This window comes from Folsomia candida, unplaced genomic scaffold (assembly GCF_002217175.1).
Source record: "Folsomia candida strain VU population unplaced genomic scaffold, ASM221717v1 Fcan01_Sc011, whole genome shotgun sequence".
Taxonomy (NCBI): Eukaryota; Metazoa; Arthropoda; class Collembola; order Entomobryomorpha; family Isotomidae; genus Folsomia; species Folsomia candida.
In genome coordinates, this window is record NW_019091203.1 from 3,259,271 (window position 1) to 3,330,258 (window position 70,988).

At 37.1% G+C, this 70,988-nt stretch overlaps 6 protein-coding genes across 17 annotated transcripts; 4 read left to right on the top strand and 2 right to left on the bottom strand.

The window, feature by feature from the left end:
- Positions 1-15,154: 15,154 nt before the first annotated feature.
- On the bottom strand, positions 15,155-21,430 carry LOC110855055 (TWiK family of potassium channels protein 7). Its single transcript, XM_022103487.2, has 7 exons — positions 20,492-21,430; positions 17,822-17,935; positions 17,577-17,736; positions 17,111-17,305; positions 16,171-16,329; positions 15,731-15,905; positions 15,155-15,652 (listed from the first exon to the last, which is right to left on the bottom strand). The coding sequence occupies exons 1-7, from the start codon at positions 20,642-20,644 to the stop codon at positions 15,481-15,483; spliced, it is 1,128 nt and encodes a 375-aa protein (XP_021959179.2). The 5' UTR covers positions 20,645-21,430; the 3' UTR covers positions 15,155-15,480.
- A 591-nt stretch (positions 21,431-22,021) lies between these two features.
- Positions 22,022-26,177, top strand: LOC118437093. Its single transcript, XM_035855882.1, has 7 exons — positions 22,022-22,363; positions 22,885-23,001; positions 23,062-23,096; positions 24,201-24,437; positions 24,509-24,547; positions 25,473-25,553; positions 25,927-26,177. Exons 1-7 carry the CDS (start codon positions 22,282-22,284, stop codon positions 25,984-25,986), a joined length of 651 nt encoding a protein of 216 aa, XP_035711775.1. The 5' UTR covers positions 22,022-22,281; the 3' UTR covers positions 25,987-26,177.
- An 845-nt stretch (positions 26,178-27,022) lies between these two features.
- On the top strand, positions 27,023-37,381 carry LOC110854950. Of its 5 annotated transcripts, none has more exons than XM_022103376.2 (10): positions 27,023-27,500; positions 27,878-28,024; positions 28,082-28,193; positions 29,665-29,712; positions 29,784-30,084; positions 30,532-30,675; positions 30,787-30,982; positions 35,213-35,419; positions 36,131-36,307; positions 37,105-37,381. In XM_022103376.2, the coding sequence occupies exons 1-10, from the start codon at positions 27,155-27,157 to the stop codon at positions 37,218-37,220; spliced, it is 1,794 nt and encodes a 597-aa protein (XP_021959068.1). In that variant the 5' UTR covers positions 27,023-27,154; the 3' UTR covers positions 37,221-37,381. The 5 variants fall into 5 exon arrangements, with proteins under 5 accessions (XP_021959068.1, XP_035711482.1, XP_021959069.1 ...); XM_035855589.1 differs by having other exon boundaries at positions 36,131-36,301; XM_022103377.2 differs by having other exon boundaries at positions 27,878-28,012.
- Positions 37,382-37,893: 512 nt separating this feature from the next.
- Positions 37,894-43,233, bottom strand: LOC110854855. Its single transcript, XM_022103282.1, has one exon. The coding sequence runs from the start codon at positions 43,231-43,233 to the stop codon at positions 37,894-37,896; it is 5,340 nt and encodes a 1,779-aa protein (XP_021958974.1).
- Positions 43,234-44,752: 1,519 nt separating this feature from the next.
- LOC110854989 lies at positions 44,753-50,765 on the top strand. 8 transcript variants are annotated; one of them, XM_035855588.1, is made up of 10 exons: positions 44,753-44,770; positions 45,348-45,575; positions 45,666-45,881; positions 45,964-46,075; positions 46,147-46,588; positions 46,658-46,789; positions 46,857-47,061; positions 47,144-47,338; positions 47,646-47,822; positions 48,462-50,765. In XM_035855588.1, exons 2-10 carry the CDS (start codon positions 45,359-45,361, stop codon positions 48,671-48,673), a joined length of 1,908 nt encoding a protein of 635 aa, XP_035711481.1. In that variant the 5' UTR covers positions 44,753-44,770; positions 45,348-45,358; the 3' UTR covers positions 48,674-50,765. The 8 variants fall into 8 exon arrangements, 6 of the variants coding, with proteins under 6 accessions (XP_035711481.1, XP_021959112.1, XP_021959113.1 ...); XR_004835777.1 differs by lacking the exon at positions 44,753-44,770 and having other exon boundaries at positions 44,783-45,575; positions 48,462-48,737; positions 50,142-50,742; XR_004835778.1 differs by lacking the exon at positions 44,753-44,770 and having other exon boundaries at positions 44,783-45,575; positions 48,462-48,737; positions 50,152-50,742.
- Positions 50,766-51,042: 277 nt separating this feature from the next.
- LOC110854856 lies at positions 51,043-55,256 on the top strand. Its single transcript, XM_022103284.2, has 9 exons — positions 51,043-51,573; positions 51,666-51,887; positions 51,971-52,082; positions 52,186-52,516; positions 52,595-52,732; positions 52,807-53,023; positions 53,536-53,766; positions 54,228-54,404; positions 55,054-55,256. The coding sequence occupies exons 1-9, from the start codon at positions 51,198-51,200 to the stop codon at positions 55,245-55,247; spliced, it is 1,998 nt and encodes a 665-aa protein (XP_021958976.1). The 5' UTR covers positions 51,043-51,197; the 3' UTR covers positions 55,248-55,256.
- The last annotated feature ends 15,732 nt before the right edge of the window (positions 55,257-70,988 follow it).

Consider the following 70,988-nt stretch of genomic DNA (forward strand, 5'->3'; position numbering starts at 1 on the left):
GGCAAAAATTATGGCTCATACAGCTGCGGGAATATGTGAGTACGCCATAATGATGGCAGCAAATGTACAACAAAGTTTCAGTAGACAAATTGCAAGTTGCTCGGGAGTTTTTGGACAACGTGCCGAAACTACCATCCTATTACTGCAGACAAGTACTTCCAAATTGTACCTGGAACCAATATTAACATCGAAAAGCCAACTCTATTCAGAATATTCAGAGGTGACAAGCTAACCATTTATTTACGATTTTTTGGTGGGAGTAATTTGTGAGGATTTTTATTATTGCAGTTATATTATTGGGAATTATACAACGAGTTTCTAAGAAAAGCGACGGGTGTCCGAGCACCTGTAAAGAAGGTAAGTCAGCAGCAATTAAGTTGTGATCTTACACTTGGGAGCAATATTATTCGGGTAACGGGAACCTCAAAATTCAAATTACAATAAGTCAAGAACTGGTGAAGATATCGATTTCAATTCTTCTGCAGTTTATGCTCCATTTAGTAGTCTTTCAGTTGTATTAAGCTTATTTTTGAAAAAAAATTCACATTTTCGTATGAACCAAATAATAGTGAAAAAAGTCAGAAAAAAAGAGAGCAAAATTATTCGGGTAAAATTGGATTTTATTGTATAACTGCAGATATACTTTTTGTTAAGCATCAAAAATTGTACAAAATTATATTCTGGGCCTATTTGAATCCAAATAAGTGCATTACAATAACTCTGGATAGATGCGACCAGTTTTTAGACGACTTTTTCACCAAGGTTTTGCGATGCTTCGTGCATTTTGTGTCTCAGGTCCCCAATGTCCGAAATTTTGAATTTTCGACTTTATTTTTCCACACGACCCCCGTGGGGTTCAATGGGATTAAGATATTTGTGTTGCGGGAGCTAATCTAGCATCGTAATGTTGTTTAATCAAAGTACTGTCAAATTGACCTGGTTTTTTTGTTTGGGGTAGAAACCGTGTTGGAGTATCAACAAATAATCCAGAGTCTGACGGGTGGCAGAACTTGTTTTATTTCTGTTAATTGGACCCTGATTGACAAATTGGTTAATGGTTCCATTCACAAATTCGTGAATTCCATCAGCAGAAGACCTGGAGCAGTCCCAGATCATAATGCTGCGACCCCTATGCATTACGGTAGCTTACAAATTCTTCCTTGCTAGTACTCCTGCTTACTTTCTTAAAACTTGAGCACCTGAATGAGATTAAGAAATGTTAAGACTTTTTTCGGACCATTCGATGGACTTCTAAAAAGTTTGTTTCTACGAAACATGGACCCATTTGAAATTTCGTCCTTTTCCATCATTAAATTTGCTCATAAATTTCGTCTTCCTACCTCCAAAAGTGCAAGGGCCTGCAGTTATCAGAACTCCAGCGTCCGTAAATTTACTTGCCTACTATCCAGCTTCGGTTTGGACCTCGGTCGCGATTTTGGTCCCTAAAAGTCTGTGCGTAACTATGATTTTCCTAACGATTGCTTTGTATTTGTTGAAGGAAAATTTCGATATTCATCCTGTTCTTAGGATGTTTGCGGTTGTCCCTGGCTCTCTTAATTTTTCAATGATTGAGAGGACAGGGGGGACGAGATATAATGCATTTTGCAATTTTGACATGGTCATGGTCTTTCCAGTGCAGCATTACGAGGCCGAATACCCCAACGAGAATCTCTCCAACCTTTCTTCCCATGGACTTACAGGTTTCAAATTTGCAAAATTAAGAAGACTATAACATGGTTCATCAATTATAAGGAACAGTTTTTACTTGTCACTTCAATTTTCGTAAAGATTAGCGTGAATATAGAGAAAAACGGATAACTTTGCTCTCTTTTTTTCTGACTTTTTTCACTATTATTTGGTTCATACGAAAATGTGAATTTTTTCAAAAATAAGCTTAATACAACTGAAAGACTACTAAACGGTGCATAAACTGCAGAATAATTGAAATCGATATCTTCACCAGTTCTTGATTTATTGTAATTTGAATTTTGAGGTTCCCTTTACCCGAATAATATTGCTCCCTAGTGTAAATATACGGAAATTTTACGCAGTTTTTTACAAGCCTTCTTGGCCAATAATTTTACGAAAAATAAAATTTCTTTTAAAGTTGATGAGGATGAAAATGTATTTGGTTAAGTGCGTAAAATAATTTTAAACACGAGCGAAATTAATTCATTACTGTCTTGCAGATAAGTGCCATCGGCGCCTTTATTTTTGCACTAACCGTCGAAGGAACCCTGTACTCGTGTAGACGTATTGATGTAGTTGTCGAAGTATCGAAGCCTGTTTGGACGGTGGTCTTGGAGAATCTAAAAATCGACGACATCGCAACCTCTGGATCGGATGACGTGGTCGTTGTCGAGTTGAGGAATAACATCCGTTTAGTGTTGAGCTACCGTGATGGAATTTTTCATCCTCGAGTGCTCTTAAGCTCGCCAAACGTTACCTCCCTGGACGAGTGCTTTGCTGAAATTAGCCAAGCAACCTACCGAACTATTTCGGCGGAAAGTGGTCTCAAAAAACTACGCACATTGGCTAACGACATTGGGAGCTTGTGGGAAAGCAAGGTTGACATCAATTTACCCAAATGTGCTGGAGATCGTTTTGTTGATGTGGTTTTAAAAAACTTTCTTTCTATTTACAGGAACATTCGGACGTGGAATTTTCCCTGCAAGGGAAAATCATCTCGGCACGCAAAGCCACTCTTGACTGTCGAAGTGAATATTTCGCAAAAATGTTGGACAACGAGTGGAAAGAGGCTGTTTGGAGAATGTTTTTGGTAAGGAGAATTCGAAATCACGTGAAATATTTATGCATCGTCAATACTTTAAGCGCACAATTGTCCTTACTGCGTATGACTAGTAAAAGTTATATAACAAAAACTATTCATTTATTTGAATGTATTAGATCTCATGATGTTGGCGGAGAAATATTGCGATGTCACGATCCGTCGGGACTGCGAGAAAATTTTGATTCGAAATATTAGCGAGGAAAATGCTTTCTTCCTTCTTCGCAACCCTCCCTTGGCTAACGCTTCGGTATGCAATTAATTAATTAAGTGTGATCATTTCATGCCTTTATAATTTATTACGATTTTGTAGCATTTCGGGATTTGGAGAAGATTGTCGTCCGATTTATTTTGGACAACCGACTCCTCGACTCAAATTCGTCGCCACAAGAGCTAATTGAATTATTGGGAATGGACACATTCCAAAAAATCTCGGCCGCTGCACTTCGCCGCAACTGTGAAGAGTTAGGAAAGTAAATTGATAGCCAAAGATTTGGGTATTAAATATAATTTTAGATAAACGTACTAATAGATAGAACCGTTTCATCACGGATTACTGGAATCTGCAAGATAAAATTGAATACCCATTTTTGTACTACAAAATAATGTTGTTTTATACATATGTAATGTATACTAAATTAATTTATTGGATAGTTTTGTAATTTCTGATGAACAGACATTATTTTCTTTAGTTCTTCTGATTGATTATAAATGTAAATTTGTTTTCACTATGTACATACTCGGACCAGGTATTCCCGTACAAGCATTTCTGGTGATAAATCCCAAAGTGTTAGAGCTATCTGGTCGAAATTTTTATGGATGAACAAGGTATTAATATTGTTTAGAAATCATAACTTCGTTTTCAAGATTTCGTCAACCGACTTGTACGCAAGACATAAGTCGTTGTAGAGATCGATCGATCGTGGCACGCGGCCATATTCTTGGAAAAAGTAGTTCAGACTTTCCACCGTTGGAGCAAAATTTAATAGAAAAAAGGGACAGATCTCTGCTCTATGGAAGTCTGACATCCCCTTAAGTATGCTGAAGTCAATAAGAAGTCACCAACATGGTGAGAATGGGAGCGAGTTGGCTGGAAAAAGCAAATCTCTGTTTTTTCCGCAAAGAGTAACAGTTCGAGCCAAGAAATATTTTTGGAGTGTCCTGGAGCCAATCATTAAACCCCTGAACACTGACACCTCGGGAAATCAGCGTTCGACCCTCCAACAAGATCTTGCTCCTGCTCACGGTGCAAAAATTATCCAAAAATCGTTTTGGACGAATTTTCATGACTTTATTTCATCGCAAGAACGGTCCTCAGCACCTGCAGACCTGAATTCCCAAAATTATGACTGGTGGTCAAAATAATAGATGTAAGTATGTTCTAAATCTCAGGAAAGCATGGAAGGCCTGAGGTCGTACTTACTGAAGATCTGGTCGCTATTCCCATGAAAACCGCGCGTGCCGCGAGCGATCAGTCTCCACCACGGCTTATGTCTTACGTACAAGTCGGTGGACGAAATCTTGGAAAAGAAGTTATGATTTCTGAACAATATTAATACCTTGTTCATCCATAAAAATTTCGACCAGATAGCTCTAATACTTTGGGATTTATCACCAGAAATGCTTGTACGGGAATACCTGGTCCGAGTATGTAAATAAATGCATATAAATAGTTATTAAAATACGAAAAACTACACATATTTACTTAAAATTAGTTCAATTCAATTTAAAATTAATATTTAAGCAAATCCACACTGATAAATTGACCCGAAGAAAATTTCCATGCAATCCATTTATGTCCAAATTATATCAATATTATTTCATTATTATCATCGGACCAAACCAAGTGATCTATTTACTACGATTATAAAATAAACTTTGGAAGGCCTTTATTCTTAAATCAAATCACCAAAAAAATAATGACATACTTCACGCGTGACCAATGGCAACCTCAGCTCCCGGGAAACGGAAATGGTCCGAATTAATTCTGTCAACAAATGATCGCGACGGGAAAACAAATACAGAAAAGTGCAAATATTTTACACATTACTTTTCACCTATTAAAATTAATATTAATTTGATAAACAGCGTCAATATTGATCAATTTCTGAGGAACGGTTAGTCCTTACTGAGTATTTGCTACTCCAAGAACTAAAAATGACTTGAAAACCGAGAAATAATGTATGATTTATTTGTAAATTCTGAAATAGAAATTCTTGTCGAAATTTTGAGAATCTCTGCGGATAACAATTCAACTCGGGTGAAATGGAATCTCCTCCATCGACGATAAACGTGCAGGACATGGCATTACAAAATCCTCTCGTAAATCAACTAATCTTAACCCTATTTCAAAATTCTTTTAAAAATCAATTGCGAATGTTTCCCTAATTTTCAGATTTTGACAAAAATATTCCAACATTACTCTCTGCCTCATTGAAAAGTTGTCGACTTGTTTCTCAATCTTGGAACGAAGTGGTCCTCTCCCTTCCAAATACTAGACTTGCTCTAAAGCTGAACCAGAACGAACAAGATTTTGATAAGGTTGTCGAACTTTTCGAGCTATGTTTCGCATTAGATGACCGACTTGCGCAACGGATTAGTACCAAAAGTGAAGAATTTTCCATTTACTGGAGCCTGAAGCACTTTTGCGACAAATTTAGCGACTGCGTGCAAATTTTAGAGCTTTCCTTATGGCAGGGACATTGCCTAAGATCAACCTGTCAAGTTTTGAAAAATTGCTGTCCCAATTTGAAACAATTGCGAATTACAGGCTACTTCGACGAGCCAATGATGGTGGTTCTTTTTCCACGCGGAAAAGAACAAATTCTGCCAGTGAAGCCAAGTTTGACCTTGTTCACCCTCATTTGCAACATTTACAAACGGAAAATCCAGTTCCTCGTGGGTCTCGCCAATTTTATTCGATTGGTTGTCAATGCGTCGCCAAATTTAAGCGAGCTCACCATTCCATGGGGATTCTATCTAGATTTATCAAATTCCAAGTGTCTCCAATCCTTGAACATCTCAGTGAATGAAGTCGACCCAATTGAATTCGCAGACAGACGGAAGGTTTCAAAACTGTCAGGAATGTTGCATCAAGTAGATGAACAATTGGTCAACCTGTGTATTGGCGCTGGTCAAAACGGCATGCTGCTAATGCCGGAGCACGACTACGACTACGAAAATTCATCTCAAATCGGATTCCACTTGTCGAAAAGGCTGCCAAAACTACGAAAGTTTTCTAACCGTATCATCGAAATGTTTCGAGCTGCCGACTTTTTGCAAAATATTGAAATGATGCCCTCTCTGGAAACTTTGATGATTGCAAAAGACCTAAGAGAGTTGAGAGGTGTGGATGACATTTTGCGAGAAATGTGTAAAGCGAAAATGATTTTGCCAAGTGTAAGAAAATTGGAGCTTATCAAGGTGTACGATCCCAGACTTTTGGACGGAGTAGCCACTACGTTTCCGAACGTGGATAGGTTGGAGATGGTTCGGTTGTTGGCGAATAAGTTAAAAGAGGAAGTGAGATTGGACGTGGGCGTCGTGTTGAAGGGGTGTCAGGGTTGGAGTGCGTTAAAACATTTGAGTTGACACAGGCGGAGTATCCTGCGGAAATGGTGGATTTTATCCATGGACTTTTACAAGGAGAGGAATTGTTTCAACGTGAGTACCAATTATTGAAACGTCGTTAAAAAGTTGGTTTATAAAAAATGCATTAACAGTGTTTGAAGGGAAGCCACTTGCAAGAGGTATTACCTACGAACAATTGCTTCAGTATGTTTGCATTCTTAATTTTCTGGTTTCCTGGTAAGGGCATGCTACGAATGAAAGTGGAACTTGGTTTATTGTCTGTAAAAAATGAATCGTAACAGGAAATTTTGTGAAATTTATATAAATTATAAATTGGAACTGTAGCTACTTATTGTTGTCCACCAATGGTCCATACACTCCATTCCTTCCGATTGAGCGAAGCTTTTTGCGAATGGTCGCCATGAACGTTTTTCCACTGGTTTCCCCAACCGGTTTCCCTCAAAAATGTGTAAATGTTGCTGAAATCCAACAATAAAAATGATGATGATCATTAGAATTTTTCAATTTAATATTCTAAATTTCTTGACTATTTGAATTTTTGGCATTGATTTTAAAATTTAATTTGGATTTTTTTAATAAAAAATTACGTATGTTACCTCACCCACAATTATTTTGCATACAGAATATGCAAGCATTTATGTTCATTATCACCATTGAGCGCAACCATTTGCGCTCATCCTCCTAAATAGGAGTTGCATTACTCTCCATGCACAACCATTAAAAGGTTGCGCTCCACCTTTTTTCATTCCAACTTGACCATCGGTTTACTTGCTGCCTTTCCTTCTCCATTAAGATTTTTGGGCATTTAGTAAAAGAGAAGCAAGAAAGTGTAGTTTGGTTGGTGGGAAGAAATATTACTCGCCCCAAACTCTGTCTGCTGAAGCAACAGCCAATCCCTCTCACTCACTCGTATTCTGCCCATAACCTCGTTTCAGACTCGACCCTTTCAGGTCCAGGCTACGTACTCTTGTAACTCGTCAGTCAGGCCTGAGCTTCGTAGACCCTCTTTTACGTATATGGTCCCTCCTTACATGCTAACCCCGTAATTATAACCCTTCATCTCTTTTTATCATATGGAAAGCAATACATACATTAGGAACCGTCTCTTTCCCGTAAGCAATGTATGCGGTGGCGAGAAGCCGTATCCGTCCTTTTCCCCTAATTTCCCTACTTTTCCCTTTATAAAGAAATACATGTGGCCAGGCCCCCTAGCCTACTCTACTACTATGCCTTAACTTATGGAAAAGTTTGAAAAGTTCGGGCCCCGAACTTGATTTTAAACAACTGCCAATGTTTAAAAAACTTATTGTGGGACTTAAATCTTATATTTCAATTTTGAATCGGGTTTTCGGATGATCCGAAGGTAAATCCAAATCCGAACCCGATAAGAATCGGATACAGAAAGCCCTATCCGAATCCGAACCCGAACCCGATAAAAACCCGAAACCCGATAACAACCCGAACCCGTTGAGAAACTCTAGTTCGAGGTTCGGTGAGAATTTTGGCGAGAATTGGAAATTTTGGGGTAACGTAAGAATTTTACGTCTTGTGATCTTTTAGGGATTCGCTTGAAAATTTTGGGGTGCTGTGAGATTTTTGGGATCAGGGGAGATTTTTGAGGTAATGTGAGATTTGTGGGCTAAGGTAAGATTTTTGGGGTAATGCGATATTTTAGGTGAAAGATGAGAAATTTGGGGTCAGGTGAGATTTTTGGGCTAAGGTGAGATTTTTAGGGTACGATGAAATTTTTGGGGTACTGTGAGATTTTTGGGGTTATGTGAAATTTTTTGGGAAAGATGAGAATTTTAGGGTCCGGTGAGATTTTTGGGGTAAGGTGAGATTTTGGGGGTAAGGTGAGATTTTTAGGGTAAGGTGAAATTTTTGGGGTACTGTGAGACTTTTGGGGTACTTAGAAAATTTTGGACGGCTGGACGGCTAGGGGGTGTGGTGGACGGCTGGACGTCTAGGGGGTGTGGTGGACGGCTGGACGGCTAGGTGATGCGATGGACGGCTGGACGGCTAGGTGACACCTCGTATACAACTACTTACATATTTATGTATGCATAGGATGAAATTTTGTATTGTACAAATTCTTGTAAATACATGCTTACACGAACACATGTATGCATTTGTCGTAGGATTGTGGTAATGAAAATCTTATGTATGTACCATTCAGAAACAAACTATGTACCTACCTGTTACCAAGGCCGTAGGAAATTGTTACCAATACCAGTACGGAGTGTACATATTTAGATGACTTCGCCACATTTTCGCAATGTATGTATCATCATTCCGCAAGGGGAGGTAAAGGAACACTGGGATGGTATGTTTTATACTTTAAACCAGAGTGTGAAATGGCAGAAAGGCATGACGTGCCTTGAGCACCATTTTTCTTTGTTGGGCACATGAATTTCTGCGGAAATTGGGACATCCTGATAATAAGATGGTATGCTTACTTTTCTTAGGATTAGTTGAATCTATCAAAGGTCATTGGATTTGTTAACAATTAAGCTGTCTATGAGTTCAAGCTGAATGATTGCCGACAACCCTGAACAGGTTATGTATATGTACATACATATTTACATATCTTGAGGTGTACAACTATTCATTAATACTCACAATTATCTTTACTGCGTAAGTAAATAACCTTGCGGAGCAGTTTTGCAAAAGTTTAAGATTTGTAACGTTTTGGAAAGACCAAAATGAGAAAATTACATTGTGATTACAATATCCTACCCATATTAAAATTCGTAAAATGGTCCAGGCATGTACAATGGAAACATATGTAGAAAACCATCAAACGGCAAAAAGACGCAAAACGTAAATGGGCATCAAACGGGCAAAGAGGCAAACTGGGCACTGAAACCAACCAAACAGGGTACATGCAAGAATTTAATTTTTAAACGGGTTTTACACACTTTGCCTTTCAGAACACTTTGATTTAAGCAAGACTTCCCTCCTTAAATCTATTATTTCATCAAGCTATGTGTGCATGCTTTATCTCGCAGTGATTGAAAATTTTTTTTCGAGAAATACAAGGGAACTTAATCGATTTTGAATCGAAAACGTATACAGTGCTGGCCACGAAATTACGACACCTAAAGTTTTTATGATCATTTTGCGAACCTGCAGACCAAAAAATTTAAAATTTTCAGAAAATGGAGATTTTGTGTTTGGGGTATGTCAAACAATTCACTTATTTCTGACAATTATGTATCTCCAGAGTTAGGAGCGAAATTCCAATTTTCAGGTTGGACACGAAATTACGACACCTAAAACCCGTTACGCTTCAAAACTTGATTTGAAAATTTCTAGAAAACTTAGCCATGTGCAGATTTTTTTATACAAAACTACAACTCATATTACGTATTACAAAGCATCATGTATTTGTAGGTTTTCGGTTTTACGTATTTATGGAACGATTTAATAGAAAACTACTTTAATGATTTATGGGAGTGTCAAAATCGATGTCTTATGGGAAAATGGCAAAAACTTAAATCAGATTTCTTTCGCCATTGGAAGGCCTCGTTGTGTAGTCAAAGTTACCAGGAAATAGGTGCAATGAGTCCATCGCGGGTATATAAAGTAACAGTAACGTAGCTAAAAATTTAGACAGAGTTTAACCAGCAACCAGATCACTTTTTGTACACAATATTTTCAATATTTCCCAATTTTAAGTATGGGCTCCTATAAACCATACCGATTCATATTTATGCTAATGCTTAGCTTTGTGGTTTCCACAATTGCTCGACAAACGGGGTTGTTAGATTGCAACCCGGACAAGGAGGACCTGGTAAGTTTAACCAGTGGAAAGAAATACTTGATAATTTTATTAAATTTAAACAATCATTCAAGCAATTACCGCGAGCCTTGGTAACATTGAAAATTTTGTAGAATAACAAAATTTGACCAATATTTCTGAGAAATTATCTTACAAGTTTTTGCAAACTTATTCAGATCAAGAGTGAGCTTAAGCCTTATTTTGTAAAAATATTTTACTAAATATACGGTTTTACAAATTACTACGTGAATTACCCCATGCACACTAATCTTATCAGGATTTTTTAGCTATGACTCACTTCGCTTACTTTATAGATCACGGTTTCGTAAAATTATTTATAAGACGGGCGGATTTTACAAACTACAAATGACTGCGTGAATTGACTTATTTATCTAAACAATTAATAGGAAGTCGTGTGTCCACCATGGGAGGAGGGTGTGCCCACCTATCTACCGTATCCCTACGACTGCCGAAAATTCATTGAGTGCTCTAATGGCGTTCCGTACGTGCAATGCTGTGCACCATCAACCGTATGGGATCAAGGGTTAAGCGTCTGCAATCATGAAGCTTTTACCCCCTGTGTCATTGTCACTACGACGACGGAATCTGACACGTAAGCATGGGTCATTAGAGAGATTTGGAATTATAGGTTTTTGCACTCAATTTTTCCGTAAGTATAAATTTAAATTTTTCATTAACACTACTGAAAGATTTGGCATTGGCATGAAAATTTTACGTGAAACCTTTCATTCATATATTCCTCACTAGGGGTATTTCGACCTAAAGAGTTGTGAACTAAATTCTCACGCCAACACGACGCTTCTAATCTGTTCTAATGACAAATTTAGTATTTGCGAGACAAGAGTAATAACCCCTTAATTCGCAATTTCTGTATTATTGGTATCCTGCTGGCTGCACAGAAAACAAAAATGGGTTCATTTATAGGTTTATATATATTTACTTGATTTAGAGGAATGTGGAATTCGTGGAATCAAAGATTCCTATGTTACTTACAAATTATCATTTAAAGTCCATATACTCGGATTAAACTAAGGAACAACTTGATTGAACAGCGAATCATCTACTGTGGGGAACAACATTACGACACCAACAACAACCACACCCCCTACGACGGCAACTATGGAAACAACTATGGAAACAACCACACCACCTATGACTACAATATCACCATTGACCGGATACTTAATTGTTGCTGCAAATGAACCGTTGGTATGAATCGCATTTAACCTATTGGAAATATTTTTCTAAAGAGTATCACAATCTGCAGGCGATAGGACTCTATCTTAACACCAGCTTAGCCGATGGCAGCAAAATCCACGCCAATGCATCCGATTTTTCCTGCTCCAATCTCGCCCAAGTCTGGACACTGGAGCGTTCACGTACTAAAAAGCCAAATCTGAATGCGTTGATTTAATTCGTTCCAATTGTTTTTTGGAACCGGACACAAGCTTACGAAAAGTAGCACAAAGACAAAAGACTAGGGTTAAGGGCATAATTAATATAAATTACCAAAAGATTAATTAGCAATGTGTCTTTAAAAAAGATTACTTCGAAATTTTCATCGTTTTCGAGGTGCAATTTTTCATATATTGACACGAGAAATCGGGACGAATTAAATCAACACCTTTGTATTTAAAGGATAAAATGATGTTAATCAGCTTAAATTACGCACAAATATTTGTTTCAGAATACTGCAATAATACCTACTTGTTCCGGTCCGCATGGGGTTCAGCGGAATACGGTCTTATCTAGGGTAGCCGCGGGTAACGGGTTGGGTACCCGTTACCCGCATACCCGCACTATTCTTGCGGGTACCCGTTATCTGCGGGTAGCGAGAACTACCCGCACGGGTAACGGGTAGTTTAGTTTTTATTTAATTTTCCACATAAATCAGTTCATAAAGAAAGTTAGCAGCAAGTTAGTCCATTTACCAACAAAGGCCTCAATTTATTATTCTTCCATTTCAACATTTGTCATTTGCCAGCAACAAGAGTTCATAACGAACGTCTCTTTTCGGAAGCCACAGAAGCCTAGGCCAGCCTCAAATACTTTTAACGTCCAGAATGGGGAGCAATTATCGTTTCTCAAGCATAGTTAGCCTTCTATAAAATACCAGGAATAATTTGACTTGTTTTTGTGTGTATTTATTGATGCAAAACTGACGACATTTTAATTTGTGCTATGAAAATGAAAAACCTGAATCCGATTGAAAGCGAAAAATTTATTTGCTTATAGGCAATTTTTTTGAATGAAAGCTTTATTTAAATCAAAAATTTGAAAAAATCAAACCAAAAATTTAACCTCTTTCAAGCAATACCAAGATTGCCCGGCGAGTATATCGGAAAGTCAGGTCAAAGATTAGGAATCGCGTGATACTTATCTTTCCATTGAATGGCTCCTTCGAAGAAAAATATTGGCGGCAAAGTTTAATTTTTAAGTAAATGTTCTATATCTTTTTCCTCCACTGGACGAAATCCATGGGAGACTTTGAACTCTGCCCATGTATTTGTAATAGTTTCCTTTAAACTGGTAATTCAACGGAAAAATAAGTGCCATGTAATTCCTATTTTTGGCTTAATTTTTTGATACACATCAATTCATCAATCGCTAAGAAATACGGGCATAGCTTGAAAAACGATCCAATTGTAAGCCAAAAAGTTTGGTGTCAGAAATAACGAGTGACATCAACGAGCAAATCAGGGCATGCGTTACCTGCCTAGCATTATCTCAAACTACATATCAACCGAAATGAACAAATAATTGATCAAATCAAGTTTATTCTGAAGTTTGGTTAGTTTTTAACCTAATTCTCATAACGGGTAGCGGGTAACGGGTACCCGCACGGGTACCCGTACGGGTACAGGTAGTTATGCTGCGGGTAGCAGGTCGGGTAACGGGTAGCATTTTCGCTACCCGCGGCAACCCTAGTCTTATCCATGAAGGAACAGGGAAACTTTGGGTTTGTGAAACATTTGCTAAAATCAAACGAAGCAGTAATCAATGTGGGCATAAGAGCGGGCGATATTTAAATATTATGTGATCAACATTAGTATCTCTTACTACATATGCCAAAACGTCGACCGTTTCTGCAAATTTCTTAATTAGTTAAGGAACCCTTTAATTAAAAAACCTACAATTAATTTCGCAATTTTTTCATTAAAAGGGGATCAAATACTTATGCGTATCTTACCCAGAGCTTATTATTCCTATGAGTCCGACAGACCAAACAAGCCGAAGAAATTGTATGAATTCGGGAGGAAGACTATGTAAAGCCCTCCTTCCAAATTGTAGTCATGTACGGTACTGGGGGGGAGACAGTTGTCGTTTCGGGAATATTTTTTTCACCAGTTTCAGTCCGTGGCTTAAAATCTGTTGACAATTATAAGGGATTCTTCCTATACCAACCAAATGTTAAATTTGAACATTCATCGTCCGAAAATTTATTCATTTAGCGAAATTTGTCAAAATTTTGCAGAAACGCCAAATTATGAAATTACGCGCATTGCTAAACTTCTGATTGTTCTTGATTGATTTCTTGAATTTCACTATAAAGTGTAAATACTAAATCGGAGTGTCTTCAAATGAGTTACAAAATGTTTCATTTAGATACTTTTCCCGAGTTTGATACAGCTTTAAAATGAAAAATCCATCCTGAGAAGTATGCATATAGGCATAGGTTGTTTATTCTTTCAGCGGGTTCCTCCCAACCCTCCCTACTATTTCTATACAGAGGTGAGACCAATTTCTGAAAGTGATCGATATTTTACTCTGCAAGGATACGGATACGCAAATATGTTTGCTCTTGTACTTTCAAAGTAATTTATATTATTTAAATTTATCCAGTCAATAATTTCTAAACCTTTAAATATTGGTAGTGATACGAATCCGCTGAATGGAAGGAACGTGTATGGTGCTTGGAAGTCTACAGGTGATAGGCCTACAACAACATGGTGGGAGTTGGTCAAGTGCCCGTAACATGTTCACGGGGTAAATGTTAGATTCTTAAACCTATTTCACTCTTGAATATCTGTTTAAAAAATATATCTTTTGAATTAAAAATTATGAAAAATAATTCATTCATTATTCATTTAGATATTGAAAATTTTAAACTAACTTTATTAGTTCTGCATTGTTTTCATGTTTTCTTTATCTCAAATTTGCCGTATTGGATGGATATCTCAATTGTATAGAGAGAAGAATGAATGGTGATTAGAATTACTCGTAATACGAAATGAATAAATATGTATTCATTGGAAAATTTTATACCAGTTATTCACCCAGCATTCAATAATTTGTTGGCAACTCATTGAATAAGCCATTATCAATCCGTAATGCTCGTTATTACCGGGCGGGAAGAATCATGTGTGTACATAAATGTGTATACAATTTTTACAGGTAATCACGTTTTTGAGAAGAATAACCACAAGTTGAGAAGTTGGACCGGATAATAATAATCAGGAATCATTCATGGCTAGAAGCCGTATGTATATAAAGCATGCGATCGATTTTCCGATGATTTTGACCCTAACCCCTCGGTCTGACCTATGAATATGCCCCATGTTATTATTAACATAGGAAAGATCAGATTCATTGACCCCAAACTCACTCAAATCGATCATGTGCTTATAGCGCCGTCTCTAACGTTAAAATAGAATACCCCATCAGCATTGAGATATTTGCTGCTCCTCCTCATTTTAGTAGGCAGGGAGTGATTTTTGGGTGTGAACGATGGCAGTCAAGGAGAAGGGTAAAAATATGATATTTCGCATAAAGTTAAAATGAAGAGCGCGGTCCAAGCAACGACCCGTCGAAAGTTTACGGTAACACATTATGCTCTTCCACAAGTGACACGTATAAGAAACAACTCTGTAACTAACTAGACGTAAAGTTATAGGTATGTAAATACATACATTCATATCATGAATTTCTAAATTATTTAAGCATATCTATTATCTGCACATAAGAATTGTTTACATTTCGTATATGACATTAATATTCTTAACATCAAGGTTTATTGGCAACACACTCTGCAACCGCGAGGTACAAAATTTTTCAGATTTTCTAACAATTTGAGACGAAAAAGTATCTACATCCATTAATGGACGTTTATACAAATTATTTCTCAATGATAAACTACAATCGACTGTTACACAAAACTCCTATTATTTATCTTAGGTAACAAATTAATGTACGATTTGTTTGAGCGTGAGAATTACAGAACAAAAGGCAGACAAATGGGTTGATATCATCCTTATTTATTTGCTTTCTCGGTAGGATTGAGAGGAATGTGTATGTAATGTTAGAGGGTAGATTCATAATTATCCGCTTGACCTAGGTCCTCATCTGCATGTTGTGATTTGGTGGGGCTGGCTTTCTTAAAACGTGATGCTGTACTTTTTCTGGAAAGCGGGAGATTTTTCGTCACGTTTATCGAATCGCCAAGCTTTTTGATCTCCATGTTATCCCCGTACCTAAATTCCGTAATACGTCTTTAATAAAATCTGACAAAATTTTGAAAGTTTCGCATACTTTTCGATTAAAGAGCTCACTTTTTTAACGTATCCGACAATGGAACGGACAACTCGTGCAGATGAGTAGACACTTCTCGCTCAATGGTTTCCCACGATTTTGCATACTGATTTCGCACCAACTCGATTCCCATGGAGCACATGGCCAAGCCAAGGACAAAATATGCCGCGTAAAGGACGATGAAGGACGTTTTGGCTGTGACATAAAAGACAGAATAATTTGCATTTTGATACATTTAAATTTATGAAATTGTGCACTCTTAAAAATAATGCTACAGTTTTAAAAAGTAGATGAACTCTGAATTCCACATTATGCTAAATCCAGAGTAAACTTTACTTTTTATCAAGTCAAAGTTATTCTGGATTTACCATAGTTTACTTAATTTAGAATTTTAGAGTGAATTTAAATACTTTTCCAAAGTGTAGCTTTACTTTTAAGAGTGTCATTTACATATTAGTACCCGGGATGATATCTCCAAATCCGATCGTCGTCATGGTAATGAAGCAGAAGTAGAAGGAGTCGAAAAAGGCCCAGTTTTCGATAAAGGTGAAAAGGTAGGCCCCAATGGTGGAATAGAGGAATAAAGAGACTACAACGGTGAAAAGGCCGGCTGATGGTCCTACGGTCCAAAATAAAAATATTATCAGGGTGGTGACAAATTTACTATAAGTCACGAATAAATTATGCATAACGCGGTGCAAATCTCGTCAACATGACCTGGCAATGCTTATCCTTAGTAGCCAGATTATTAAAATACACTCTTAAAAATAATGTTACCCTTTTGAGAAGTAAATGCTCTCTGATTTTGAATTCTGATTTAAATAAACTATACGAAATTAACAGTTAACTTTACTCTTCATCACGTTAATTTTAATTTGTCTTTAACCCTTTAACGTGTATGATTTAAGAAAATGCATTAAATCGGGGACACTATAAGTATGTTGTGGTCATGGCGCGGGAGAAGAAATTCAGGAGTTTTTAATAAAACTCGAAAAACTTAAAAATCAAAAATTTAACATTGCGCTGTATAGGGAAACATCCAAATTTTTGGGCAGAAATCTTCAAATTTAGCATTGTTTTTGCATAGGAGAAATCCCTCAAAATTGCAACAAATTTTAGGTCGCGGAGAGAAAATGGTGAAAATCAATGACCTCCTAGAAACGACAATTGTCGTCCTTCCGCGCCATGACCACGATTTTTTAGGACGACTTTTGTCGTACTCCCGAATTAAACCATTTCTGATAAAACGACTATTGTCGTCATTACAGTTTAAAGGGTTAATTTACTTAATTTTGTTAATTTAGAATTCAGAATGAATTTACTTTACGAAAGGGTAGTAAAATTTTTAAGAGTGTATGTATGTATGACAAAGTAAAAAATCTTTCTGATTTGAAAATTACCCGAAAATAATCTCCATTTTGACGGTGAGGCAGGGTTATGAGGACGAAACACATTTTTATACGACGCGGAAACCACAGACGCTAATAATTTTCCGATATTTGTGATCGCTGAAACTGTGAGGGGAATGCCAATTGTGGCAAAAATAATGCAAAAGCCTCGTCCCCCTTGAGTCCTTGGGGTCAAGTGGCCGTACCCTAGGTCGAGAAATATATGTATTATTGTATTTGTTACCCACTCTTAAAAATAATGTTATCCTTTTTAAACTTAAATGCCTTCTAAATTAAGTGAACTAAATAAAACTAAACCCAGAGTAGATTTTACTTGTTAATATTAATATTACTCTGGGTTTGGTTTATCTATTTCAACTAATATAAAATTTAGAGTCCTTTTACTTGAAAGGGTAACATTATTTATTAGAGTGTGATGAAAAACGGGCTTGCAGAAATTTAACGGTTATTTACTTGCCTACCGTGGTGAGGACGGTGGAAGCGAAGAAAAACGCGTTGACATAGCTACTCCAGGGGGATGTCGGTTGTAAATGTCGGACCCCTTCTAGCCCCACTTTTACAAAGATTTTGTCGTATTTGTCCAAAGCCTCCATGATCGTGACATTGAGGGAGTCACCCTGTCAAAAATGATCAACTTGATGTGAACCATCTTTTGTAGAAATTGTAGTGAGTTTATTCATTTTCGAAAAAAAATTTGCATACTTGTGAGAGTTTGTTCTCCACGGTTGAAATTAAATTGAACTTCCCATCAAGTAAGAGTTGCTTTAAGACTATTCCCCTCTCCAGATCGTGGGGTTCCTCCAACTTCTGAAATATCTGGCAAAATAGTTAAAATTCTTAAAAGTTTGTGAAACAGAGTTTTGAATTTGAGGGATTAATTTGTTCCAATTTTTTAATTAAATCAAGTTTGAGTGAATAACTACGCATGTTTTGAACAGATATATATTTAATAAATATTACATAAATATTTTTCATGTATGTAGATATGTTTACGGTATATGGATTCATGCTGTTTTTGTAAAATTTAATTTTAGACGGTACATATTTACATATCTTCACAAGTTGTGTTGTCTTTTAAACAATTTCTTCATCGTAAATATTTGGACAAGACACTTCTAGCCAATTTCGGCAAGTACTTCCTCCTATCGATCTATTTGTGCATAGGTAATAACGTTCATTTTTCCTTGATGGAATAGCGTTTAGATATTTCTCATGTTTTATTTATTTGGAAATCTACATAATAATCGAGCCAGGCTAAAATGCTTGGTTATGTTATGCATGTATACAATCAGAGCGTGTCCATTCCAATCCTATAGACTAACACGCAATATATGCATCCATTTGTTCTGGATAATTTGAACTTTCACATTTTTCATGGGGATGATTTTTCAGGCGAGAAAGTGATACACGTTTCCCCCCGGGGTTTACACAGACCGGAGAATAGTTTAGATATAAGGGATCTACACACTTAGAAGACTGGTATTAAATCATTACCGAGAGGAGTATGTTTGTATATTTGTACGACTCTTACTTGATGGGAATAATGCTCATACGGTTTAGTGATGTTGTAGTATTGAAAAATTGATCACTCGTTGTCAGAAACAACCTATCTGTACGTCCAACCCAATAATTGGAAGTTATTACAAGATCGGGAGTGCATGTACGTCTGATTTTACAAAATTTTTAATACTGTTTTGTTGAATAGGGCTGAAACGTATGTGTATGTACATATTTACCTAATTCTAATGAATGGATCGGGAAGGAAATGTGAAATGTTTTCGCATGGTTAATTTGCACCTGTCGTGCAAAATTGATATTTTTTTTAATTTCGCCCACTTCATGTATGTATGTATGCACGGTGGGATATTGGTTTTTTAAGTGAAATGAGAAATCACGACATAGGGCAAGAACCTTAATCTGACTTTGCAAGGATTCGGGGTGGGTTAGCAATTGTTTTAAGCTACGTAAGCAAAACCTAGGGAATACAAGCCACTTTTAGTGAAAATTGTGAAGAATTAAAACATTAAAGAATTTATTACCTAATACGTATTTTTTCTAGAGTGTTGTAAAAAATAGAAAAAATAAAAGAAAAGATATGAAATGTTTTCTATTTTTCCAACCAATTTTATTACCTCCATATGTACATATATGTACAAGTTATGTATACGTATGTAATTAATAGGCATGTATTTATGGTGGTGGTGGTTTAAATGTTACACTACAATAGAAAATTTGCCAGGAAAAATGCATAAATTTCCATTATTTACCGAAATTTTGTCTCTGAAATTCAACATTTTAAGAATTGCATCATCAGTGCTCGATCAGTTTTGATAATAATTAATACAAATTCCAATCCCAAATCTTGTAACTAATGCAGATTTAGGGGCTTTTTCCTATTGCAAAATTTTCCATTCTAGCGTAATTTTTGAACAAATTGATTTTTTTCCTTAAAATTTCTTCAAATAAACCCTTGTGCAAAACAAAAAAAAAAGACATTCGGTAAAACATTGATTGCACTTTTTTGTATGAAAACCCGTGACATTACCTAGGAGCAATTGGACATGTGTATAGTGATCTCTTTACGTATTTCTGTATCTAACAAGTTTGTGTAAATGAGGGCTGTATTAGCTTATAAGCATTTGAGTTTGTTTGTCCCCTCATGTGACAAACATGCATTCGCATGGTTACGGTACATTACATTGATCTAATTTTACATCAGGTTTCGTTGAATCCCATCACTTGGCCACTTTTCAACTCAATATGCATACATAAGCTCACACTTTACCACCGGCCAGTAAAAGGGTGTAGGAAAATGTAACACACTCATAGTGAATGTATGTGCATTCATACATATGTATGTATGTATTCACGTCAACCTTTGCATGTCTCACAAATTGAGAATAACAAAATAACGTGTGAAGTTTTGCAGAATTTCGCAGGGAAAACTTTTTCTGGGAAACAATCGGATTTTTTCCGAAATTTGCCCAATAATTGGGATCTTATTTAGCAAACTTTGCAAGCTTACCCACTGGAAGAAAAGGAGGGGAAACAACATACAAAGTTTTTGTAATTACAAAGATTTGCGAAACTTCTGAAGTCATAATTATATTTATTTTGCGAATCTTCCAACGACATAAACTTGTCGTAAATTTGCTAGATGTGCAATTATGCTAAGTAGCACCTTGTCTTGAGTTGAGTAGGTCCAGTATTTGGTAACGTAATTAATTAATTAAGTGCATACCTTTTTCTGCTTATCTGGTAATATTTACATATTTGCATATTTATGACGGGCAATTTAGTATTAGTCTTTTTGGTAAATGTTAAAAAATGTACGTATGTATGTATTGCGACGAAATATGCATAATTCCTTACCCATGCACCAACACACGTGTAGATGAAGAGTCCCACGAAAAGGCACAAATGTCCGAAAAATCCTTCCACTCGGGGAAGGAAGAAATGTTTCTGAAATGAGTCCACATTTTCATCCGGCCGTGGATCGTTCTCGTGGTCAGTTCTGGTCGTCATGTTTAATACGTGACGACATTATAAGTAATTAAAATTACTTGTTAAACATATAAACATTATTAAATCACAAATAATTTTGGCAGGTTATGTATGTAAATATTTAGGTGAATATATTTCAGAAACTATTAAAATATTCGGCATATTATTAATTGACATATTTAATTATGCATCAAAAACTGTGCTGATTAAGATGATGATAAAGATTTGAAATATGTTTTTTAAAATTGTGCAGTATTTATTATTTCTTTGAAAACGTTGATCTTCAGAATTTTAAGTGCAGATTTTGTACGTATATTATTTAGCTTAAATCGAATATATTTCTCTATTGCCTTTAAGAATCACAGGTGCAAACGTTTTCATGTTGCGGTTGAGGTCGATTTATTGACTTTGTAAAATAGGCACGAACTTGAGGTGAAGTTGAAACTTGTGAAGAATGAAAAGTTTCTCATTTCGCGAACTTTCTCCACTTTCACTTCAATACAACGCAATGAATAATAAGTTGCATAAGGAGGGAAGAAGAGAGCTGCCAGGCCAGCGATACCCGTTCCAAGTAAAGTCAGAGAAAGGAATGAGAGACCCGGGTGTTTGGTGCAGTCTTTTTTATCCCGTTTTTTTGTTTGACTCTCCGCATCGTGTCGGTACAACGGAGTAATGCATGTGCTGATACATGTTTAGCTTTTCGGTGTCAGTGGTCGGGCAAATTCATGGGATGAGAATAGGATTAGGATCTCTGATTCAGTGTGATATCGTGAGATGATATCGTAAATATGTTTTATCGACATGATTGCAGCAGTCTTTTCTAGGGGAAGATTTCAATGTGGAAAGCTACATATTACACTCTTAGGAAACTGGTATTACAGATAGGTAAATAGGTAGATCATTACTGACCATAGTATGTACATATATGATTCTACAGGCAATAACAGTAATAACGTAGTAATACTGATAATTAAAAATTTACCATTCAGATACAAATTATTACCAAATCAATACCATTACGAAGTGTATTTGTTGACTTCACCACATTTTAGTGGTGTATGTATTTATGAAAAAAGAAATGAAAACTCATATTTTCACGTAATGTCGTGATATTAAGATTATTATAATTATTTGGATAAATATTATTATGGAATGTACCAATGGTCAACCTTGACTTCAACTACCTATATCAAGAATGTTTCCTAACTTCCCTTCCGGTCGAAATGAATGACTTAAAAGATCTATTGAATCAACAAGCATCCATGATAAAAAATATTTTTCTTGAATGAATTTCAAGAGCTAAATATTTTTCTAAAATTGCCGTCTAACATCCCGACCGGAAATGTGCACCTCAATTATTTATTCATTTTAGTATCACGAAGTTTTAGGGGTGGCAGTTAAATAATGCAGTCTAAAAAATCGTGCCAATTCGTGACGTAATATGACAGCCCTATGTATAACAAGAATAACTTCGCTCTTTGCCTTTTGCTGCAAAAAAATGAACAACAAAGTGCAAATTCATGACACGATAAATACTTTTTACAAATACGAAGTAAGCACACATATTTACAAAAATTTATAAATAGTGGTGCGATTAAGAAACTTGAGATCATATTTGTTTCACTTTCCCGATATGTTTACATAATTTAAGCCGAGTAATGAGAGTGGATAGTAATTCCCTAGCCTTAATGGCTACCGCGGGGGTGATCCTTCTAATTTCGGGACACGCAGCACCTAAAGGTACATAACATATTTAAACGGTATTGCAATAATTCATGGAAATATTTTGTAAATACTGCAAAAAAGTTCAATCTTTATTTATGCATTTATCATCATTCCAAAACACATTATCATATTACACACATTATACATCAGAAAGGCTAATTACATAATTTGTAATTTACAAAGGAATCGAACATTCAGTTCCCTAACCATAAACAAAGTCAAAATAAATTACAAATAATTTTAAAAATGCCGTCAGGTTTGTCCCTCTATGGTTATAGCGGTATCACAAATGTGGTATATTCTACAATAACGTAATTGGTTTACCCAGTGAACAATGACCGGTGAAGAGTGTGGACAGGAGGCAATGTCCTCACGGTTATTCATTGTCCCAGTCATCTGCATATTTTAAATAAACTTCTCCCTCCCATATCTTACAATGTTAATGTCCCTCGTTGTCAATACGGCTTCCACAGCCACTGCCTGTGGCATCAGTCCCCCGGCCATGTCCATTCATACATTTTACTTTATTTACATAGAAGTCCCATACGCTGGGCGATGTGAACCAACCGACACGTGCGCTGGGAAGGATATGACGTGCCGTAATGGAAACTGTGTCTGTGCGAAGGGATACACTGGGGCGTACCGTTGTCACGGTGAGTCCTTAGAATATGTTAAGTTATACACATACCAAGTAAATTTGTCTTATTTTTCAGAGTATACCCAAATTCATCGAATTATAACGATCGAGGTAATTTTGTTTTATGGATCGCTTTGCACTCGTAGTATATTGAGAATTCTGCATCGGGCCTTGTGGTTTCTATGAAATCTGGCCACAGTCTGAGAAATTTTATAACCTACTTATCCTCGAACGGTGACTAAATATATGTGTTAAATGTAAAATGATGTAGTTATGAAATTGTTTTATGTATTTTTGTAAATTGTTGAGTACGCGTCTATAATTGCCCCGGGACGTGGTGGTGGTTGCCATGGTGACGTCAGGGTGTAATTTTTGGGTGCGCGTCTCTCTTTGTTAAGTCGTAGTAAGTAAGTAGGTAGAAGAATTCTACACAGTCGAGTTTTAGTCGTTGTCAGAGTCAGACATTTTGGATTTTAGTCGTCGTGGTAGGAAATCAAGAGTAAGAATTGTTAATTCTTTGTTATTGATGTCCACGATTAATTTGTCGTTATAGTAGTCACCAATCAACTCGTGTTGGTGCAGAGCTCTGAATTGTGTTGACAATTAGTAATTTGTTGGAAATAAAATCTAGTTTAAGTAGATAAAATAATCGTATGTTCACTCAGTCACTTTCTTTAATTCCAACGAGCAAGGCACAATTAAATATTCGTAAAGACACTATACTCCGGGTAGGTGATAGCTTGGTTTTTACAATATGTATGCTATTACCAGATGGTGATCAAATGCCACCGATTAGTCACACATTGACTACCGCATAGAAATTTGCCACCACTAGCTCGGTGATACTCATCCTTAATGATCACACAGAAGCAGTCAGTGCCAACACGGCAAAAGTCACGATTACCAGAGCTGCTGCGTCCCGCCTACGAGGGGAGGTCCATAAATTGTTTCCATACAAATTTTAATTTTATGGACACTCCCGCCCACCTCGTCACCCATTGCATGCCCTATTGACATTTGGTATACATAAATCAACCTGTCACGCAAAACATTTACCCCCCCACTACCCCAAAACTGCTGTTCATATATAATTGATGTAGATCCTCTGACCAGAATATGTACAAAAGACGGTCAACACCAAGATTAACAATCGGCCTAACCCCTGTAATAAATATATCGTGGAGAATTATACTTAATTTACATAAATACGTGCAGTATCATCCCTGGGTGATTGTAAACGAGTCCTGCCTCTCATCGCGAGTCAAGACCGCGTCGTCATGTCGACACACGACCTGTTACACTGGCCTCCTCATCGATCTTCTGCACAAGGTGGATAACGAAATCAAGATCCTGAACAAATGTACCATTGAAGGGGTCGAAATGTTCGACGATGTTTCGAACACATATCGCTCATTCGGCAAGAATGACACGGTAGATGTTATCGTGCGCGGGGTATCGTAATTTACATACATATTTATTAATGCATTTAGTTGAAAAGTTAGAGAAATAATGTATTATTGCAGGAAGCAGACATGGCCTTAGCGGCGATTGACGATAGAGATGTATCAATTGAGTTAATAGAGAGTTGGAGATTCCTTGTACTCTGACTGTAGACTGTACTGTGGACTCTAGATGATGACGTCATCAGCTTTTTGTACTAATTCTACAGTCTACGGTAGACAAATTGAAACACGGGCTCAATTTGTACTACTGTGGAAAAATCAAGGGTTGGCAACTAGGATATCTCTAGAACGCCTCAATGTAATCAGACGCCGTTTTCGCCATTTTGCTTCTAATTTTTGACCCTAGGTCGAGTTCGAAGATGGGCTCCCTGTGGTCAAGGTCAAGGTCACCCTGGCGTGAAGTAAACGCAAAATTGTACCTTAATTTTCATATGCGGTATCATTTTAAAGGAAATTTCACCAAGAATTTATAGTCGTCAATACTTTTGACCTACGACCAACCAATGACCGAAAGGACGAGGTCAAAGGTCGCAATTTAAGTGTCGACTGTTTTAGACGTGTATTAAGGCGAGAATTTAAGAAATCTGCATAGCTTTAACGTATGAAGACCCCGTGACCATGTTCACGAGGTCAAAGGTCAAAAATGTTAATATTTTATTTCAACCGTTGCAGACGTAGTTCACTTTGAAGCGAGGAGTTCAGAAATTACTATCATTTCGGCTTATATCAGCCTGGTGACCGTTTTAATCGAGGTCAAGGGTAACAAATTTCGACTTTTTGGTTTGATCGTTTTAAACGCACATGTTGGAGGGATTCTCATTTTGTATATCATGAGTTGATTTGTCTCAATTTTTGACTCATCTATTTCGCGGAGTTTTACAATACAATTTTTTCAGAGTACAAAATAATGAAATTCTCCAGGTCTTTTGATTTTTGTACTAATTTTTGTATTGTACTGTAGTCACAGTACAGTACAAGTAAAAGTACAAAAAATCTCCAACTCTCTAATAAGCTTCTTTGAAAGGATGAATGGCTCGCAGTTTCCATACACGTTAAATTTTGGGTTTCCCAAATCTACCCAAACCTCGTGGGAATTTATTATGGGGTAATGGGTTCTACAGAAAATTGATACATATGCACTCTTAAAAATATTCTGATGCAAGTATGTGAACTCCGAATTCCGTACCTTAAACACCTTAAACTTTATCCGGAGTAATAATAATTTTTCGATTCGTCGCATAATAACGCGATAATGAAAATATTTTTTAAGGTCAGTTCCAAATGTAGAAATTGAAACGCCTAAAACTAAAAATGTCAAAAAGCACTGATGTGTTTAATATGTAGTCGCCACTTGGAAACTTTCGTGAAATTTATATTTCATGCAAACTTCGTACCTTCAATCCATAAAAAATATACTAATTTAACATCTATTTCAATGTGAAAGTTAAATTAAAACAAGCGTTTTTATTGCGTTTCAGAATGATGAAAGTTGGCGGAGATTCATATCCTCCTCTAAAGTTAATGTCAAGCTTGTTTGAAAAATGGTTTGTTAAGAATGCAAAATTGTGGACGAAGGACAAGCAAGTCACCAATTTTACACCGGAATATGAGTGCCTCTATAAGTAAGATGTGCATAGAAGTTGTAAAAATTAATGTTATTCAAAAAGCCAAATGTATCTATCTATTTTAGCTTTTGGTAATAAATTTGTTTAGTTGATTTTCATCCCAAGCTACATATTCATAAATGCTAATGACAAATATGATTGTCGAATTTAGGTGATCATACACATCGAAAGGGACGAAATATCTGTTTGGATTTCGACGAATGCTTTGTAACGCACAGATTACTAAGGCAATATTTCGTATTTTCTGTAATAATTGAACGGTGTAAACTCATCGAAGGTGGTATTATAATTTAAGTATGTTAACGGATCAATAATTATTTGCCTGTGGTATTTTATGAGATTGTAGTTATAGTATTCATAATTTGTAGTTGTGTTTATATTATAAATTATTCGAAAACATGCCTGTTGGAGTGTATAAATTATACACTCCAACAGGCATGTATAATTAAATATAGGCATGCATGTACAATTATACAGTATAATTATCATTTTCCATTTACGCTTACAACCAGTTATAGGGTGTGTAATGTTATAGAATGGGAAATTGGAACGTTTCATGACGGACATTCCGTTCCAACATTCGAGTGTTCCACTATCCACAGAATGGAAAAGGAGCAAGAAAAATCATTGTGAATTTTTAGCCTTTTGTTGCCACTGTTTTCCATAGAAGATTCAGTAATTAATAGTACATCAGAAACTCCCAAATTGTAATAATCAAACCATTTTAAGCATATTGTAATTTTGCATGAATATTGTGGGGACCATGCATAACTAATCGTAAAATATATTTTAAAAGCTTGAACCCTCTTTCCCAGTATCAAGGGCGCATGAAAATTAACAGATTTAAATGGATGACCATCGTCAAAACTGGCCACATCCTTTTTGCACCACCCCTTCTTACGTGAAAAGAGAAATTCATACCCGAGTCAAGTCTAGCATTGCCCAGAAGCGGGTCTTCTCTCTCTCTCATATGCTGCTTGAGTGAGTAAAATATAAACATTAAAAAAAACTAATTAAATAATTTGTAATTTTACTATTTTTCCCAAAAATCATTAAAACCCCGCTAATTAATTTATTCGTTATGATGGTGGATAATAATCTCTCTCCAGTCATCGTGCTCCTTAAACAAGTCGTAACTATTGATGACTTATTTCAAATCAAACATAGCTCAAAAATTAAAAAGTGTTCAATTTGTGGCTCGTCGCGAGGTCATCGCCACATGAAAAAACAACACTGCTTCTTTCTCCAGCTGATCGTGGGGGCGAATCATTTGTGTCGGAAAAGTCTGCAGATTTGTGCCGCTTGTCGCCAAAATTTGGACCAATTAAGCAACCTGAAGGAGGAAATGGACCAATTGAGCGTGACGATAGACGCGATGGTGAAATTGATCAAGTTGAAGATGACATATCAAGCGGAAATTGCTAAGAGTAAGATAAACGATTCTGGTTTTATATAAGTTAATTATAATTTGGTAATTTGATTTTTAGAGGTTTTTTGGCAAATTTTAAAGTAAGAAAAATATTTTAAAACCTAAAGAAAAAAGCTGTTAACAAATTATGTGCCGGTTAAAAAATTCGTTCGTTATTAAATATTTATTTCATGCAACTTGCAATTTTTTGAACCAATTATGGCATAATGTATGACCGGCTCTTCCCGATTTTTAAGTTTGCTCGCAAAATTTGCAAAAAGAGTTTCTAATGGAAATGACAAATGACCAAACTGTACATCGACTTGTCAATTTAAAAGTGCATAATGCAAACTTTGAAAAATAATGTTCGTCTAACTTAACTAACTGCACTTTCAGATGAAGAGGAAGCATCGAGAACCACGGAACAGGATGAAAATCTTGACGACCTTAGTGAAACCGATGCGAAACCAGTAATTGTGAATTATGAAGATGACGAACTTGATGTTTTTGAGGAGATAATACGGAAACCAGGTGAACGACCAGGTATACATAAATACATATTAGAATATTTAACCTTAATTAATTGGGCACTAAAATTAGAAATCAAACGTAAACGACCTGGGCCCTGGAGCAAGAGAAAGAGATCTGGGCCCGTAAATGTAAAAAAGACCGAAAACACTGAAAATGAGATAAAGCATGCAGCTACGTTAAGGTAGTTGAAATTAAGAATTATAATTAATTTTAAGGTTGATTATAGACAAAGGCTGCATCCATAGTCCGTGATTTCAATGCAATTATCTTATCTCGTAATGTACTCTTATGACATTGCGAGATAGGATACATACGTAGGTGTTTTATTATTAATTTTCAAAAGGTATGTTCCGCACTGTTTCTCACCAAAATTTTGATGAAAGAACAAACTTCAAATACATTTAGGAGGCTGTGATTTTTTCAGCTCTGTGGGTTAGCATAAACACTAGCAATAAATCGGCAAACTTTACCTCGACGGAAAAAATGCTAGATTTGCAAATTAAATATCGTAGTGTGATTTAATTTTTAATGCTGGATGGGCAATACGTGTCGCAGATTTATGATTGAATGCTTAAAATTTACGATGAAAACTGCCCAACACAAAACACAAATTCAATTGGGTTAATAATTTTAAATGATGGCGAAACGAGGTCTCGGGCAAAAAGTCGCCAGGACGCTCAAAATCCGTTTCTTCCACAGAAAGGCTCCGGAAACTAGAGGAACCAATAATGAGAGATCCGCGGTTGAAACTGTCCTATTTAGCAGATGAGATGGGTGTTCCAAAACCAGCAATTTGTTCCATGTTAACTGAAGACTTAGGTATGAAAATGGATTCCGTCCGTTGGGTACGAAAATTGCTTTCGGCATCTCAAAAACATGATCGAGTCGACTTTTGCAATGCCAATTTTAACCTATTAAATGAAGACTTGAACCTGCTCAATATTTTATTAGCTAAATATGGTACCTGAGTTTACTATTATGACCCGGTGACCAAATAATAATTCCCTCAATGGAAGCAGGAGGGGTTGCCACCGCCCGAGAATTGAAAAGTGCAAAAATCTGACAAAAGATTGATGATGACCATTTTCAAGGATATCAAAGGTCCCCTCCTTATAAAATTTATTGCTGGAAATACTACAATAAATGGGGCCGCGTATGCAGGTACCCAGAAGGAGCTGCGTCCTCCGGTTGAAAAGAAACGTGGGGTCAAAATATAGAGTTGGCCTTTTTTTAGATGACAACGCTCCTCCTCATACCTGGCTTTTTGCGAGGGATAGTGCAGACGAAAATCGCTTTACCTGCACAAACCACACCCCGTGCAGTTCAGACTTGACCCTTAGTGATTATTATTCGTTTCGAAACTTAAAGAAAGACATCAGGGGAAAACGGTTTTCGGATGATAGTGATATGAAGTCGTAAATTTTGGCATATTTTCGAGGTAAATTTTAATGGGTTATTGCTAGTGTTAATGTTAACCTACAGAACTGAAAAAAATCACAGCCTCCTAAATGTATTTGAAGTTTGTTCTTTCATCAAAATTTTGGCGAGAAACAGTGCGGAACATACCTTTTGAAAATTAATAATAAAACACCCACGTAATCACCATCAAATTGCGGACTAGTATGGATACAGTAATTATTATTTTTGGACAGCTTTTTAACAGTGGAAAACACTGCGATAAAGGGCGCAGATATGTCGAGGTAGTTGAAATTAAGAATTAATTTTAGCTATAATTAAGGTTGATTATACAGTAATTATTTTTTTTCGACAGCTTTTTAAAAGTAGAACTGAAAAAAGAAAACGAACAAAATGTCGAGAACTGTACATTTTCCGACAATGAGACTGACCAGGAAGGCGGTGCGGATATGATGCTTCCCGAGGACAATGATGATAACAATAATGGCAAATTTGGCAAATTTATTATCGAGGCTGAAACCACGCCAGTTTTTTTGTCATCAGATTCCTCGACGGGGGGCGATTTACCCTCCTCGAATACCTTGGACCTTCAACAAACTGCTCCAATTATTCGACCATCCCCAACAAATATTATTCCACCTTTACCAACCCCACAGGTGCATACATATTTGCTGTGAAAAAATTTATCTATGTAGCTTAGCAGTTAAATTTTTGTCTTCCTTACGAATTAACATGTTTACCTTTATGTAATCTTTTAATTCACAACGAAAAACAAAAGTTGTTCTGTAAGAAATAGTTTAATTCGGGGAGAAGACTAAAGTCCTGAGAAGCAATTGTCGTTTCTCGATTTTCACAATTTTTTCTCCGCGTTGTAAAATCTGTCGCCATTTTGAGCGATTTATTTTCTCCTATGGTAATGAAACCGTCAATTTTATCTAGCTGAAAGTTTGGATATTTCCAAAAATAAGGCAATGCTAAATTTTGGGGTTTTATTAGACTCACTGAATTCCTGCAGCGTTCTTATAATATAACTGAATTTTCTTGGGAAAGGGTTAAATATAAGGAATTTGACGAAATACATATGGACGTATTATTTTTTCTAGAGGGACCGATTCATCCCAGGTTCAGAAGCCGTCTGCCCAAACTGTGGAACACGATCGAGAGATTTGCACGTCTGCGAGTACTGCAAAACTCGATTCTCGGATACCACAAAAATTATCAACATTATAGAATTTAATAAAACAGAGGTAATTTAAAAACCTATTTATTTAAATCGATTATGTACATATGTATGTGCACACGAAATAATTTACATTGTACCACGTGACACTTTAAATTTTAAATAATATTAATTCCAGACAAAAAAAGAAAAGGAAGGCGCAGTACTGAACCAGTCACTTGATGAAATACCCGCAAAGAAATTGAAATCGTCGCTCCCCGAGAACGGGACTGAATCATCCTCAGATGGCGAAATTGTCAAGATTATTGCCGAAAATCTAGTTGTCCACGCATCGGATGGTTCCAGAATTGATAATAACTTTGGTGAAAGTCAAGGTATAAAGTCGTACAGCAAATACAAATCCGAGTGTAATCAGTGTACAATGTCGGTGTCAAGAAATAAATGTCAGATCAGGTTATATTTGTCGTGTCGTCAGCGGCGTAGCCAAGGGGGGGGCTTGAGCCCCCCCAGAGCCCGAGAAAATAAAAAAAATACTTGCAAAAAATTGCAAAAAAATAAAAAAAAATAAAAAAATTAAAAGTAAGTTACGCATAAAGTTATATGTTACACATTTTCGTTATTACTTCGTACCCTTAGTATCTTTGTATCGAAAAATAAATTACGACAGCTAAGAGATTCTAAAAGAGTCGTAAAACTGTACTAAAAAAATCACGTTAATAACAATACGTTTATAAGTAAGCACCAAATGGTTTTCTACGATTTGAATCGGACGAATTTTAAATTGTTGACGCACAAAAATGAAAATATATACAGTTTTGCATTTTCATAGATGCAAGTATTTACCCCTGTAGCGGAATTTTTAACCAAAATCAAAATCATTCAAAATTCAATAACTTTTTCAATTGTAAACTGATTTCAGAAATTAATGAACATTATAAGAAAACTTTCCTTTCAAAAACTTGTTAAAAAGTTAAAATAAGTTAAAGTTAAAAAGTTAAACAATGTTAAAAAGTTTGATATTTTCTGTATTGTTCAAATTTCCAAGGTGGTATGCAAATTTCAAATTTTAAAAGTTAGTAGTAAAGTATTTTTTCTGTTTAACATTGGTAATCGGGTTAAAATTGGAAAAGTTACAGCGTTTCGAAAAATCCTCATTTTTGTTAAAAATTCGGGCAAAGGCTCATTCCATTTGTAAGCAACACGTTTGATCCAGTACCAGAAAATAGAGGTGCTAAACCCTGCTCGCTGGTGGTGGCTGCCTGACCATGTATTTTCCTCGCTTTGATATGAGAACACCACACAACTTCAGCTTTGTCAATGTTCCCGGCCACATAGGAACACAGAATTATTTACTACTGTCTACACAAGAAGCCCATGTTAATTTTACCTTTTCAGAAAATCGCCAAAACTCCAAGACGGACAAAAATCGCGTGAGGTTTTAAGCTTTTTTGTTTGCTCAGGCCCAAAGGCATCGATTGGCTTATCTCACTATAAGCGACTTTTGTCCGTCTTCTCGATAATAGAGTTTTTCAATACATTTCAAATTTCTGATTTTTTCGAATTTTCGAATTAAAAAAATTTTTTTCTATCAATGAATGATCGATTAATGAAATCCGTAAATATAACCTACCCCTTTGAATCTATACTTTGGCTACGAAAGCATTTTCAATGTATTTACAAATTTTCTTTTAACTGCTATATCTTTGCGAAAAAAATTAATTTTCAAACTTTGATTTTTATGATATGTTTTATTTTATACCATGCATCTACTATAAGATTGTGAACAATATCTCAAATATGGTGCGACGACGATCGTGTGGGTTCAGATGGAATGAGTCCAAAGGGGAAACTACGCACATTCAAGAAAACGCAAAAAAGATAGACCCACTTATTGCTGCACACGAACTGTTTAAAATTTGTCCCGTCAAAATCGGAGAAAGCCAGTTCAGGTCTCACCATTATAAGCTCACCGGTTTTATGAAGCTTGATGCTTCGCATTGATTTCTATGGTATTTTACGATACTAAGGATGCGAAGATAAATCTGTATCCCGGCTTTGAATGTCAAGCGTGTGTGAGCCCGTTTAATTTTTCATTTAAATCTTCGAAGCTTTTTTTAGTCAAAAATATTGTAAACTTGGACGTCAAACTTATTATTTGACATATGCAAATGCAAAGGATGTAAATTTAATCCAGTAACATTTTTCCCTGCGAAGACAGTAGGTATTACAGAAGGGTGATTCATTTATTCGTGGAAAGGTTTGATCAGCTTTCTAGCCTACAACCCCGTCTTTTTCTACGCGAAACTTGCTGCATGTGACGTCCCTTATCCTCAACTTTAAGATTGAATCGCTTTTTGCCCGACAAAAAAACTTCCAGACACTTTTCTAGGGTAGTTTTCTTTGACTAATTATTTTAAACGTTCCAAAATGCGCCAAAAATCGTAAATTCAGCGGTATAAAAGTTGTCGTATCACGATGAAAAATTCGAAAAAAACCAAACGGTAAATGTCGGATGACTAAAAAGGGGGTTCTTCATCTTTTATGACAGCAAAACCAAAACCATCGTCGCCCGTTTCTGCGCACTGCTGAATTTTTTCAGCAGTAAGCGGAAAAAAGTTTGTGGTTTCTAAATGCGTAGATCTACATAGGCCATTTTTGCTACAATATTTCCCAAATCAGTTTTAATTAGTCTCTAGATAGTTGTTTAATTGGATTCTAACAGATAGGCCATGCTGCGTTTGGATTTGGGGTTTTACAGCTTAGCTAAATCGCCGAACGGAGTTTTCGGCTTTTTCGGGGTTTAGAAATGGATTGTTTTTCAAAATCTGCACGTGGCGCAAAACGAGGTGACGAACCTGAATTTCAGGAAGCTTTTAACACAAATGATTTTGTTGCCTGATTCTTCTCCAGCGCCATGTAAGCCATCCTCATCACTTGACCAATCATTCTCCTCACCTTTAATTACCTCTCGTCGTGGATAACGACCTATGCCTAGTAAGTCTGGTCGCACAGCAAATTCGTTTGGCTTAAAAAGTGTAATATTTTACATTTCTGGATAACTTGTACCAAAATCAAGTGTTTATACACAGAACTTCCGTCGCTAGTATTTGTTACAACTTTTAACTAGCGTCGACCAATTTACTGTCGACCAATTGAGATTGGCAACCAATTTGCCATGTCAACCGATATATTGCGGCGACTAGTCGTCTATCGACAAGTTGAGATCGACGACTAGTTGTTTTAGCGACCTGTTTTTTGACGACCAATTAGTTGTCGACGATTCGTTTGTCGACCATCAGCAATGGGCTACTTCATTTAACCCGTTTTACGTTGTTATACTCGCTTGCATAATTTGGACAAGAAGTTTAAGTTATCTCGTGAAATTTGAGAATGGTCAGTCTTTTTCTGGTAGGTGAGACTATTTCGGATTAGAGGTGAGCCAGTTGAACCGGGCTTGTTCGTGCTCGGTTCAACTGAGCTTGTTAAGATTTTTTCGAGTCAAGCTTTTTGCGAACCGTGCTTTTGAAAACTGCTGCTCGACTCACCTATTTATATTTTGAATTATTCAGGTCATTTTACATCCTGAGGAAAATTATTACTCACGCATTGCTACAAACTTCCGAATTTTGGATGATTTTAATTTTTAATTAGAATTTACCGCTTCTAAGACCTGCATCTCAAAGCTATGGTGCTTTTAATTAGCACATATCTTCAATCCACCCACAGTAAAAAATTAAACGAAAGACATTGACGGTGTCAATAGTTATAGCTCGAACGGGGGTCAAAAAATGAATGTTACCGGAATAAATTTACACGGTTTATATTAGTCATTAATCTTTGGACTAATTATTCCGATCATGCCATAAGGTCTTTGTTGATGACTAATGGAAAATTTTTTTCAAGTAGAAACTGGTTTGATATTTGGGTAATCTTCAAAATTTTGTTACTAAACCCTTCATGTTGCTCGGATTTTGTCGTAGAATTTTTCCTTGAATGCACAACAGGCTATTGAAGGAACACAAGGTTGAATTTTTTACTGTCCACTAGCAGTTGATACATTTACAGATGTCACGTTTTGCGCTTAAGCCACTTGATACGACCAAACTGTAACCCAAGTTTGCAGACCCTCGTTAATGTGTGGTCCAACTTTTTTATCGTCTAAAAACCGCAGAGACGATCTAAATACACACGATTTACTATAGATACAATAAATTTTTGGGGCGTTAGCATGAAATATGACGTTCTATATTAGTGGTTTTTGACGCTTAAAGCTAAGCTTAACGTAACTATGTAACTATACCCTGTGTTAAAGCGGTGTTAGTGAGTGAGCGTATAAATTTTTCGCCTGAAAAGGGTAATCTAAATATTTTTTTGGCTGGGCCCCCCCCCAGGACCCAATCCTGGCTACGCCGCTGCGTGTCGTGTCATATTTAGCCTAAATGTGGGACAAATATGACATTTAAGTTATGACAGTAGACCAGCGAGAAGTTAAGTAACTTCAACAAAGTGACTTCAAAAACTTTATTTTAAGTTGAACGTTATATATATATAACGTTCAACTTAAAATAAAGTTTTTGCACACTTTTTAAAATTTTTATGTACAGGGGAAGAAGACGACGAAATTCCGGTTCTATCCGAAAAATTGGACGGGAAACCACCCCCTAATTTTTCACCCGACACGAAGGTAACCCTTGAGTGTCGCAGTGTCAGCATCGAGACTTATCAAACTCGAGCAGCAGGTTCGCAGGGCTTTATCCTCGCGACCATTTGCCAGAAGGGGATCGAATTCGCCATGCTGCACACTCAATGCGGTACATTTATTTAGTTGAATATACTCCTCCTTTCCAACTCTCCATGAACCCAAAAGAGCTTCGGGGCGAGCACGTCGACGTCGAAAAAAGGCGTCCAGGCACGACGTCCAAGAATTATGTTAGCCGAGAAGCCGAATTATCCTATTATTTAACACCAGTTTATTTTACTTTGGCGTTCAAATTATTCAATTCGTGTAAAGAATTTGGGTAATTGAATGACTTCTACGTCGAAATAAAATAAACTGGTGTTAAATAATAGGATAATTCGGCTTCTTGGCTAATATAATTCTTGGACGTCGTGCCTGGACGCCTTTTTTCGACGTCGACGTGCTCGCCCCGAAGCTCTTTTGGGTTCATGGAGAGTTGGAAAGGAGGAGTACATACAATTTTTAATAGAATAAACCGTTACAATGGACTCTTTCAAGCTACACCGGGATTGTCTACTAAGTTATCTTAAAGAATCAAGTCAAAAAGGAGTAATCACATGACACTTGTCGTGCAGGAAAGGGGGGGGGGAATTTACTAAAAAAATAAACTTTGTCGCAATTTTTTTTTCTTCGGGGACCATTCAACGGAATGATAAGCACCATGTGATTCTAAATTTTTGGCTTGATTCTTTGATATAACTCGTTAGACAATCTCGGTGTAACTTGAAAAAAGGTTCCATTTTTAGCTGAAAGGTAACATGTGTAAACAAATTGCTCAATTTAGGAAGGCCACCTGTAAAGTGTTTCATACCAATGGATTCCATTACACAAGTTGAAGTTCATCCTTACGCGGTCTCCCTCAGCCTGCAGGGAACGCCTTATCTGGACGAGCTGAGAATGTCGCTCGGATTTAGTAGCAATCCTAAACACGCCAACTACCACTACGATCCACAAAGTACAAGTAAGCCCAAAGAGGGGAGCTTCCGTACTTGCCAATTACAGGCCCTTTGGACATGATATAGTATCTGACAATCGGTAATTCTATGGAGAAACTGTGGGCTAAATATATTGGCTGGCATAGGCAAATTAGCAAAAATGTAGTGCAACCGTCCGGGCTCGAAACCGGAATCTCATCTGAATCGCGCAGAGCGACCTACCTTTGGTCCACGATCACACTGGGTGATTGCTATTGCCTTTTAGCCTGCCGATATTTCCCACCTTATGAAACAATCTCTCTCACAAAACCCATTCCCGACATATTTACCGATCCATTTTCCATTCTGTCCAAAAATGAGCCCTTAACATCATTCTTAAGAAATTATTTATATACCTGCGTCCCAGGCAGCCTTAAAAGCGGGGTTAATGTGTCAAAACGCTGGGAAACTTAAAACTTTCCTAATTTACTGCGCATTTTCCTGTTTTGCAAACAAATATATTTTCCAAACGTGTACACTGGAAGATATTGGCATTTGCAACTTTCATACTACTTAAATTTGTGACCGATGGACGCTAGTTTGGTCAAAATCTGTGAGCATACTTTGGGCATACTTCCATTCTCCGTGCTCCATCGCCACAGTCACTCAAAGGGGTCAAAATCATGCAAATTGCCCTATTTTCACTCGATCAAACAACCCTCGCCCAAAAATTTAGTTTTTACCGCATCAAGGGCGTTCGGAAATTTGGAAGCTCTCCTCCTAAGATTATGCAACTTATTTATTTAAGTTGGATACTAATTTTTATTTTTTCATACATATTTAGATCCCCGTCAGAAGAAAATTACGCTTATTTCCCACGACAGCATGATGGACAGGATGCCCATACTGAAGTTTCTTATCCCCAGCCCAGCTTATACGCTTGACACGGGTCAAATATGAAAAAAATCATCCGTTTGACTGTGAAACAGGGTGTCTTCTCTTACAAAATTGGATCCGTGATAGTTTCATATTGTTTAAAAATATTACCAACCTTGATAATTATCATCTTGCTAAACCCTGTAAAAATAAGAATTCAACAGACGTTGTTGAGAGATAAATAATTAACCACCAGCTAACTTTTCTTCTCAGTTTAAAAATGTGAACTGCGAGTGACTTATTAAGTGAGATAAGTAAACGTGTAAATGTTCAATCAAAATCCTCTCCTTGGAGGTAATTTATTAAATTGAACTAGAATAATGAGAACAGATTTAGAGAGACACATTCAGTACAAACTCTACAATCGCACTTGCACTAAAAAACCAAGAAAAAATCCAATCATACACACGTTCACCACGCTTCCAGAAAGATCCAGAAAGATGATGAAATATCCCCAAACCGGGATACTCGAATAATAAAATAAAATGGGGAAAATGAGACAAAGTGAGACTATGATTCTACTTTCAACATCCTCCCACATCTTTTGTGAGAACAAAAGAGTCTAACAAACAAAAATAACAATGAATGTAAACGTAGAAAGTTCTTAGAAATATAATCTACATTTCATACAACTACTTAAATTATACGTGTAGAATATGAAGCATAATGAGGTAGAAACTCTTCGCACAAATTCTTCTTAGTGCCTTTCGGTATCATCCACTCCAAGTCTGGTTGGCATCTTGACCCGTCGTCCAGCTCGTGTGATGACTTCCTTCTCCTCAAACTTCACCTTTTCCTTCTTCTTTCTTACTGCTTTCTCCATGACCACCTTGGGCACAGAGGGGACTTCAGTGGGGGAGGATACTTCAAGTGGGAATAAGCGTTGGAGGGGCCGTAAGAACTCGTTCGTTGTGGTCTTGACTCTCGCCACCCGCACTTGACCATCTTTCCCTGGATAGAGTTGAATGATTCTTCCCATCGGCCACTCGATCCTCTTCTTGTTGTCGTCTCCGATGAGAACAACGTCGCCAACTTGAAATGAGACTGACCTGTGGTGCTTTCCTCGCTGAACCAGTTGGCCAAAGTATTCCTTCCGGAAGCGATTTCGCAGCTCCACGTGTAAAATTTTCATTTGTTTGTACTTCCTGTTCAGTCCCATCCCAGTCAGGTTCTCAACTTCAGGGCAATTGATCTCCGCAATATCTTGGATAAACATTGCTGGAGTTAGTGGTATGAGATCGTCTTGATCTTCAGTCACCAAAGTCAGAGGTCGAGAATTGACTACTGCCTCTGCTTCGTATAAACATGTGAGAAGTTGTTCGTAGTCCAACTTTCTGTGTCCCAACATTCTCTTCAGTAAATCCTTGACACTTCGGATGAGTCTCTCCCAGAATCCACCCCACCATGCTGCTGATGGAGGGTTAAATTTCCAGGTAATCCTACTTACACGTGTAGCAGACTCGATCTTTTTCCAATCCATCTTCTTAAATAGGTTGTCCGCTCCCACAAAGTTGGTCCCGTTGTCGCTGTAGATAACTGACGGTCGACCTCTGCGGCTGATGAAGCGGAACAACGCGAGCAGAAATGCGTCCGTACTGCTTGCTGAAACAAGTTCCAAATGGATTGCTCGGTAAACGGCGCATGTAAAGATGACGAACCACACTTTCGACCCGTCCTTCAAATACAATGGTCCAGCTAGATCTATTCCAGTAGTCTGAAATACTCTGGCGTTCTTGACACGATCTTCTGGCAAAGGGGCTTGTTGTAAAATGGGGGCCTTGGTGGTGAATCGTCGACAAATGACGCAACTCTTGATAATCTTCCTGACCGCTCTTCGGCCTTGGATTATCCAGCACCGTTCTCGTAACCGTCCCATGAGGAATTGTGCCCCAGCGTGCGCATTGTAGATGTGTTCCTCTCTGATGAGTTGGTCCACCAATGGATGTGAATTCGGGAGTAGCACGGGTTGACGAAAAATGTTGGTGTCATCATTTCGATGGGTGAGTTTGGTCTTGACATGGAGTAAAGTTGAATCTTCATCCCTGAATACACGCAGGCCAGCAATAACATCTTCCGGTACACGTGTAGTTGGGAAAGTTTCTTGCTGGACCAGGATGAATAACTTCTCCTCTGCAGATTCAAGCTCCCACCGTTTCAACTCTCCTTTCTCTGTACTCTTCTTCCGCAGTTTGTTGGCAAATCTGATGATAAGTGCCACTAGACGGACGTTCTTGGTAAATGACGAATAGCGAACGTACCACAAAGATTTCAGGGTATCCACTGCATTCATCTGAATGGACTTCTTCTTGGCTTCGGACATGATTTGTTCTTCGTTTGCTTCACTTGCTTGCAGTGGCCATTCGTCGTCTGGGGATTTGAGCCACCCTGGACCCTCCCACCAACGACTGTCAAGTAGTTCCGACGGCGAACATCCCCTTGATGGCAAATCCGCTGGGTTTAACTTCCCTGGAACATGTCGCCACTCTTCTACACGTGAAAGCGAACAAATTTCCTTCACCCTGTTGCCCACAAAAGTCCCCCACTCGTCGTTTCTCCGGATCCAAGCGAGCGCTGTGGTGGAGTCACTCCAGTAGAATGTAGGGATATCTTCAAATGCCAATGCTTTTTTTACAGCTGAAGTTAAACGTGTAGCAATAGTACATCCCAAAAGTTCAAGTCTGGGAATTGTCACTTTATTGATTGGTGCCACCCTCGACTTCGCTTGAAGTAGCTGGATGAACACTTCGTCTTCTGTTTCGACTCTGATAAACACCGCTGCTGCGTAGGCGTTTTGGCTGGCATCACAGAAGGTGTGGAGTTGTAGATTGTCATGTGTGGATCTGATCGCATACCTTGGGATGTGAATTTGCTCCAAATCCGATGCTTGATTCCACCATGCTAAAAATTCCTTCTTGAGGTTCACGCTTAATTCCTCATCCCATTTCATCTTCGTTTCCCACGTCTTTTGTAAGAGCATTTTGGGAACCAATGTTGCAGGACTCAAAAATCCCATTGGGTCGAAGATCTGTTGAACTTGGGACAGAATTACACGTTTAGTAATTAGTTCTGGCAGATCCACTTTGGGTACTTCTACCATCAGGACGTCTAGGCACTTGTTCCATTTCAATCCCAGGACTGTCGTCATTTCTTGAGGGGTGTGGTCTCCACCAGTCACCAATCCGCACCCGGCTGGGCCGATTCCGGATCCCTCCGCAGAGCCACACTCCCATTGACGCAAGTCCATTTTTGCTTCAGATAGGAGTTGAATGGAAGTTGTCTTGAACTCTTCGTATTCCTCTATGGAGTCTACAGATGTGACACTGTTGTCAACATACATGGATCTTAACAGCTTCTGGGCGATGTCCCTTATTCGCTGGGGTAAATCGGCCGCTCCGAGGTGTAGTGATAAAACTGCTCCCAATAAGAATGGACTGCAGTTGCCCCCAAAAACAACTCGCATATGCCGGAAAACTTGCACTTTCTTCACAGCCACGTCCTCCCACCATAAGAATCGGAGAAAATTTCGGTCGGATTCGTGCACTCCGATCATTTGGAACGCTTTTCGGATGTCAGAGATGACGCCGATTTTCTTTTCTCGGAACCGTAAAATGATGGATGGGATGAGTTCCAGTTCATTGGGACCCTTCTCTAGACAATCATTTAGTGAGGGATTTCTTCCAGTCTTGCATGAGGCGTCAAAAACTGGTCGAACGGGGGTGGTGAGACTCTGTGGTTTAATCACGGCATGATGAGGGAGGTAATGAGTGCCTTCTTCATCTTCTTCATACACGTGTAGTTTCTCCACGAAACCTTCTCTCAACCACTCCTTGAAAATCTGGTCATAGTCTTGAAACTTGCCAGCTTCTTGTAATTTCTTGGTAGTGGACTCCAATCTTCTCATCGCGATTGATTTATTGTCGGGAATGCTCGGAGGTCCGTTTACCCAAGGTAATCGAACTGAATAGCGCCCGTCTTCACCACGAGACACTGTTTCTTGAAAATGTTGTCTGGTTGCTTCCTCCCGTTCAGTTTTCGATTTGACCTGAGCAGGATCGCGGATGCCAAGAGTTTCGAGGTTCCACAACTCAGACACACTAGTTTGACACGACATGAGAGCTGTGGAAAGGACGACTGCGGCCACATTTGTTTCCCCTGGAACTCTCCCACACAGTGTCCATCCTAATACTGACTCGATCGCTGTCAATCCACATTTAAGTTGAACAACACGCCCGGTGACGAGTTGTCCATAGTAGTCACTGCCCACCAAGATCTCGATTTCCGCATTCTCTGATTTGAAATCACTCAAGTGGATCTTCATTGCAGCTAGCTCTTGAATCCATGGACCCTTCGGGACGCGACTTAACTGACCGCAAATTTCCGGCTCATCCATGACGATGAGATTCCTCCCATTCGATCCGTTGAGATGAGTGATGTGCACCTTGTACTTGTTGTGTCGCTGCATATCGGTGACTTGGCCGCCGTATAACACTTTACGTGACCAGCTCTCTCCAATGGGCTTCAACTTCAAATCTTGGGCAGACTTGACACGGATGGAAGTTCCTTGACTTCCATTGTCGAATACGAGTCTTGCTACTTTGTATCCCCCACCCTCATTGTAGAGTCGAACCATTAACGTCTGGAGTAGAACATCTCCGGAGCATGCGTGACTATTCATGGCCATCCCGTTCATTGTTGTTGGTGATTCTGCTTCTGGCGTCTTGTGTCCAGTTTTCCTCAGTGACCAAATCTCTGTACACATTACTGTCTGATGCTTCCTTGAGCACAAAATACACTTGACGGGGGTCCTGCAACTGTTTGAGCGATGGCTAGTGCCGAGACAAATAGAACAGGCTTTCTTTACTTCAATTAGTTCATTCTTGTCTTGAAGATTCATGTTCTGAGCCTTGAAACAGTCAGGGCTTGGATGAGACTTGCTGCAGAAAATACACGTGTATGATTTCTGTCCAGCAAAAAGTCCGGCAGCGGTTGGGATGCTATCTTCATTGTTCTTAGATTTCGCAACTTCCGCCTTTGATCCGTTCTTCTTTTTCTCTTTCCCTGATGATTCATGAATTGCTGTTGTTTCGAATCCAGCTCTGACTAACCTCATCGTTGCTTCATTTTCAACTTCCTCACGTAAAAATTCCATGAGAAAATGAAGTTCATTCTTTGGTGGGACTAGCTTGCTTCCGTCTTCTTTCCGTAGCGGACTGTGATGCCAGGTCGTAAGGGTTTCTTCAGGTAGGCATGATTCCACCATCGGGAAAAGGAACAGGGTGGTGTGCTCTGGCTTGATACCGAGAGACTCCAGGGCCCGTAGCTGTGTCTCCACCTTATCGTAGAGTTCGGACAAAAGTATCTTTTCCTTAGATTTGGCCGTTGCGATGACCAATCTTAATAGTTCACGGACATAAACTTGTTGAAGAAGTTTCTCCTTTCCGAATCTCTCCTTTAGGGCGATAATTGCTTTGGGATAGTTTTCGGCTGTCATTGGGAAGCTTTCAACTAGTCCTCTTGCTCTTGATCCAGTCACCATGCATTGCAGTAGATATTGGAATTTGTCACTAGCGTGAAGTTCCTCATCTTCGTCAATTTTAGAGAATTGAGACCACCACCCTAGCCATTCCTTCAAATCCCCACTAAACTTCTTCAGTTGAATCTTGGGAAGTTTGAAGGTCTTCTTCTGATGTCCTTCAGACTCTACACTGTAGAAACTCGCTGGTGGGCTGGGAGTTTTGCCTCCTGGTCGAAGCACTTTCTCCACTTTGAATCGCGTAGCATGAATCTTGTCTTCATAATCTTGAATGACGTTGATTTCTGCCTCGTATTCGGCATCGGTGCAATCTGCATCTAACATTGCATCTTTAACCTTCTGGTCCAGGTCCCCCACTTCTGTCAACAGCCTCCCCAACTTGTTCAGTTTCAGGTTGAGAACTTCTTGATCTGGTGGGTCGTTTTCCAGTTCTTCATCAATGTCGTTTACGGTTTTTGTGATGGTTGCCCGCAGTGGAGCTCTCCTCCTCTTCAGCCGGTCCATCGCAGCGAATCTCAGTAAACAACAAACCCAAACAGAAAGAAACAATTAGTATATACACGTGTAGAATTCCCTCTCGAACGCTACGACCTCATCAACTCCTGAATGCTCAGAATGGGGCCCTCAAAGAGGCAAATCAAACAACGTGTGATAACTACAACAAACGTCTCTCCTGCTGGTCCTTTGGCTGGGTCTTCTTCCTCCCGCACGGATTCGACAATGCTCTCCTCCGGTACTTGGGTCAGGAAACGATAAATTAAGAAATGATATCACCTGCTAATCCCCCGAATACTCAGGGTCGGGTCCTCAAAGAGGCAAAACTGGTGATATCCGTCGGTGTACTCCTTCCTGCCTCCTCGCCAGGTCAGCAAAGCTCTCACTGGTCACCAGGATGGTCGGCTAAGGGTTGCACCAAAAACAATGTTCCTACAACTTTGTTGATATCAGGAACGACTATCACTTATTCACTTTCACAGACACTCGACTATCACGTCGAGGTCACCACTAATGTTGAGAGATAAATAATTAACCACCAGCTAACTTTTCTTCTCAGTTTAAAAATGTGAACTGCGAGTGACTTATTAAGTGAGATAAGTAAACGTGTAAATGTTCAATCAAAATCCTCTCCTTGGAGGTAATTTATTAAATTGAACTAGAATAATGAGAACAGATTTAGAGAGACACATTCAGTACAAACTCTACAATCGCACTTGCACTAAAAAACCAAGAAAAAATCCAATCATACACACGTTCACCACGCTTCCAGAAAGATCCAGAAAGATGATGAAATATCCCCAAACCGGGATACTCGAATAATAAAATAAAATGGGGAAAATGAGACAAAGTGAGACTATGATTCTACTTTCAACAGACGTACTAAATAATAAACTTATTTCATCAAACCATTTGGCTCATTCCGATAACGGCATGACTGCATGACCTTGTTAATTATGTAGCAATTTGGGTTCAAGTACGTATGCTAACTTTCAATGAGTACATACGTAAATGTGGTAATTTCTAAAGCTGGAAATACTTATAAATAAGTATTTTACATGGAAAACATGTTGATGCTTGTATATATGAAGGTATGTATTTAAGCCCAAAATCTGTGCCCAAAATCCATTTTCCATGTGAATATCTATTTATGCCGGTATAATACAAAAATAATAGATTGTTGCATTGCTACATTTAACAACTTCTCAGAAACTAGTCAATATTTTTACTTTCACCTATTACTGCATTAACTACGAACGCATGGACGCACTCACTCGCACATTTTACCAATTAATACGGTATGGGTACCATGCATAAGCAATTTTAAAATTAATTTTAAAACCGTTAACTACAACTTCCCCCAATATCTAACTTATCAGAAACTAAAGATACTTGCATATTAAAATGTAGGCAAAACTGGCCACGTCCTTTATGCACCGCCCCTTTTTACATGAAGAGAAATTCATACCGAGCCGAGTCCAGAAGTCCCCAGTTTTCATCAGCGGGTCTCTGCTCTCTCATCTGCTGCTTGAGTAAAATTGAAAATGTAAACATTCAACGAATTAATTAATTTTACTATTATCACAAAAATTTACTAAAGTAATAAGTTAAAACTTCGCCAATTAATAATTGGCAACTATCCGTTATGATGGAGTCTATTTCTCCAGTCATCGTGCTCCTCGATCGGAACACGAAACAAGTTGAAAATAAAACTGTTAATAACTTTGAAGCATTTAAAAACCAGTCAAAAATCAAAAAGTGTTCGATTTGTGGCTCGTCGCGAGGTTATCGCGACGTGCCACTTTTTTCATGAAGAGAAATTCATACCGAGTCCAGTCCAGCATTGCCCAGAGCGGGTCTCAGCTGCTGCTCGAATAAAATGTAAACATTTCACAATAATCAATTAATTTTATTTGTAATATTAACACAAAAATTTACTAGAGTATTAACTGATCTATAAAATAGCTCAATTATTATGGAGTCTATTTCTCCAGTCATCGTGCTCCTCAATCGGAACACGAAACAATTCGAATTAAGTGAAACTGTTAATGACTTTGAAATAAAAAATATGTCAAAGTCAAAAATAATTAAAAAGTGTTCAATTTGTGGCTCGTCGTCGCTAGGCCATCGCCCCATGACAAAAAAGCAACTCTGCTCCTTCCGCCAGCTCGTGAAATCCTGTTGGAATCGGAAAAGTCTGCCAATTTGTGACCCTTGTCGCCAACATTTGAACCAATTAATTAAACTGATGGAGGAAATGGACCAATTGACCGTGGCGATGGAGGCGCTAGTGAAATTAATCAAGTTGAAGATGAAATATCAAGAAATTGCGAGGAGAAAGAGCGATTCAGGTTTTTATTTATATATTAAAAGTTTGCAATTACTTAACTACATAAACTTTTACATGGGGAAGTAAAAAATGCGTATTTTTTAAAAATTAGGTCCAGACTACTTGAATGACGAGACGAGCTTATCTTCAAATGAAAAGGAGGAAGCACTGATCCTTGATAAGCATGCGGAAAATCTTGCCAGCGACGACCACGTAAATGATGACGTAAAACCATTAATTCTGAATTATGAAGATGACGACCTTGACAGTTATGAAGAGCAAAGAGTTATTAAGGAAGAGATAATCCTGCCCCCAGATAAACGTCCAGGTTAGACAGAAATGTGTAAATTGCAGAGTATTTCATGCAACATGTAAATTAATTGATCATGACAATTTGCATACTTATGTAGAAATCACATGTAAAAAACCTGGGCCCTTGAGTAAGACAAGGAAGAGAAAACGAGACGATTGCACGGTGCTCGACAATGTAAAGAGTGAGATGAAGGATGAAGATATGTCAAGGTAGTTGCATTTAATTACTATAATTAATAGTATAAGGTTGATTTATTAGAGAATTGTTATTTATTTTACAGCTTTGTAAAAGTAGAAGAAGAAAACGTCGAGAACTGGGCGCTATTCTCATTTTCGGACAATGAGCTTGACCAGGGAGTCGATACAGAAATGATCCTTCCCGACGACAATGTTAACAATAACGGTATCCCAACAAATGCACCGCTACAAGTTGCGCCGTTTACCCTTACCCTGCCAGTTACCCTACCCGGTAATCATTACCAAATCCTACTTGGATCCACATCGTTTCACTCAGTACCAAACAAGCCTTCCGTAACCAGTCCATTTAATTCCCCAGATTTCAGTCAAAACGACCAATTTATTACCGAAACGACGGAAGCTTTTTTGCCCTCGTATTACTCCACGGGCGATTTACACAGTACTTCTTCAGTTCAAACTGCAAAGATCATTCGACCAAATACTATTCCACCTCTGCCAACGCAATCTGCACATTTATTTACTTTGGTGAGGAAATTAGTCTACTTTAAATCTTAGAAATTTGACAAAATACTTATGTAGGCATTATTTTTTTAGGGAAAACGATTCATCCCAGATTCAGAAGCCGTCTGCCCAAACTGTGGAACGCGTTCGAGAGATTTGCATTTCTGCGAGTACTGTAAAACTCGATTCTCGGATTCTATAAAAATTATCAATGTTAACGAAATGGTTGTAATTTGAAATCATTTATTTAAAGTGACATTGTATGACTTGACTTTTTCAATTTTAATTCCAGCTTGAAAGGGCAATGTGTACGGAAAACTGGAAATCATCGCTTCCTGAGAGCCGGACTCGAACTCAATCATCTTCAGAAACTGAAGAAATCGTCAAGATTACGGTACCCCGAAAGTCGCGTCGCAATGCAGTCATGGACGAAGCATCGTCGTCCAAACAAACTTCCGGAAGTGGCAACGAGGACAATAACGATGGTGAAAGTAAAGGTATAAATTCCAACAGCACAAAAAAAATGAGGAAGTACATATGTACATACGTTTATATTTTTTTTATATTTACCGAATGAAGGCGACGAAATTCAGGTTGTATCCGACAAATTAGCACCAGCACCATCTAATTTTTCACCCGACACGAAGATAACCCTTCAATGTCGCACCATCAACGTGGGGACTTATCAACTTCAGGCTGCAGGTTTGACTGGCTTCCTTCCCGTGACCATTTGCAAGAAGGGGATCAAATTCGTAATGCCGCACACTCAATTCGGTACATTTATTTAATTGATGTTACAATTTTAATGAGCGTATGCATACTCAGGACAACGTCTTATTTCGCATCGCAACGTACGTAGCAAATTTTACAAACATAAAAAAAAATTGTCCTGATGTGATTCGCGATCTATGATAGAGATTTGCAAAAAAAATCATATTTAGAGAAGTTTTGTTACATAAATTTCACACAGCTTCGCAAGTTATGTTGCTATACTAAATTTGCGAGATATGTATATATGCGAATGTTGACGTGAGTATGCTAAAAGGTAACATGTGTAAACTGTTAACGTTATCCAATCTAGGAAGGAAAGGTGTAAAGTGTTGCATACCAATGAAGTCCATTACCCGATTTAAAATTCATCCCCACATGGCCTCCCTCACCATGCAGGCAAAATTTTATCTCGACAAGCTGAGAAGGTCGCTAGGATTTAGCGACAATCCTGAAGACGCCAACTACCACTATCATCCTCACAGTAAAAGTATGTCGGTCTAATAAAGGCAGCTTCCGAGGTGTCGGTCGTGTCCAGGGTGCCCGCCATGTTTTTGGAATCTACATAGAACCCAAAATGAAGGATCGGTTCATATTTCCGTGAACAACTTATTTTTGGCTGATGGAAAATTTTAAAATTTTAATTTTCCACCAACTTCATAACTCGCAATTTCTGTTGCATTTTCACAATTTGATGCCTAATATGATCACAAAAGTCGAAATTCTAAGAAAAACTTACAAACCACAATGTCCTAGAGTTTTGCAAAAACAAAATCTGTTTTTGTTGTTTTTGAATAATTAAATCTTCTGAATAATTTCCGTTCGAAGTGCAAACTAAAGATGAATTTTTTGTCATGATTTTAGTCAAGACTTGTGAAATTCCGTCGAGGATTTCTATACTTATGGCGGTTTTAAAATTATAACCATTCAAATTTGGCGAATGTGGCGCCAAATATGAGTTTTGCACTAAAATATGAATGAATCCTTCATCTAAAATCCCTTCAGGGTCCTAGTAGATTCTAAAAACAGTGGGTACCCTGAACACGACGGGCACCTCCGAAGTTTCCCTTGTAAGATTATATAACTTATTTAAGTTCAACACTAATTACTATTTTTCATGCATATTTAGATCCCCGTCAGAAGAAAATTACACTTGTTTCACACGACAATATGAAGGACAGGATGCCCGTGCTAAAGTTTCTCATTCCCAGCCCAGCTTATACGCGTTATGCACGTCATAAAGTCAGGGGGGTCCAATCCGGAAAAATCATCCGTTTGACTGGAAAGCCTAATAAAACCCGGAATCTAGCTCCAGGGGCGGGCAGTTGCCCGGGGGAATGAGGCGCCAGTGATAATATTATATTTTAAGTGATTTATTTATAGCATACAGTGGCGGGTAAACCGGGTATGTGACATTGGTGACACCTAGGGGCCCCCGCGCAGCGGGGGCCCCCAGGCCGGCCGTCATCTCGGTGCAGTGCCAGGTAAACGGGGAAGGTGAGGTATTTGTGACGTAGAGGCCCTCACGCAGCGGGGTCCCGCATGCATAGTCTAGGGTGGGACTATACGTAAATTTTTACAAGAATTGCCAGCGAATTTCTAAAATAAATTCACTGATACTACGGCAATGCAAATATAAGAATTAATTGGTGGTATGTACTCATGTTCCAAGTAATTTGCGAAACCCCGAGCAAGTGGTTAAGCAGCTACATATATACGTAGATAAAGTAGACATAAACGAAAAACGTACTATTTAAGGGCTCCAATAATTTTTGCACGTGATTCCGCAAAATCTGTTGCCAGATAAATAATTTTTAATAAAATTGGGGGCCCCTTGACAGGCTAGCCAAATTACACGATTTTTAACGTATTCCTGCGAGTCATGTTTTTGTGCATACTTATTTGGTCAAATAAAAAATAATTTGCTCTGTTTAAATTATAACATTTCTCTCAATCTATTCTTTAATCGGTTACTCGGGTTGCGAATTCTTGGCTTCCCGTCTTGCCGAACGAAAGTCAGATTAACTCTTTGCAAATAATGTAATTATCACCGTCAAGCTAGAACTAATAATTTAATTAAATCGACAAAATTACGTGTGGCTGCTAACTTAACTCAGGCATGCTCATGACATTTTCACCGAACTAACTTAAAGAATATCTTTAAGTTATTCACTCTCATAAATAAATGAGAGAACCCGTATTTTGCATTTAGTTGAATACGAGTTTTGCCACCCGTGAAGGAATTTTTGATTATTTTCAGCGTCTCATCATGAGTTGCTCATGACTTTTTAAAAAACTGCAGCATTTCAAATTTTAAACAAATTTCAATCATTGAAGTACACGTTTATTCAGAATTACATTATATAACTTTACAAAATTTCCTTCTCAAAAACATCAAATTTTCAGTAATTTGAGTTTCTTTTGCATTTCCTAAAATTGTCAAATACATGAATGCAAATTTTAAATATCAGACGAATTTAGAAATGTATTTTCCTAATTTGAGGTAGGTAATTTTTAGAAATCCACTTTTTAAACTTGTCATATCGGCTTGAAATAAGAAAAGTAATAGGGTTTTGAAAAATCCTTAGTTTGACTGAAATTTAATTAAAAATTCCGCCACATGCGAAAACAAGCGCATTAATAAGCAAAACTGTAGGCTTCTTTGTTGCTGAGCAATTTAAAATTAAAGTCGAAGAAACCCAGTCTGCACATTGGTTAGTATACTAAATAAATCATCACGAAAAAGTCACCTAGGGGCCCCTAACTGGCTATACCCGCCACTGATAGCATAATTGTTAATGTTTATGAGTAACTACTAGTTACTAACTAGTGAAATGTAGAATTAAGTGTGCTAAATATGATGATGGATTTCTGACGATTGATTTTTAAGTGTGCGAGTTTATGTAAATCAACTTCATTAGAACAACGGTTTGGTTAAGTTTAAGAGGATAACATTTAGATATTCACTATTTTTGTATTGCAAATACATACTTGTCAATTTTGTTTAATTTTTCAGAAAAAAACAATTCAATAATTTTTGATAATTTTAAGCTTCGACATTTTAATTTTAATTTTAACTACATTTTCCATGCACTTTCCATAATTATCCATATTTCCTCTTTCTATTTCCAAACATGTCACTCATTCTGACAACTGCGTATGTAACTGCATGAGAGTGTTAATTATGTCGTAATTTGTGTTTAAGTGTGATACATATAAACGCTTAGATATGTCAACTTTCAATAAGTTGATACATAAGTTTGGTAATTTATAAAACTGCAAATACTTAGTTTCATTATGCAAAAAAATTCGATGTAAAACATGTTTATGCTCGTATTTAAGCCCAAAATTTATTTTCCATTTGGGTATTTCTGCCGGTAATAAAGAAATTAAAGAGTCTTTAATAGAGACTGTTGAATTTCTATATTTATCATCTTTCTCAGAAACTATTCAATATTTTTACTTTCACTTACTTATGTAAAGAGGAATTGTTGCATTGCAACAACTGCTCAAACACGGTGGGGGCCATGCATGCATGATGCGTACTGAACTAATCGTAAAATTCATTTTAAAACCCTGAGCTGCATCCTTCAGTATCTGACTTATCCCTGATAAGTTATCAGGAACAAAATAAATATACTTGAAAGGTTAAAATGTTGTCAAAACTGACCATGTCCTTTTTGCACGGTCCCTTTTTTCATGAAGAGAAATTCATACCGAGTCCAGTCCAGCATTGCCCAGAGCGGGTCTCAGCTGCTGCTCGAATAAAATGTAAACATTTCACAATAATCAATTAATTTTATTTGTAATATTAACACAAAAATTTACTAGAGTATTAACTGATCTATAAAATAGCTCAATTATTATGGAGTCTATTTCTCCAGTCATCGTGCTCCTCAATCGGAACACGAAACAATTCGAATTAAGTGAAACTGTTAATGACTTTGAAATAAAAAATATGTCAAAGTCAAAAATAATTAAAAAGTGTTCAATTTGTGGCTCGTCGTCGCTAGGCCATCGCCCCATAAGGAAAAAACAACTTTGTTCCTTCCGCCAGCTCGTGAAATGCCGTGGGAATCGGAAAAGTCTGCCAACTTGTGACCCTTGTCGCCAACATTTGGACCAATTAATTAAACTAAAGGAGGAAATTAATCAATTGACCGTGGCGATGGAGGCGCTGGCGAAATTAATCAAGTTAAAGATGAAATATCAAGAAATTGCGGGGAGAAAGAGCGATTCAGGTTTTTATTTATATTTACATAAAAGTTTGCAAATTGCAATTAAATAAACTTATAAATTGAAAAGTAAATAATGTGTGCACTTAAAAAAATAGATCTAGACGTTTTGAATGACGAGGACGAGACCAACTCATCGTCTACACTTTCGGCAGATGAACAGGAAGCTGAAACACTTGACACGGATAAGGATGAAAATCCTGCCAGTGACGATGATGACGTAAAACCAGTAATTGTTAATTATGAAGATGACGATCCTGCTGATCCAAGTTACTTGACTGAAGGGCGAAAAGTTAGGGAGGAGATAATCTGGAAACCAGGTGGGACGGAAATGCAAATTTTAAATAGTATTTAGACTGTGTATTTAAATTAATTTATTGGAAATTATAATTTGCATACGTAGAAATCAAATATAAACGTCCTGGGCCCTGGAGCAAAACCCGGAAGAATGGAACAGTGGTCGAAAATGCGAAGGAGGGGAAAACCAAAAGCACTGAAAGTGAAGATATGTCAAGGTGGTTGAAGATTTATAACAATTATTTGCAATTAAGACAATTATTTACAATTAATTTTAACTATTTTAAGATCGATTATAGACTAATTATTATTTTTCGACAGCTTTTTAAAACTAGAACTGAAAGAAGAAGAAGAACAAAATGTCGAGAACTGGGCTTTATGCTCATTTTCGGACCAGGGTAGCGATCGCGATACGGAAATGATCCTTCCCGACGACAACGATAATAAGAACGGCATCCCAAAAAGAACCAGGGACCAATTTATTACCCAGGCTGAAACCACGGAAGCTTTTTTGCCATCAGATTACTCCACGGGGGGCGATTTACCCTCAAAAAATTGCAGTACGTTGGACCCTGAAACTGCTCCACCAACAATTATTCGAGTACAACCACCACAAAATATTATTCGACTTCTGCCAACCACATCTGGTCAGGTATTTCCTAAGAAAATTTGTCTACTTTGAACATAAAGAATTAAACAGAATGCATTCACATATCGATTATTTTTTTAGAGAGAACGATTCATCACAGAAGCCGTCTGCCCAAAGTGTGGAACGCGATCGAGAGATTTGCAGTACTGCGAGTACTGCAAAGCTCGATTGTCGAATTCTACAAAAACCGTCAACATCAAAGAATTTAAGAAAACGGATGTAAGTAATTTAAAAACATGCTGATTTAATTAATTCAAGCGATTATGACTTTAAATTTTAAACATTAATCCCAGACCGAAAAACACGTTGATCTGGACGAGTCACTTTGCAAAAGACCCACGAAAAAATTGAAATCATCGCTTCCCGAGAATGGAACTCAATCATCCTCAAATAGCGAAATCGTCAAGATTATTAAGGTCCCACATCAAAAGCCATACGAAAATCTACTTGTCGACGCCTTTTCGTCCAAACATGGTGGGAACGAGGGCGATAACTTGGGTGTAAGTCAAGGTATAAATTCGGACAACGAGCACAAATCCAAGAGTAATTAGATGTAGGGTTGTACAATGTCGGTGTCGTGTCGTTTTGTCAAATTTTGACATTTATGAAAAACTATTTATAACGCTTAAATTAAATTACAGTTGTTGAACTACGTTGAAGTTAACTTCAACCTGAATGTCAGAACTTCTGTCATAAATGTGATTTTTATCTTAAATATCTAGCTTTTGATAAATATCGGACAAATATGACATTTACGACACAGAAGTGATGACATTTAGACCATCCGGTCATCCGGCTTGAAGTTAACTTCAACATACGCATATGTAGTTAAGCAACCTTATTTTAATTTAAACGGTACAGTTTGTCATTAATGTCAAAAATGGCACCACGTTTATATCATTTTCAGTAAATGTCAATTGCCATAAATGTCCGACATTGACACAAGTGTCTGACACTTATGACATTTACATATGACATAGAACCCTAATTAGCTGTACAGATTTTAATATTGTCAAATCCAGAATCTAACTTGGATGAAGACGATGACGAAATTCAGGTCGTATCCGAAAAATTAGCACCTACCGTCAGGAAACCAGCACCATCTAATTTTTCACCCGACACGAAGATAACCCTTCAGTGTCGCACCATCAACGTGGGGACTTATCGAGCTCAGGCTGCAGGTCAGGGTGGCTTTATTCTTGCGACTATTTGCCAGAACGGGATCGAATTCGCAATGTTGCACACTCAATGCGGTACATTTATTTACTTTATGATACAATTCTTTACGAGCGTACTCACGACAACGTCGTATTTCGCATTGCAACTCATTCAGGAAACTTGCAAAAATCAAAAAAAAATATGAGGGGATTCGCAAAATATGACTTCGCAAATCTACAAAGAAACGCTTATTTTGACGTTAAATAAGTGTTTTTAGCAAATTTGCGAAGTCATATTTTACGTATATAGATTTCTGTAATTTAATTTTTATTGATTGATGAGGATGAGGTTGGGAAATAATTTTGTGAAATAAGAACATGCCCGATTGCTGGGTAAATTTGCGAAAAAAAAATTCCATAGTTTCCCAGCAAAGTTTTGCTAAATTTCGCAAGTGCTGAGCTCAATTTGCGACATATGCAAAGGTTGACTACCTGAGTACGCTGAATTTCTATTTGCATAAGTATGCTAAAAAGTACTATGTCTCTGTAAAATCCAGGAAGGACACCTGTGAAGTGTTGTATCCCAATGCAGTCTATTACGCAAGTTGAAATTCATCCTCACGTGATCTCCCTCAGCCTGCAGGGCAAATCTTATCTGAAGCAGCTGAGATCATCGCTAGGATTTAGTAAAAACCCGAAAGACGCCAATTACCACTACCATCCACACAGTACAAGTAAGTATTTAGGTATAATGAGGAGAACTTCCGTACTTGCCAATAGCAGATCGTGATGACCTTATTTTACATGTAATAGTATCCGCGTGCACTATGCAAACATCTGCTCAAAGTCATCAAAAAAAAGTTAAAGACGGGGTATTTTCGCCTTTTTTTACAGAAACACGAAAATTGTCCCACTTGATCAAACCCTCGACAAAAACCTTGTTTTTCTCGAATCTTGAAAACATACTTCCAGACGCAAAGTAAATAGTTGCACGATCATATCAAGTACAAAACCCAGTTTTTTTCAAAAATTTTCATTTTTTTGAGTCACCAAATACCTACTCTAAAAATTTGAAAGGTTAATTTTAGGTGTTGGATATTATAAAACGACTCTCTGGAATGTAATGGTGGAAAGCTTTCAAATTCGGATCGAATTTGTAATTTTGACGAGCATGTGAAAAGATATTGATTTTCGTGTTTTTTTTGGGGGGGGGGGGGGCGGGGGTAAATGAATCGAATTAGTGCGTTTTAGTGCACTCATCGGGTATCCAACTTGCATAGAAATCTGTTATTGGCCAGTACGGAGGCTCTCCTCCTCCACAATTACATACAAAACTTATTTAAGTTGAAGACAATAATTAATTCTGCCTGCATATTTAAATAGATCCCTGTCAGACAAGAATCACACTTATTTCACACAACAGCTTGATCAACAAGATGCCCATACTGAAGTTTCTCATTCCCAGCCCGGCTTATACCCTGTACGCACTTAATAAAGTCAAGGGGGTCCACCTTGAAAAAATTATCCGTTTGACTGAAAGGTCCGAGAAAATAAATATGCGCATAAACTGTGCCTAGTATTTTTTATGTTTGTTGTCCTAGCTTAATATTTTTTTTACCCACACTCTAAAAAATAGGTAAAATATATTCAAGGTTGAGTACACCACTAAGGGTTCAAATTTGTGCAACGTTGTGCAAAATTTGTCCACCCGTTGGAAAAATTTACACAATATTTGACAAATTTTGCACATCGGTTGAATAAATGTTACCTTTTGATTTTGTCGTCCTCTTTTTTACTCAACCTTGAGTAAATTTTGCTTATTTTTATTAAATTTTCTTGTTTATTGTTAGTCCGTGTTCGGCATTAAAATTATAATGGCGATTAACACGCTTGCCGTGTAGTGCAAGAAAACTGCCAAATACAAGATCGCAGATCCGATTTGCACGGTAGCACGGTTAGAAAAACTCATGAACGGGGAGGGCTTTTTGTAAGTATTTTGATAATTGTATTCCCAAAACGTAGTTTGTTTTGTGTGCATACATAAAACAAACTTGTAGGTTCCATGGATCTACATTATTCGAGCAAATTGAGAATTTTTGCAAAATGGAAATGTGCATGCATAATTATGATTAAAGTTAAAAAAAAGTTTAAAGAACATAACATTGCTATAAAAAATCCTGATTAGTATCTCATGTACATATAATGAAAAACTTGCTCTCTCAGCTATCTATTGTAATAACTTAGCCATTTCAATTAATTATTCCACGAAGCATATATTTAGATATGTAATTACATTTTTATCTGGATGCGTGCAATCCTGTTTAGACATTTGGCATGACATTTACCATGTCATACTTTTACCACCTTGTAATTATTTATTTAGAAAGAGACAATCCCCTTAGCCGCATACTTTACATATGTTTTAAATTAATTAAATGTCTCCCACTCACGGAAAGCTTGAAGATAAAAAGACTTATTTTGATCAATATCACATCATTTATTAATGTTATCTGACAGTATTTAGTGGTATCGCTTGATGGGTTTAAAATATTTCTTACTGTCTCAAACGATTGCAATTATATACAAATATTTCAAGCTCTGAGAATTTACTGAAATGTTAATCGCAATATTCCTTTTTGTATATTTATTGTCCCATTTCATCATTTCAACACACCCTACGGAAACCAAAAAGTTTGACGGGTTTGCTCCCCTGAAAGGCATACTAGACTCGTTACTGGCAGCAATACCGCTACTAATTATGGTAATGTCAATTTATATCGAAACGACTAAATCTGGAGCAATGCGAAGTACCTCGTTTTCACCGTGGTTGTACATTGTGGGATCAGTTTTAGAAGAACCAGCCTCCGTTCCTGGGGATATAGAGAAAAAATATTTTTTTCGTATCGTACTGGGTACTTGGTCGCTGCTTGCGGTAAATTTCACAAGTAGCTATAGCAGCTTAATGGTCACGGACTTAAACGCTCCATATCCACCGATTAGAATCAATCATTTTCAAGACTTGGTATGTGATCACCACTTATATAACCAGCGGATGCAAAAATTCAAACAATATGATTCTAACCAAATTACGGTTCACGAATGGTTAGAGTATTTTCTAGGTATTTTTATTCCCTTAAATGATATTTGGACAACGGCAGAAACTCAAAGGTTTCAAAATAATAGAGGTGAAATGGCAAACGTTTCGAGTAATTGTTTCAAATTGTTGTCACGTCGGTTAGAATATTATGGCCGGCTCTACGAATTTTATGAGTTTCTGTTAAATCAAATCTCTTTGACGAGAGATACATTAAGCCACGGTTCGATTTATACAGGTTTTAACTTATTAGAATCTCCCCATTACTTGTTGTTATTTCAGCTAATGGATACACGACATGCCTTCGGGCCAAACATAACTGATTCTCCGGGTAATGAAACCATTGAGGCAAACAAAGCAATTGATTTAGAAGTTGGACAGTGTGGTAAAGCTGTTTTTATTGCATATTCTAATTCATTGTTGGTTGAACTTGAATATTTTAGGGTAATGTTTCCCCAGAAACAGTTTTACAGTGGAAAGATATTCCATGGAGAACTTGGAGGTTGGAGATTTGCTGATATTGGATATTCCAAGGTTATGACGTATTTTCTAAATATTGTGGAAAGTGGAATCTACAAAAGATTGTGGGAGGAAGGCCTAGATCGGGTAATAAAGAGCATAGGTAGTATTGTGAATAAGACATCGAAAATTAAGGAAAATGATGCAATGCCAATGACTGACGGTGTGACCACATTGTTTTATGTTTGCGTAATTGTTATTGCTTTCGCCATTCTGGTTCTGACAGTGGAAAGTAGAAGTATTGTTTTCACCCATACAATTGTGATGATTAAAACGGTTAGAATGTTTTTGGCCTTTAAACTATTTAAGATTTACGATTACTGTTTCAATATTTCTTCATCAGAAAGAGCGATGTATTAATGTTTCGTCGTGCAATATAAAAACACGAAATAAAATTAATCGGAAGGTATTTTGTATAAATTGCCTACTTAATTCAGCTGAAGATCCTACTAGCAGTCTAGTAGTCGACTGAGTACACCCGGTAGTTTGAGAAGCATTTCCTTCCCCTTGGCGGACAGATATTCCCATCCGTAGTGAGCGGAGTGGGAATAGTCGGCCCTCAATTAAAGATAAATAAATCAAAATCAGAGACGGAAAATCCCACCCATTTTCAGTGAGAGGAATGGGCAAATGTTACACTGTATTTTTAAATTTAAGTTTCGTCCTGATTTTTTCTTGAAATTAAAAATTTAGAAAAAGGTCGCCGAAAAATTAATTATTGCATAATACTTGATGAATGACGTCAATGAGGTAACGATTTTTTGCTACGTCATGCTTTATTTTATTATCAGATCTTTTGATATGTAAAGGTCTTCCGTCTAAATAATAATATATTTAAATGGTATTTAAATAAATTCACATCCACACAATACAATTATATATACTTGTTATTACTGAATCACCTGTAGACTTAATGCATAAACAAATAAATAAATGTAATATTATATGTACATATATGTATAGAATAGAGTTCGGTGTGGAAAAATTTCTTTAATTAAACTGTAATAGCTTGCATTTCTTGATGAATGACAAAGTTTTTATACCTTGCTATATATGTAACTAATCACCGGTTTAAAAAATTAACAACATAATTATTTATGCATATCTGTATTTATGCGCTTCCGCATATCATTATAAAGAGTGCTATAGTAAAAGTCAAATCTCTTTGTGCCAAGCTAAAAATAAACACCACGAAGGTGTTGCAACTTCTGAATTGTTTTTAGGAAGTCATATATGACAGCGTGAAGGGCCAGCTCAGTTTGGCAACCGCGTAAGGGCCTGCTCCATACCTTTGCATGTATAAGAGAAGGGCCTTTCTATTTTTAGCTTGGCACAAAGAGATTTGACTTTTACAATAGAACATTTATCGTCGTAAAAGTATAGACAAATGTTTTGGCTAATAAAAAACAAGATTGGGATTTGCAAAAAGATTAGGTTAAGATTATTGGTTTTTAAATATTTTGTTACGAGATCTTAAGAAAGCAGAAAGTTACCTTTCTTTCATTTAATCCTTATTTGCTCATCTAAACGTTATATTAATTCTTAATATTTCAAATAATGCGTGTATGCGTTTTGTTCCATCCAGATTTTTTTGCTATACGATAAGTTCTAACTCCTCAAAAGAAGAAATGACACGGTTTGTCTCACACAGAATTCTTGGACCACCAATGGAGTCAACGGTTCAACAAAATTATTTCCAAATTCCAGTCTCAACAACACGAGTGACATTTGTCTCCTCTTTTCCACCCTATTGCGACATCTCCTCTTGCATTCTGCAATCCATTTTTGACTCGACTCGTTTATACGTCCAGCCGCAGAAAATAGCAATATCGAGAACACAAGGATCACGATGTAAGTCCATAGGAACAAGATTGCCTGGATCTTATTTGTATCGTCCGAATGCAGTGAATGTATTCCTGTGCAGGACAATAAAATTTGCAAACTTGGCACTACCAGTGCTGTGACGAGAAAGATTCGCGATCTGATGCAAGAGTTTAACAATTTCTCGTAAACCTTCAATTTTTCGTAGGACTTAATCAATTCCACAAATGAAGCATTTGACCTGGCTTTCCTTTCGAAAGCTTCCCCTGACTGCCATAGAAATGTGATACCTTGCATCATAACGGTTCCTGTGTAGTACACAAGGCCAGTCATTAAATGTTGCATTGCTACGAATTCCAGTGTCGCCAAGAATAGTTGAGTTGTGTAGGTTAATGTATTTTGGCATTTTGTGTTCAAGATTTCTCCATTTCCAGAGCACAGCAGAGATGTTAGTAGGATAGGTTGACAAGGACTTAGTAATGAGAGAGTTGATGTTCCCAAGGAAATTAACAAACCGTTAGTTTCTGCTGCCCAGTACAAGAATCGGATACACAATTGGACGTGTGAAGGTTTCTTGAGACCTGAAATGAGTAATTTAACTGTAAGAAAATGGATACAGTAAGGCATGCATTGAATTTAATTTGGTATTAAAGTTGACACCGTTTGCTAAACTTATATATACAGGGCCGCCAAAATTTAGTACGGATTACGTAGAATTAACAAAGACACCAGACAACCAGCCCAAGAAAAAACTATTTACTTTATTGCTATATTTTACCACACTGCAAATTTGCTTATACGTATGGTGATGGTGATACAAAGGTTATTATTTATATTGAAGCATTTAAGAGCAGTACGACAGTCAGTGTTTCGTTTCTTGCGGGTTTTTCTCATTTTTTGCACTGCAAAGCAAGAAATGCAAGAAACGCAAGGTGCAAGAAATGCAAAAAAGTGCAAGAAACACAGCGCCATCTAGCGACGCGCCTTCGGAACTATGGCGGCGGGAAGGAGTTTCTTGCACTTTGCATTTCTTGCGGGTAAAAATAGCTGCAAGAAACCAATTTCTTGCGGTTATTTCTTGCAAGTGGTTACTTGCACCCGAAACACTGACGACAGTCGAATTTTATCAGATAAATTTATTCATTTAGCAAGAAAGCATATGCGTAAATGTTACGCGAAGCAATGTTTATGTATATACATACCAAATTCCTTGTTGGGATGACGAATTATAGAATTTACAAGGTGCACGGCAACATGATCGATGGGAAGGTCCAAACGTAGCATAAAGCTGGCCCAGTAAAACATAGATCCTGCGGCAGCCTCTGCCTTATGGATTAAATTTGATTGAACAAAGGTGGAGAAAAGACGACACGAAGATACTAGGAAACTGACGACTAAAGTTAAAATGATTACTTTTTGTGACTTGGTTCCCTTTACAACTATTTTCTTTTGTTTGGTGTCCCATTTTACGGGTAAGCATCGATAGTTAGAGCCACGGCTGAGGTTACGCTGGATGAGATAGATATCTTGGGGAAACATTTAGACCTAAGGGTATAGATTAACGAAAACACCCGTCAGGAACGCACGTTGCTAAGGAGATATCAAATATTGGATGATGATAAGACTGTAGTAAGCACGATATATATACATACCAACTTACTTAAATACATATGTATGTTACTTAATTTAACATTACTTACATAACCTGAACACTTCTTGTCTAATAAATATTAATCCATGAGGTGAAGATAGCATAATTCGACGAGTTATAAATATAACTTATGTAAAATCTGATATGCATGTCTGTGTTGATAAATAATTCTGTAGAAAGGACTCCGTAGAATATGCAGATGGATATATTCCGGAGAATATAATCAAAATTGCTGCAAGACTAGTGGTTAGCAAGAAGGTAAGATGTCGACAGGAAAAAACTTATACGTTTAGGATGATCCTAAAAATACGAAAAAGCGTACGTGCCACGGCTTCTTAATTAAAAAAGCAACAACTGCTATTTATATTCTTAAAGTGTGCTGTCCAGCACGTTCACTTTGCTAATAACTCACCAAGCATTCAGGTATTAAATAGAGTTAGCAGAAAGCTGAAATTGGTCTAATATCTGGTATCGTTAGAAGGGTGGTAGTAGTTTGTATCTAACTCGTAAATTTTTCATGACACAGCAACACTCCATCATAAATAAGGCTCGTTATTAGGATTCCGATAGAGTTAAATGTGTAGCACAGCCAGTAATAATTCAATACCAGTTTTCCATGAGTCTATGTAGCGTCTGACGATGTGGATAACTTATTATTTTTATATTTATGCTCTGGATGGAGATAGGCTGGACAAAATTTTATACGCTACAACCAGAACCCCTTAAAATATTGAACACTTACATAAAAAACGCTGTCAAATCATTATTGACCTGAATATTGGCACATATGACGTATCAAAGAAATTTGATGCCGCCTGGCTGAACGCCCTTCCATCGCCGCAACTTGGAACCCTTCTATCCAACGAATCGCTTCGTATTGCAATTTCCTTCCGTTTTGTTTGTGTTGTGTCAAGCACAAACATGGGGCGCAAATAACCTCGCAAGGCTACCATGGCCTTTCTTGCCGACGTAGTGCGCTGCCATGGAGCCCCCAACGACGTAATTACGAGAACGCAATTCGATAGAAGACTACTTGTTACTAAAGTGCTACCTCGCTGAGTTACGGCAGAATTGTAACCTGTAAAAATTGTGTCATAAAATTATTGAGAGTGCACGCAGAACAGGGTTCGGAAAAACCCAGGGTTTTAATCAAAAATTATAAAACCCATGGGTTTTAATGGGTTTTACCATGTTAATTGGGTTTTATTTGGGTTTTAATGGGTTTTATTGGGTTTTATTAGTTTTAAGTAATAACTTACCAAAAATAATTCGGAATTTGTATCTATTCGGAAATTATTTTTGTTTTATAACACTTGAAATCTGTGATGCTAAAGGATGGAGTCAATTGTTGATTTGTTCCGAATTTTCATACACTAGAATAGTAATGAAATAGACTACTTTAGAATGAATTGAGATAACGCCTTCTAACGTATAGGAGATGTATTTAACTTCTAGAATGTAGTTTTAAGGTGAAACTCAATTAAAACCCAATAAAACCCATTAAAACCCAAATAAAACCCACTTAACATGGTAAAACTCAGTGGGTTTTATTCATTTACAACCCATTAAAACCCATTAAAACCCAATAAAACCCAACCCATTAAAACCCAGGTCGGAATACCCTGACGCAGAAGCACACGACGAACATCAGAACCGATAGAGTCACATATTTATATTAGTATACCATTTATACCGAGATTCTTCGAATGTATGCCTATATTCGGATATCTGTGTTAGCACGGTGATGTCATGCAGCATTAAAGTTTTATTTGCGAGCATGTGAGTAATTTAGTTACAAACCAGGCAACACAGTCTGGGTGGAATAATCATGAGAATGAGACTTGGGTAAAGAGCACGACAACAACCCGGTTCGACGGAGACATTTAGCAATAATTTTAGAATTCCACGTTAATTAGTAACAATGATACACATATACAATGTTCAATTCTCCAGAATTTAGCACAGCATTAGCTAACAAGCTAATAGTGAAGAAGGTCAGGACAAATTTAAAACTGAAACTTATTTTGTTGTTCGAGGTCGCACATTTTTAAACATTTTTAAACATTGTGCATTATTCTTTTGTTGCACGTGAACTAAAGTTGGCTACACAACTCCTGTATGTTTGTACATGCTGTAAAACATTGTCGTCATTTTCAAAAGTATGCAAATGTACTTCAAATTATAAATTCAGTAGATCATGCAAAATCTCACATGTAACATTAGGTTGATAAATTTATTTGTCTTCATTTGGCTGATAAATTTCGAAAATTGATATACTTTCCTCATTGCTAATTGTAAATATTATTAAAAATTAAAAATGAATATATTTTGTTTAATTTTTTTTCATAGAATGAGAAAATGCGGAATAATAATTTACAGTTACGGCTTGTCAACGAATTTGATTTTCAATGAAATTACAGTTACCCATTTTTAGGTATAATCTTGTTAATTACCTAGGGTTTTACATTGTTGAATGTAGTTAGACGAATTTAAACCTGAATTGCTTACATTGTCCGATTTACGGAAACTAATTTATAAAATCGATAGATTATACGTATAAAACAATACGAAATAAACCGGTTTGCAGGTTAATGATAAATATGCATTTACACAGGTTTTTAACACGTTTAACACGCCATGTTCACGTTACGTATGTATTCCACCATATCTTAAATTACTCGATTTCCGTTCAATAAAACTTAGGTTACACATAGGAAACTGACATAAATATGTATTCATGGAGCCAAATGATGTTTTCTAATGATATACAGATAAAATGTTTTTCTTAGCACTCTCAATAATAAGGTGACGATATACTTAACTATGTACCTTGTAGGTATTATGAATCTACACCTCGGGTAACATTAATGGAAACAAATTATCAACGGATATGTAGTAACAAATTATTTACGCTATTGGTGTAAATATGTATGTACATGTCACCCTCAGGAGGTAAAATATCTCCGCAGCGCTTTTTAGAATTATATAGTACTTCCGCCGGTGATAATCATGTCAAAAAATTATTTAGAGTATAGTCTAATTAAGAATATCTAAGATTTCGATTATTTCGACGATTACGGTTCCTTTATGTATTACATGAGGCGATACAAGTCGCCCAAAAGATGAGTCCGAGGTTACGAAGCGAAACCTATGTGAGTATTTATATTTAGATACCCTTTGAAAATATCGACAAAGCTTCAACTCAAACGGATTGCTCCTCGGACAGCAAAACTGCGTAGTTTTCTTCAGTTCAGTTAAGTATTGTGAGTCACAATTGGTGCACAATGGGATATTTAGGGATTAATTGTATTTATTGTGAGGTTTGATTTTAAACTTTTTAAAGTTCGACAACATTTAATGTTTTTTTAATGTTTCCTTGCAATTTGGGAGGCCTCAACAGATTTTTTATTTACTTAGATAGAGGTCAATTTTAATAATTTAGATGTCGAAAACAAGTTTGTGTGATACTACATGTCTGAATGCCTCAAGTAATTAATGCGCTCAGAAATGAACGTGATTACTTTTCTTGCTCTACTTTTCGCCCCTGAAGTAACTTCGACTTTGCAATTTTGGAATATTCCCAAACTATTGGATAATTGTAATTTACAATTTGTCAGTTCAAATGGTGACGAAATACAGCTACCTTTACTGGCCCGGAATAATCCAAATTCGCCAATTACTTTACAAAATTTGAATACTACTTCGACCCCTAATTTAAAAAATTCGAAAAAAATTTCGACCACAAAATATCTCAATATTTTCGCCGTTGTGCTAATCATTGACCAACAATCCGACCTAGTTCGCATAATAGCTTTAATCGTGCTCATGAATGAAGACCCGAATTACATTTTTATGAAAATTTCCGACGGAAATTTAAAATCCCAAGATTTTCCACGGTTCACCGTAACATCCAAATTCTTCTTTTTTAACGGCCCCGGTTTCTACACGGTTTGCATCCCGTGCAAATTTAAAAATTCTTTGATTCCCATAAATCCCATAATTTCTCTAAATAATTTAGCCAAAATTTGGACCCTTCATAACCAAAATTTACATTCCAACCCAGTCCTGACATTTTATTCTCAAACCGTTTACAATTTTGGGACCACTTGTGGCCCTAATTTAGGCTCATATCACCCCAACGCAACCCGCCAGGATTGCGGGTTAGCCGTTTTAAGCGATGCCTTCAACTTCACAAATCTCAACAGACAAATGTACGACTCCAATAAAACCTACCATTTCGCCACGTTCCTCCACATGGAACAGATCGCCGACAAGGTAATGATCGAGGCCCACTTTTTAACCGAAAATGCCGACAAATGGTCCATCCTGATCCATGCGATTGACACGAACCGGTTCAAATTTGTGGTTGTGACGAAACAACCGGAAACTTTTGACAGTGCGAAAATTTTGTTAACGCCGTTCGATCAAGGGACCTGGGTTGGGATTGTGGTCGCAATTTTGGGGATAGTTGCGACGATTCAATTTTACGGGAAGGATTTTACTCCGGTAAAATTATTTGGTCGCTTGGGGGACGCACTCTTTTGGGCGTTTTCTTCCCTACTGCATCACACCGAGGGGTCTAGAATTACCGCGAAAGTTCAAAGAGGTTGGTTGATCAGCTGGTATTTCGGCTGCATAATTTTAAGTAATTTATACGAAGGAGAACTCTCTTCATGTCTGACCGCCACGTTTCCCTCCGTTGTGCCGAAAAGTATGGTAACCCTGCTAAATTCTGTCCTGCCGATTATTTCGACTAGCGCGGTAACGAGAATTATTTCAGCCACGGGGCAAAAGAGGATTTCAACCTTGAAAGAAGTCATCATACCGGATTTACTGTCCGGATTGGGAAATAGGGACGAAATTTTGACCAAATTTCTGAACCGGTTGCAAAATAGGTTATTCTTCGTGAATAATGATAACGCCGAGGTTACTAAAAACATGTCGAAATCGTTGCCAATTCATAATTCGACCAAAGGAACTTTTGCGGTGGTGAATTTGGAAAGAAATTTGAAAATGCTGAGTCAAATTATAGAATTTTTTGGGAAACAGTTTGTCGTGAAGAATTTCGAAGTTTTGCCGCTACAATATATCGCGCCTCCGATGGCTAGAAGGAACTATATTTATACCGCGTTGTCACAAAGGTTGGGGTGGTTAGTGCAATCGGGGCTGTATGAGAGGTGGGAAGATTTGGCGGGAATTCATGCGGCTTTGAGACATTTTAAGAAACTTATTAAGGCGGAGGATAACTACAGTTATAAGAGGTTTTATGCTAAAATTACGGTTAATGTGAAAGCAAATAATAGAATTTCGACGCAATTTAAACGAATTTCTTTTAAAGCGTTGAAGCATTTGTTTATCCTTTGCGCGGTTTTGGCGTTAATTGCGGCGGGATTTTGTGCGGGGGAGGGGTTTGTAAAGTATTCGATGAGAATGAGGAGTTTGAGACGGAAGAGGAAATGGAGGCGGATGAAGCGTCGTGTAATAATGGTGAAAAGTGGGTTTGAATGAGAATTCTGATTTTGAAATTTGTGATTTCCGAAATTCTGATTTTCGAATGGTGTTTAGCAATTGTAATCTGCATGCGGTAATATGTATGTATATTGGTTCCTGTGGGAATCACTAGAATGCTTTACCGCAAAAGATTATGGCCACTAATATTTTCACGAAATTCAAAGTTGTTACCTTCTGAGAATTAAATAATACGTAGAATATCGTATGTACGTACATAGTGAATTTGCGGAAGTTGTTACTTAAGGGTCTGGTACCATTAATACGAAGACAATTAAAAGTCTTTCTGTAATTATTCTTAGAGTACTTCAAATTTAATTACAAAAATAAAACTTAGACTAACAATGCACATGTCAGACATGTTTCGCACGGATCTTCATCAAACCACCACTAAAATATCAAGGAACTAAACACAAACAACAATTGGTGCGACACTTGAGCACTTCTGCAGAATTCGCGAAGTTATGAAGGTTTTAAGTTGGCAAAAACGCGCATTTTCATCATGCGAAACTATACGGAGATCGCCTCTCCGCTTTCCTCTTGCGCTTCTCTTCTCCAGGTCATCGTTTTCACATTTCATTCAACATTGAATTTATTAATTTCCCAACCAAGTTCTCGTCCGATTCTTCATCTTGAGCTTTTAAATGATTTTCTAACACTTTTAAATATTTAAAATAGGTTCAATTAAGTGTTTATCAGTGGAATTTTTAAAAAAAGAATTGATTCAGAATGGTGGATTCTATTTTTTTTTAATTTCTTGAATTTAATTTGTCTTTTAAATATTTAGAAGTGTTTGAAAATCATTTAAAAGCTCAAGATGAAGAATCGGACGAGAACTTGGTTGGGAAATTAATAAATTCAATGTTACATGAAATGTGAAAACCGATGACCTGGAGAAGAGAAGCGCAAGAGAAAATCGGAAAGCGGAGAGACGAACTCCGTATAGTTTCGCATGGTGAAAATGCGCGTTTTTGCCAACTTAAAACCTTCATAACTTCGCGAATTCTGCAGAAGTGCTCAAGTGTCGCACCAATTGTTGTTTGTGTTTAGTTCCTTGATATTTTAATGGTGGTTTGAAGAAGATCCGTGCGAAACATGTCTGACATGTGCATTGTAAGAATTAAATTAGAATTATGTATAATAAAAAAATTATGTATGGTCATTTTATGTTCAAAAACCTAACATTTATTTAAACTTATAACATACTTAATTTAATGTGGTGTTATACAGGGTGGATTTTAAGTCTTGTTTGATAAAACCCCTTACGTAATTTAATTGATTGTTTTTTTTTGTCTAACTTTCGATTAATTTACTAAATCGAAATGTGCACCTTAACTATATATGTATGTAACAATGTGCTTACACGTGTTGTAGGTATACATATAATTCTTTATTATCAACGAGATTGATAAGTAATATTCATTTAAAAAACGACCATAGCCGACTAAAAACAATCACTTAACGATTTACCCATACCGGAATAAAATATTTAAAAATTTTAATCAAGAAACCTGATAAAAAGCTAAAATAAAGTACGATTTCGTAATTCTTATTTTCCAATTTAAAAGTAGACATTTGCCCAGTGCTGCAATTTGTTTGATTGAATTGAAAAGAATTACAAGTTACGTAGATCCTCCAATACCAACAATGGGTGCGTCAGGCTTGTTCCTGGCAGATTATTTTGTCACATGTTAGCTTATAAACTAGATAAATATGAATAACTTGTACATAGTTCAAAAGTCGCGACGGTTTACAAAAATAACGAATTATTTTTAAATGAAAATTAAAAAAAGCTGCTTCAGTTTCCACAGCTGAATAGAGGAATTTACGGTTCTCAAACCTGCATAATAGTTCCGCTGGAAAAATCATATCGTTTATTTTTATTTTACAATGAAACAAACCCATGGTTTTTGCAAACTAGGGAGAGTTCTGAACTGCTGTCCGTCAATTAAATATTACTACTCGCAAAAGCCTGATAAGTTTTCTTAGAAATTATCATATATTACTTAAATAATTTCGTCCTTGGCAACAATAGCGAAACGGTTATAAAATAAAAAGACGAGGATTATGTAACATTTCTGTTCACAAAAAACTACCTTCTAGGTAACCTTTCAGAATTTTTCGCCACTAATAAATTATTAGTAATAATACTGGACGAACAGTTGAAGCCATTTTTACTTTATAGTTGACTAGAATTGCAAAAATATCTGCGAGGAACAAGCCTGGCGTAGCCTTTGCGAATCGAGGTACAACGACGTCTGGATTATTTAAAAATATTGATTTTGCTAGCCGCCCGGCTCAAAGTTCTTGACGAACCCATCCACTTACATATATTCATCGATGAAACACATGTACACAAATTGAAAAAACCATTCACTCCCAAATTTCCTAAAGAATAGTCTATTCATTCATTTTTTATTCGCAATGTCGCAAATTACAAAATTCCTCTCTAACCAAACTATGGAAACCTCCCAGCACAAATTTCGAAATTGTTTCGCATGTCGCTATCGTCGGCATGGCAGTAAAACCTGGAATGCTACGAATTAAAAGGCTTAAATTTTACGCTGCTAGGGCGAAAATAGATCTAGTTTTCCGTGGAATAGCTCTATTCAGTCTGGTTTTTCATCTCGTGTTGACTCTTAACTGGTTTCGCAAACATTCTGAAGAATCCAAATTCTGGGAATTTGTCATGATGTGTTATTTCCTCACGGTATTTGCCGTATTGATTGTTCCTCTTTTTCAAGAAATTAGGGTAGCGGATGATGTCATATTTCTCTTAAATGGGTGCATCCACATCGAAAAAGAATTCCTTCGAGAAGGTAACGTTAAATTGGTAAACTCTGGAATTTAATTTTTTTCAAGAGTAAATTAAACTAAATTTAATTATTTACTCAAACCAGGCACTCAGATTTCTGTGAGCTCATACTTTTTCATCTTTGGAAATATGGTAATTCAAGCCATGACCTGCCTTCCTGTTGGAATTTCCTTGATGAGTCTCGCCAGACCATGCATGCCACCGGTCCTCAGCAGCATGGCGTTCTTAGAATGTCCGTCTTGGACTGCGCATGGCCATGCAGGAACCACCTTCCGAATCGTTGTAGCTGTCGCAGAATGGTACACGTGGACCGTGGCGTGTTCAATTATAGGGGACGCAAGTGTTGTGGTCTTGATGTACCCGTTGGAAGTAGGGCATGCAATACCGGTATTCGAGTACCGGTATTCACCGGTATTACCGAATACCGAATACCGGTATTGACGAGCTCAATACCGGTATTCAAGTTAAAAATTTGGCATATTGATACCTTCTTTCAGTCAAGCAAATTCAACTAGTTCAAACAAAAAAATCAAATTTTTGGCAGATAAAAATTATGGGAAGTTTATCACTCACACCCAACACGCATTTAACTTTATTTGTTAATGTTCTAGAACATTTATTTTTAAAGTTTCCGAAAATTTTCAAAAAATACTTGAGAAATTGACCCCTCGATAACTTATAATATTAAATAAGATGTTTATTCAAGCAGATTGTCGTGTATAAAAATTTCTAAAAAGCTCACAATCCGGGTAAACCGTTTTACGTGCATGACACTCATAAAAGACCGCGTATCTGCAGAAATCATACAAAAAAATACTAAATTGTAAATAGCCGAATCATTATTCTTCAGAAGATCCAAACCCTAGAAATGCTTCACGGATACCGTAATCTGATAAATCGACTCAGTCAACTAACAACCATTTTACTACTCAAGCAGAAATTTTTAAATTTGCGGAAAATATCTTTTGCATATTTGAGTAATGTTACATACCTACATATGTACACACGAAATGTAGATAATGTTAGAAATTTGGAGTTTTTGGAAATTTTTGCTCATGTACTTGTTTAGGTATGTAGAAAACTTGATGAATTTGTAAAAGTTGCGACATTGGAGCAAATAGAACATAGTGGGTATATCAGATAATTCATGGTTAAAAATTTGAACCAGTAGCTGATTTAATTTGATTTGAACCCACTTCAAATTGTTTGTCTTTGCCTATGGTCTTTGCCAAACACTGGAACTTCGCACCTCATAGTTTGTTAAGAGGTATTATACCTCAGGTATATGACCAACCTTTTTTCTTTGAAGCATGTTTATTTTAGTGATATTTATGTTATTACACATCAGCGTTTAATGCTTTGCTGAGTTTTTACTATGTATTGCTTCGTATGATCATTTTCAATAGCTTAATACATATTTAACATATGGTGTCGGTAATACCGGTATTACCGAAGGTCCCAATACCGAAAGTACCGAATACCGGTTTTGGAAAACAATCCCGGTATTGCATGCCCAAGTTGGAAGTTATCCTACTCTGTATTAAGATGTTGAAAAGGTGACCTTTTAAAACGTATGCAAACATGTGACCTGAAAATAATGTTACCCTTTTCAAAAATAATTAAACGTATTGACCATCAGGACACAAACCATATTCAACTTTTATTATTATTTGATCATTTTACTTTGAAAGTGAACCTTTTAGGAACTAGATTTAGCACGGAACTTGCACAAAGACGGTAAATTCTGCAAGTTTTGAACAAAGCAATTTCGCAAGACGCGCAACTGCTACCATAAGAACAGATTCAGCTAGAAATTCGAACGTTTTCGCAAACTAAAGCTGCCCAAAACTTGCTAAATTTTACGCATCTGCGAAAGTGCCACGCTAAATGTTTTTTTTCTTCTAAATTTG

What these genes read in the sequence shown, in the direction of transcription:
- LOC110855055 (XM_022103487.2), bottom strand. Translation starts at nt 20,644, where the DNA reads ATGACGACCAGAACTGACCACGAGAACGATCCACGGCCGGATGAAAAT. An exon ending in TGGAGAACAAACTCTCACAA is followed by an intron (nt 17,737 to 17,821) that starts GTATGCAAATTT and finishes CATTTTTGACAG; the next exon opens with GGTGACTCCCTCAATGTCAC. An exon ending in TTGTCGGATACGTTAAAAAA is followed by an intron (nt 15,653 to 15,730) that starts GTGAGCTCTTTA and finishes TACGGAATTTAG; the next exon opens with GTACGGGGATAACATGGAGA.
- LOC118437093 (XM_035855882.1), top strand. Translation starts at nt 22,282, where the DNA reads ATGAGAGTGGATAGTAATTCCCTAGCCTTAATGGCTACCGCGGGGGTG. An exon ending in TAGATGTTATCGTGCGCGGG is followed by an intron (nt 24,438 to 24,508) that starts GTATCGTAATTT and finishes GTATTATTGCAG; the next exon opens with GAAGCAGACATGGCCTTAGC. An exon ending in CGGCGATTGACGATAGAGAT is followed by an intron (nt 24,548 to 25,472) that starts GTATCAATTGAG and finishes CTTCTTTGAAAG; the next exon opens with GATGAATGGCTCGCAGTTTC.
- LOC110854950 (XM_022103376.2), top strand. Translation starts at nt 27,155, where the DNA reads ATGATGGTGGATAATAATCTCTCTCCAGTCATCGTGCTCCTTAAACAA. An exon ending in AAGGGCGCAGATATGTCGAG is followed by an intron (nt 29,713 to 29,783) that starts GTAGTTGAAATT and finishes TTTTTTCGACAG; the next exon opens with CTTTTTAAAAGTAGAACTGA. An exon ending in CTACGATCCACAAAGTACAA is followed by an intron (nt 36,308 to 37,104) that starts GTAAGCCCAAAG and finishes ATACATATTTAG; the next exon opens with ATCCCCGTCAGAAGAAAATT.
- LOC110854855 (XM_022103282.1), bottom strand. Translation starts at nt 43,233, where the DNA reads ATGGACCGGCTGAAGAGGAGGAGAGCTCCACTGCGGGCAACCATCACA.
- LOC110854989 (XM_035855585.1), top strand. Translation starts at nt 45,200, where the DNA reads ATGGAGTCTATTTCTCCAGTCATCGTGCTCCTCAATCGGAACACGAAA. An exon ending in CTGCACATTTATTTACTTTG is followed by an intron (nt 46,589 to 46,657) that starts GTGAGGAAATTA and finishes TTATTTTTTTAG; the next exon opens with GGAAAACGATTCATCCCAGA. An exon ending in CTATCATCCTCACAGTAAAA is followed by an intron (nt 47,823 to 48,461) that starts GTATGTCGGTCT and finishes ATGCATATTTAG; the next exon opens with ATCCCCGTCAGAAGAAAATT.
- LOC110854856 (XM_022103284.2), top strand. Translation starts at nt 51,198, where the DNA reads ATGGAGTCTATTTCTCCAGTCATCGTGCTCCTCAATCGGAACACGAAA. An exon ending in GAAAGTGAAGATATGTCAAG is followed by an intron (nt 52,083 to 52,185) that starts GTGGTTGAAGAT and finishes ATTTTTCGACAG; the next exon opens with CTTTTTAAAACTAGAACTGA. An exon ending in CTACCATCCACACAGTACAA is followed by an intron (nt 54,405 to 55,053) that starts GTAAGTATTTAG and finishes ATATTTAAATAG; the next exon opens with ATCCCTGTCAGACAAGAATC.